We start from the raw sequence: 60,948 nt of genomic DNA on the forward strand, positions 1-60,948 counted from the left end.
CCCCCCCCCAGGGCTGCGGGTTGCAGACACACCCCCCAGGGCTGCGGTTGCAGACACCCCCCCCCAGGGCTGCGGTTGCAGACACCCCCCCCCAGGGCTGCGGTTTGCAGACACCCCCCCCCAGGGCTGCGGTTGCAGACACCCCCCCCCCCAGGGCTGCGGTTGCAGACAGCCCCCCCCAGGGCTGCGGTTGCAGACACCCCCCCCCCAGGGCTGCGGTTGCAGACACCCCCCCCCCAGGGCTGCGGTTGCAGACACCCCCCCCCCAGGGCTGCGGTTGCAGACACCCCCCCCCAGGGCTGCGGTTGCAGACACCCCCCCCCAGGCTGCGGTTGCAGACACCCCCCCCCAGGGCTGCGGTTGCAGACACCCCCCCCAGGGCTGCGGTTGCAGACACCCCCCCCCAGGGCTGCGGTTGCAGACACCCCCCCCCAGGGCTGCGGTTGCAGACACCCCCCCCCCCCAGGGCTGGCGGTTGCAGACACCCCCCCCCCAGGGCTGCGGTTGCAGACACCCCCCCCCCAGGGGCTGCGGTTGCAGACACCCCCCCCCAGGGCTGCGGTTGCAGACACCCCCCCCCAGGGCTGCGGTTGCAGACACCCCCCCCCAGGGCTGCGGTTGCAGACAGACCCCCCCCCAGGGCTGCGGTTGCAGACACCCCCCCCCAGGGCTGCGGTTGCAGACACCCCCCCCCCCAGGGCTGCGGGTTGCAGACACCCCCCCCCAGGGCTGCGGTTGCAGACACCCCCCCCCAGGGCTGCGGTTGCAGACACCCCCCCCCCAGGGCTGCGGTTGCAGACACCCCCCCCCAGGGCTGCGGTTGCAGACACCCCCCCCCAGGGCTGCGGTTGCAGACACCCCCCCCCCAGGGCTGCTGGTTGCAGACACCCCCCCCAGGGCTGCGGGTTGCAGACACCCCCCCCCAGGGCTGCGGTTGCAGACACCCCCCCCCCAGGGCTGCGGTTGCAGACACCCCCCCCCAGGGCTGCGGTTGCAGACACCCCCCCCCAGGGCTGCGGTTGCAGACACCCCCCCCCAGGCTGCGGTTGCAGACACCCCCCCCCCAGGGCTGCGGGTTGCTAGACACCCCCCCCCCAGGGCTGCGGTTGCAGACAACCCCCCCCCAGGGCTGCGGTTGCAGACACCCCCCCCCAGGGCTGCGGTTGCAGACACCCCCCCCCAGGGCTGCGGTTGCAGACAACCCCCCCCCCAGGGCTGCGGTTGCAGACACCCCCCCCCAGGGCTGCGGTTGCAGACACCCCCCCCCCCAGGGCTGCGGTTGCAGACACCCCCCCCCAGGGCTGCGGTTGCAGACACCCCCCCCCAGGGCTGCGGTTGCAGACACCCCCCCCCCAGGGCTGCGGTTGCAGACACCCCCCCCCAGGGCTGCGGTTGCAGACACCCCCCCCCCAGGGCTGCGGTTTTGCAGACACCCCCCCCCAGGGCTGCGGTTGCAGACACCCCCCCCAGGGCTGCGGTTGCAGACACCCCCCCCCAGGGCTTGCGGTTGCAGACACCCCCCCCCAGGGCTGCGGTTGCAGACACCCCCCCCCAGGGCTGCGGTTGCAGACACCCCCCCCAGGGCTGCGGTTGCAGACACCCCCCCCCCCAGGGCTGCGGTTGCAGACACCCCCCCCCAGGGCTGCGGTTGCAGACACCCCCCCCAGGGCTGCGGTTGCAGACACCCCCCCCCAGGGCTGCGGTTGCAGACACCCCCCCCCCCAGGGCTGCGGTTGCAGACACCCCCCCCCCAGGGCTGCGGTTGCAGACACCCCCCCCCAGGGCTGCGGTTGCAGACACCCCCCCCCAGGCTGCGGTTGCAGACACCCCCCCCCAGGGCTGCGGTTGCAGACACCCCCCCCCAGGGCTGCGGTTGCAGACACCCCCCCCCAGGGCTGCGGTTGCAGACACCCCCCCCCAGGGCTGCGGTTGCAGACACCCCCCCCAGGGCTGCGGTTGCAGACACCCCCCCCAGGGCTGCGGTTGCAGACACCCCCCCCCCCCGGTCTGCGGTTGCAGACACCCCCCCCCCCGGTCCTGCGGTTGCAGACAACCCCCCCCCCGGTCTGCGGGTTGCAGACACCCCCCCCCCCCCGGTCTGCGGTTGCAGACACCCCCCCCCCCGGTCTGCGGTTGCAGACACCCCCCCCCCCGGTCTGCGGTTGCAGACACCCCCCCCCCCGGTCTGCGGTTGCAGACACCCCCCCCCCCGGTCTGCGGTTGCAGACACCCCCCCCCCCGGTCTGCGGTTGCAGACACCCCCCCCCGGGCTGCAGTTGCAGGCAGCGACTGCAGACTCCCCCCCCAGGGCTGCAGTTGCAGGCAGCGACTGCAGACTCCCCCCCCCCCCCCCAGGGCTGCAGTTGCAGGCAGCGACTGCAGACCTCCCCCCCCCCAGGGCCGCAGTTGCAGGCAGCGACTGCAGACTTCCCCCCCCCAGGGCCGCAGTTGCAGGCAGCGACTGCAGACTCCCCCCCCCCCCCCCCAGGGCCGCAGTTGCAGGCAGCGACTGCAGACTCCCCCCCCAGGGCCGCAGTTGCAGCAGCGACTGCAGACTCCCCCCCCCAGGGCCGCAGTTGCAGGCAGCGACTGCAGACTCCCCCCCCCCCAGGGCCGCAGTTGCAGGCAGCGACTGCAGACCCCCCCCAAGGGCCGCAGGTGCATGTAGCGACTGCAGACTCCCCGGCTGCACAGAATTTCCCAATGTTACAATAGGACATATCGATTATATCACATTATATCTTTTTTGATTGTTATATGCTTTACATTCTAGTCTGATAAACATGTTACTGTACATATATAACAATTTTCTAGCGAAATGTTGCTAATCCTAAACGTTGTACCATCCTTAGTTCATGCAGCCAACTGGGGAGCTACCTATTCCTGAGCCTACCTGTTGTCACATCAGTTTCATTATGCAGAGTAGTGCTGGATGTGATTTATTTAGTAATAGTTACTACTTGATGAAGTATCATTCAGCCCATCTAGTCTCCTCATTTTTATTTGATCGTTCGGGCATCTTCTGTATTGGATATATAAAGCATACAGCACCTGTATTTTAGTGTTCATTGCATGTTACATTGCAATTTCTGACACTTACTGCCACTCACTAAGTGTTAAAATGCCTGTCATGCGTTGTGTGTGTGTATATGTGTATATATGTATATATACATCTGACAACACAAGAGTTATTTTTTTACAAGGCAAAGCTTCAATTAGCTTTAATTTTATACCTTCCTCAGTGCAACAATTTCTACTTCCTTGTATAACTAAGAGTATCTTAGCTGCTATCATGAGGATACATGTGGATTTTTAAATATTTGTCATTGTTTTTGAGAAATCTGAAAGCACTAGACATTTTTCTTTTTAAATTGTTATGGTTGACTTACCATGTATACATCGCCTACTTTGTTCACAGACCAAGCTGAAACAATGATCGTTTTCATTTTAACCCCTACCCAAAAAGTTTGTGTTATGCAGACATAATCGGTATAATTAACCATGTACACTGCAGGTGATCTGTAGTTGAAGCAGATGTCCAGAGTTTGTTTACACTTGGTCACCAGGTCCTTTTGACCTTGCTAATTGACCTTGGCTGTCTGAGTTGTCTATGCAAATGTATAGGTTACAGCCACAGGGCAAATGCAGCCACTCATGACTGATGTAGACTAATGAGTTGTGTGTATCCAGTTTGAATGTCTGGGTTTACCAGATGGTGGGTAAATAGCTGCCCAATGCAGATTGGTAAAATTTAAACACATTCTGCTGTTTTGAATGCATGCTTGCCCTATTTGGTGCTGCATTTGCTAACTTATAAATTGTTTAGCTGTAATTGCATTTTTTTTTAGCTTAAGTTAGCAAGGTTAAATTAAAATCAGATTTAACCCAAGAAGAGGGAAAAAAAATAAATACATGCCATACAGTAAATGATATGGTTTAACTAAGAAACCAAAATGACAGTAACTAATTTTTAAAACATATGTGACTAATATTGGAATCCATACCCCTACCAACCTTAGTGATATAGTATTTTCCAAATTACAAACGCAATATACAGAACAGACAAAAGTTACTGAGGTTATTCAAGAGTCTAGAATGCATCTACCTTTCTCTTAGTGTAAACTGCCTGGGTGATCTTGTATATTATACGCTTACACTTTGCTGGTGGGTGCATATTACTTTGTGTACAAAATAATGTCAAGCACTTTTAGTCCTAAATTTAGCAATTGTATCACCCACAGGTGCTTATTGTTCCAGAGATATTATGGAAAATCAGTATATATTCATGTTTGTTTTGCTTTCTTTAAGCTTTGCGTTATCTGTGAAGCTATATTTTACTTCTTGTGAGAACATTTTTATTCACTAAACGTTGTCTGTAACACGAGTGTTCCTTGTTTGTCAAGACTGTTACACAAGGGAAGAAAAGCAAAATAGTGTATGGATGCATGCTGTTAAGTGGATATGTGTGTGTGTATATATATGTGTGAATTTTTTTTTTTCTAACTTAAGTAGCAGAGCAGGCATCGGCAGTACATACCTGTACATCTACCAGTTGTGCCCGAGTTCGCTAGGTTTTGTAGTGTGCAGGAAATGACACATCTAATTGAAATAAGTAGCTGTAAATAATCAGCATCAGACATAAACCATATTGTTTTCAGAAGCATCTCCTAATTACAATAGTACTCCACATATACAAGGTTTTTATGTTTGAGGGACACTTTGCTCCCTTACACAGAACCCTATTCTTGTAATACTTAAGGGTTTTTTGGGGGGTGGGGTGGGGGTAGTGACTTTTTAATTCCTTTTTTTTTTATATACCGTATTTGCTCGATTATAAGACGACCCTGATTATAAGACGACCCCCCAAAATCTGAATATTAACTTAGGAAAAAAGAAAAAGCCTGAATATAAGACGACCCTAAAGGAAAAAAGTTTTACCAGTAAATGTTAATTCATGTAAACTATTTTTTTTAATAAAAGCTATGATTGAGAAAAATATTTTTTTTGTTTTTATTTCTTGTATTTTCCAGCCTGTCCCCCAGTTACGCACATCTGCCCCCAGGCTTGCCACACCAATATGGCACTGTGGCCCATGATATGCCTTTTAACCCTCTATATGCCACTGTGCCCCATGGTATGCCTTTTGACCCCCTATATGCCACTCTGCCTCCAGAAATGCCTTATACCCCTATATCCCATTCTGGCATTTAGGGGGTTAAAATGCATATTATGGGGCAGAGTGGCATATAGGGAGGTATAAGGCATTTCAGGAGGCAGAGTGGCATTAAGGGAGTTAAAAGGCATTGTATAGAGCACTCTGCCTCCAGAAATGCCTTATACCCCTATATGCCACTCTGGCATTTAGGGGGTTAAAAGGCATATTATGGGGCAGAGTGGCATATAGGGAGGTATAAGGCATTTCAGGAGGCAGAGTGCTCTATTAAATGCCCCCTTAACGCCACTCCAGAAATGCCCTATGCCCCCATTTAACTAACACACACACACACACCTCTCTCCCCCCCCTCCCCTCTCCTCTCTCCTCCCCCTCCCCTCCCCTCTCCTCTCCTCTCTCCTCTCTCCCCTCTCCCCTCTCTCCCCTCTCAGCCCTCTCTTACCGGTGCTTCCAGCCGGGGCAGCGGGTTGACGTCGCCTTCTGCTGCAGCCCGAAGGAGGTGGAGTTGGCAGCGGGGGTTTGTATGCGTCCGTCGCGTATACTTTCCCCGGCTGTCAGAGATCAGAGATCTCTGACAGTCGGGGAAGGTCTACGCGACGGACGCAGACAACCCCCGCTGCTAGCCACACCTCCTTCCGGCTGCAGCGGACGTTGTCTACGCGGATCGCGTAGACGTCAACCCGCTGCCCCGGCAATACAGCAGGAAGCACCGGGTAAGTGTGTATGATGGGGGGGGGGGGGTGAGACAGGAGGATCCAGGTCCCCTGCAGCGGTGCGGGGGATCTGGATCTTAGTCTCCTAATCAGACTCTATTTGAGGTCTGATTAGAAGACGACCCCGATTAGAAGACGAGGGGTATTTTTCAGAGCATTTGCTCTGAAAAAAACCTCGTCTTATAATCGAGCAAATACGGTACATTTTTTTGCACTGCTTGCAAGACAACAGAGATCCATGTTGTAATCTTGTAGCTCTCAGATATCATGCTGATCTCACTAGGGTGCCTTTATTTTATTGTTTTTACTAGTTTTTAATAGATTTTATTTTTCCAAATTTTTTAAAAGAGGGAGAAACTCTCTATACTGATCAGACCGTGGTCATGAAGTATGGGTCTGTGGCGATGCATTGCTGATTGCAGTACTTGTGATCAGAGATCCCAGCTGGGTCTGGATAGTCCTCTACTCCTCTCTTTTTGATATTTGCCTGAATGCACAATAAGGCATTTATTGCTGGTAGATTTTACTGCTGTGTAGGTGAACCAGATCTTGCCCTAAGCTCCATTGCAGTGCAACAACAGACGAGAGCCCATGCTGTAATAATAAATCATTGGATGTTAAGGGGTTAAGACAGGGGTATAAACAGTCAATCAAAACAGACATTGGCAAACACAAAAGTGCTCACACTACTGTCTGCCACAGCTGTAGCTCATTACAACCAATGTAGTACAAAGACCACCCTAATATCAGATTTCCTTTGATCTTATTTGTTGTGCAGTGGTTTAGACTTGAAACTGATGCACATTGTATTGTGATTGAGATACTCTTGTTTAAATATGTGTATGCATTTCAGCAATTAGTGATTAATTTTTTCAATCTATTTGGACCTTGAAGCTGAATTTCTTACCTGTGCTGAAAATGAAGATTGAGCTCTGAAATTATATATACAAGTCTCAATTATTTTCAAGTCATTGAATTTGCACCCCTCATATCTATTTTTGGAATGATTGATATTTTTTATATCCATAATTGGTAATAAGGAAGGAGAAGACATCCTCCCAGTTCCCCTTGCTTTTTGGGTTGGGTTGGAGACTTTTATGGAATTTGTAAACTTTTTAAATTACATAATTACTCGCGTAGCGGCTTCTGTGTGTTGTTACTGATATGGCTACCAAGATTTAATTTTGAGTTACTAAATATCTTGTAGGACTAATTAGGCTAGCTTTAAATCCAAGTAAATGGCCACATTCAATAAATTAATTTAGGCTGAGCTTTCTATGACATGGTCATAATTTCCTTTTGCAATTATAGAGATAAAATTCAACATTAAACATTCCTGAAGCCTGTTAGATGAAAAGCTCATACTTTTTGTGTGGCCTATTCCAAAGAATACTTTTTTTTTTTTTTTTTTTTTTAAATCCATCATGCTCTGTTACTGCATACTGAGACCTTTGTATTGATTCATTCCCTACCATTAAATATTTCGGTCATAACAAGTACAAGCGAAAATCTAATTTTAGGTCAGCTTATGCTGTGCTTTTGTGGACCCCTTTCACAGCACAAGGGTTAAATGATCTAGCGAACTAACAGCTGGCTGTATTTACTGGAGAGGATAGACATCTGGTCCTTATTAATTCCGGGATTTTTTTTTCTTACATTTTCCTTGACATACAATTTTCTGCATCAGCCAGTCTGTCATTGAAAATGCTAATTTTTTCCCCTTGGCATTTGCAAGGCACTTTCCTATATTCAAAGGCAGTATGTTTTGTAATAATCATCCTGCCAAAGATGTAGGTGTTATGTAATTTTGAAATGTTAATGACATACATAGTTCTAATCGGAATTAGATGCCACTGGAAATGGAATTTCGTGGTGCATAAAGCAAATATCTGGGTCCAGTACTATAGTTGATGTTATCAAAGTTACGTGGGCTTCTACCACCTCAAGGGATCCCTTAACATCAAAGCCAAATATCAGATGTACGGGGCTTCTGACCCAGGAAGTCTTCCCTCTTCTCTGCATGCAATGGGGATTGCCAATTACAAAAGTTATGGTGGGGTAAAGGTGATGGAAAACCTGTCTACTTAAAATTAAGGGGATGGCAGAAGCATTATTTTCCCCTTAGAAATCTCATGGTGCTGCCACAACCACAAGAGATAGGTGGATAGGTGCATGCAAATAAGGCAACAATGATCACCTTTGGCCTCTGTATCCACTTTATGCATGGATTTCTTGAGGGTAAATGTCCACTGTACCACAGCCTTAAGGCAAAACTCAGGAACGAGGCGCAGTACCCAGATCAACACTCATGGACAGCTGTTTTGTCCTTAATGGGACTTGTCAGCATGAGGTTGTGATACTTGCTTAAAATGTATAAAGTGTATATAGAGGCGAAAGGTGATCATTGTTGACCTTTTTTGCATGCACCTACTCAGACTCCCTTTGTGGTTGTGTACAGTAGCAAAATTATAAACACAATTAATCAAACCCCAGTGATCTCGCGTCACAATCTGGGATACTTTCTGATAATTAGAAGACCTTTGGTGTCTGTAGAGATCCTAAAGGTATTTCTTGTCGTGTTGCAGTGCTCACTGATGAGTAGATTGCTGTTATATATAATTAGACACACAGACAAACACACGGACTGTAGTGCAGCAGGCAATACAAAAGGACACTTTTTGTAGCAAGATAAAACAAATCATCCAGCGAGCAACTTTGAAGTTCTATTGAGCGCTATAATTAGTTTCTCAAGATATAACATTCAGCCCTTTAAGTTTCCCACATGATCAACTGTGAAATCTCAAGAGTTTTTGAGATTGGCTGAGGTCTTCACATGCTAGAAGAACACTCCTACGGCAAAGGCTGCATTGCTAGCTTATACTGTATAGTTAATATAGCAAAGTTACATTTTTAATTTGACCACAAATGACCCACAATGTATTAATCCCCAGGAAATCAGATTTTCTTCTGGCACACTACACAAGCCCTTCATATTTTCTCTTAAAACATAGGAATTTAAATCTTTCAGGAAAGGTTCCCTCTCAACTCATCTCTCTTGGGTTTCTAGAAGGAATGTAATATCAACTCCAGTTAGATACTGGAAACTGCTGAAAAATAGATTTTTGATATCCTGCAAAGTGAAGTCTGTGACACACCACCCTTTATTTTCTGTAACACTGGAGGTTTCACATTCGTATTATTTAATAAAGCATTGTAAATTGTGTCCCCCCCCCCTCTTTCTGGCTGATGTTAAACATTCCCTGCCTGTATTGTTTGTGGAGGAGATTTCATTCACACGGGCATGGCTACAAATGCTTAGTTTCTTTGTCTCCAGGGGCAGATCCAGGAATTCAGCATGAGTAGATGCGACCTGCAAACTGCAGTATAGCTTCTATGAGGTGTTGTGGGGGTTTCAACTGCAGGTTAGTTGTATAGAAGTCCCACTCACCAACTTCTTGCAATCTACTTAGCATAGAAATAATAACGTCAATATTTTAAGTGTAATTGTTGCTTGTTAACTCTCTTCTGTCTCCCTGACAGTGATCTTGTGTTGTGCCACCATATTTCCAAGATAGAAAGTGAGATTTTATTATATCAGGTACAGGAAGACCTTCTCAAACATTGAAGCCGCAATAAAGAACAGTGTGGATATGCTCCAGAAATAATTTTATTCACATATTTTGCTCAAGCATGTAACAAAAGCAATACACATTGTGGTTACATATTGAGTATTTCTGAAAAGTGAATATATTATATACCAATGGAATTGTGCGTTAGCAAAAGAAACTTGGAGCCAGAATTGTATGTTTTTTGTTTTCCCCACACTGGGATTGCCTCTTAGGACAAGCCACCTCTGGACATGAATGAAGGCAAAACCCAAGCATGTTTACAATCTGTCATCAGTGGATTTATGGAAACCACGGTTGAAATGACCTAGCTGAATTTTCTTTTCTTGGTATATGTAAATAATTTTTCTTTTACCTTGTCATTTATTAATTATTCTAAGAAATTTGGACAAGAGCTAATCTTTGGTTTGTGCATTTTACCGTAAAACAAATGTTATGTGTTTATCCAATCTATTTCATAATTTTTTTGCCTGTTTACCTAAAAAAAAAAAATGATGTTAGGTCTGTATAATTGAGTCGTAAATTACTTAATTTGTCACGGTTTGAGTTATCAAAACATGTATTTTTACGCTAAAATGGATCTTTCTAAGGATTTTTAGTCTAGTAGAGTTTAAGTTGCATATAGATAAAGGCCAGTTAAAGTGCTGGCAATAATTAAGTAATCGACTGATCTGGTATGGTTTAACTCTAAGCATAGTAACTACCACCAGTCTTGTTCATTTTATTTTTGATCTTACAGTATCTCTCTTCGTTTCAGACAGTCCAGCGATATCCAGAGCACTGAACCAGGAATTACCATTTATTGTACAGGAAGCCCTCTCACAGCTTCACCACTTGATCTTCTCCTTTTTGCCGCATGATCCCTATAAAGTCCTGGATTATGTTTGTCTCACTTTTCCTGTGTTCCATAATTTGGCTGAACCGTGGATTTAAACTCAGAATAAGAGGCACTTAGAGCCAACGTTTCCATGTTTTCACCCTGCTTTCTTAATGTATAAGACATAAGTACTTTAGAGGTTACACAAAACAACACTTTGGGAGGAAAATGTTAATGACCATTGGCAAGCATTTTTTTTTCTATTTTATTGCTACAATGAGTCAAAAACTGTAACCTTCTTCCTCTCCTATTTGTTCCAATGCACTAAGGCCATTCTTGAGCAGCCAAGACTTCTTGACCCCGTGGAAGTCACTGTGTATAATAAACTGCACCAATGTCTGCTGAAGGATTTCAATACCGGGCACTGTACCCATATGACAAGGAACGAGAGGAAGATATTGATCTTTCGCCAGGTGATATTTTGACAGTAAGCAGAGCAGCATTACTTTCTCTTGGCTACAAAGATATAGATGAAAAAGACCCCAACCGCATTGGGTGGATTTTTGGTGTCAATGAAAGAACCAAACAGAAAGGTGACTTTCCAGGAACGTATGTTGAGTTTGTTGGACCTGTCCGAATGTCACTGCCAGCCCATCGCCCACGAGGGCAACGACCATTGCCAGCCACACCTATAACCTCGAGGACTGAACAATCTAATTCAGCAGGTTAGTGATTGCTGTGATTTGCTGTGTGTAAAAAGTAACAATAAAAAATTATATATGAGAGATTGGCATCCACAGTCCTAGTAAAGTATGTTTTCCGAAAGGCATCTGATATTGTATGCAGTAGCTGATTTTTCTACTACGTAATAATGTGTGTGTATATGTATAGAATATAGCAGAGGGATTATTAAACACTTGTCTACATCCACCAGACAAGCCAGAAGAATTGCTTTCCTACAGACATCTTGTACTGCTACCACCACTGTAAGGGATTTTGGGTAGGCATATGCAAACAAGCACAAGCTACCAATGATCACATTTTTTGTCTCTATATACATTTTATACACGAATCCCTTTAGGGCAAATATATGTACTGGAGTGTGTGCATGTAAATATGAGGTTAGCACAGCATGTCCTAGCCATGGGACTAAGCTCCATTCTGACTCTGCTCCACAAGATGCAGACTTCAAAGAAGGGGCAGTGAGATCCAGCCGTGCAAATAATTCCCCTTTTGTTCCTCTCCCGTCTCCAAGCAGCTCTGATATAGTCCCTTGTCACGGACAGGCTCCAAAAGAAATGACACCATGCCTGCCAAATCCCCCTTTAACCCTACTGCAGCCATGCGCTTTATTTTTTTCCCCCATGGAAAAAAATGTTTTTGCTCTATATCACTGCTGCTGAGGAACAGATACCCAGAAGTGAATTGATGACTGTGAACATGCATTTCACCATACAATTTTACTTCTTCCATGTATATAGAGCCAAAAAATGTACGCAGCACTTATTACAATATATATTCAAATGATGTGACAAAACTTGAATTGACAGACTAGGATGAATGCATTAGGCAAAGTGGAGCCTAAGGGCCCAAGCCTATCCTGCCCCTGAACCACTGTTTTAATTGTATGATGTAAATTACGTAACAAAAAATCCTGGACTATTAGTGACAGGCAAGGTCCTGGCTTGCCATGGTACATGCTCCACTTGATCTTCGTTGCATGTCGGTTGCTGGTTCAGGCATTCTCTCAGGAGCTCCTCTTTGGATTTCATCTTACCCATGTACTAACAGATGCTCTTGGTTTCATTCAGGACAGTGGCTTTGACACTTACCAGACTCCATCTTTCCAGCTGGTGTACAGTCTCTGGGTGTTGGACTTTCTTGTACTCAATCCAGGTTGTGCTCAGGTTGGTCTGTCTAGACTTTAAGTCTTGGACGACTGCTCCGTCTATGAGCACCTGGTACTTGGAGCCTCTGGTGGTGTTCCAAATGCCCTTCCGGGCTGTGCTCATGTATTGGTCCATATTGTAGGGAGGTTATTGGCTGGTGGTTGAAGGATGTTGTGCCAGGGTGTTCCATGATCAGCACTGTTCTTCCTTGTGTTAGCCAGTATAGGTGGGAACCTGTTGCCAGCAGGTCATCCATTTGACACACAAGCTCACACACTATTGGGATACCTGACTGTTACACCAACAGGGACCTTTAGTTGGTCCCCACCTTTGCTTTCCACAAGATTTTGTAGTTTCTGTGAGAGTTTTGGCCTGTTCATTAAGCAGAGCATTTGTGAGGTCAGGCACTGATGTTGGATAAAAAGGCCTGGCTAGCAATCTCCATTCCAGTTCATCCCAAAGGTGTTTGATGGGGTTGTGGTCAGGGCCCTGTGCGGGCCAGTCAAGTTCTTACACACCAAACTCATCCAACCATGTATTTATCTACCTTGCTTTGTGCACTTTTACAGTTTGCACAATGCAGTTTGGCAGGTAATGTCCTTTTGGCATCTGCCTAACCCAGCAGAGTGTAGGCTGCTATAGCTGCAAAAGTGGTGGTGGTCGGGGGGGGGGGGCAACTCCATATCAATGAGCATGGTTTTGAAATGAGATGTTCAACAAGCTTATATAGGTGTGATTGCTAGTTGTCCACATACTTTTGGCAATATGGATATGGTGAAGCATGCATGTGACTAGATGTTTCTGCTTCTCCCATTGGTATGTTACTGAACATGTGAAAGGTTACAGCGTTGTGCTCCCTGCAGGAAACTGATGGGGGGGTTAAATGCAACAGTATTCGCATTTTCCAAATGCAATAGGTAATGCATGCACTGCATTATGCATGTGTCTCTAGCCTTTTTACTATGTGTCTTTTATTGTGGACTGTTGTCTCCCTTTCTAAACTCCATAGCCTGTCATGAAAAATGGTCTTCTGTAACATACCTTATAGTTTAAGGTGTTGGAGGTAGGCCAAACTGGCTCTATGTAGCCTTTAACTCGTGATGCATATAAGAATATTGTAACATTTTAGGTTACAAAAGCCCAAGCATACTGTCTACTTTAGTTTTAGTTAACATTTCATTTTAGAGGTACTGTTTTCAGTGGTAAAGCTTGTTCCTGAGCCTAGCAGTACAACTGTTCCTGAGCCTAGATGTTCATTTTTAGATGTTAATTTCGTCTGGTCCCAAGCATAGTGTATAAAGGCAAGTTAAGGTTATTTTGGAATTAGAACTTTAAAATTGCTCCCTTTTTGAATTTTTCTTAGGCGTTAAAACTTTGACATTAATTGTAATATAGGAGACAGGATAGAATGATAGCTTGGATGCCAGTCTACCTTTGGATCTTATTGGGATTTGGACTTGTGGGAAATCCGTGTGGCATAGTTAACAAAGAAATTTACTACAAACGACTCAGTAAGGAGCTATCTTAGTTGATGGTGCTAGATAACCATAATAACTAACAAAATGTCAGTGTAAAGTTGGTTGTGAATAGAGTTTTTGAAGCTTTGAAGGACAGAGATTGTTTCTCAAAAATGCACGCAGAAAACAAATCTGCTTTGAATTGCTGAAAAAGTCTCAGGCAGTGTGTGCTATTTTTTTCTTCTTCCATGTACTGAACACAGCAGACTGATCTTGCTAGAACCAGTTTAAATCTTTTTTTTTTTTTTTTTCTTCCACAAAAGACACATGGCAGAAACTCAGTTCAACAGACAGTTTTAGAGAATGGGGGGTTGGAGCCTTTCTGAATGTTTAGGGAGGTAGATGGACAGTGTTCTACTATCTACTATGCACAACTGTTCAAAAATTTGGGGTCACTTAGCTGTTTTCATGGAAAACAAGGATGTTTAGAAACATCCTAGATAGTTGTAAAAGGGTTTACTATTGATCAATTAGCCTGTAATCTTAAACTCAGATTAGCTAACACAACATGCCATTGGAACACAGGAGGATGGTTGCTGATAGAGGGCCTCTGTAGCCCAGGAAAATATTCCATTAACCCCTTTTGTGACCAGACTGTTTTTTTTTTTGTTTTAAATGTTCTACCCTTCGTGAAAATGTAATTTTCTTCCTTCTCGTTTGCTATACCCACATAAATTATTTTTTTGGGGGGTGGGGGATAAGAAGAACTTTCTTTAAATACTGTTATTTTGATCTTGTCATATAATGTGTGTGTGTGTGTATATGTATGTATGTATATATATATATATATATATATATATATATATATGTGTGTGTATATATATATATATTATACTTTTATTTGAAACATATTTTACTCATCTAAAAAATAATTTAGAAATACCCAAGTTATACAGCAATAAGTAAAAGTAGAGTATTGCTATCACAATTTTCTTTTCAAAATTAATGATAGTGACATTGTAAAGCTGCCATGAATCCCCACCCACATTTTTTCAAAAGTAGATAACCCACATATGTGTGTGTGTATATATAATAGAAATATTTAAAATCATTAAATATAATCTTTTATATGAATATATACATTTTTTAATTTCAAATGTGATTTAATTAGTAAAAAAAATAACTGTCTATGCAGTGATCTTGCCACTAAATATCATTGAATGTTGCTGACATCCAGCAACACCCCCTGAAGGACAGAAGCCTCTTCCTAAGCTCTGTTCTGCAGCAGGGCCATATTTGAAATGCATGCTACTTTTCAAAACACTGAGCGAAGAAAAGCAAATTTTGAATCAGATATAGAGTGTAGATGTTAATGTTGTAGCTGGAAATGGCTGATTTAACACCTTTACGACCATTGACGTGCCAGGCACGTCGATTGTCACGATAGGTATGTTTTTCCATGATGCTCCTGGCAAGTCATTTAAAACCTTACCAATGTCATGACTGTATGTATGATCCACTTGATATTTTAATGGAAAAAATGACACGGACATTTCTAATTGACCTCAAACTATTAAATGGGCATATGTATGTTTGTGTGTATGTATGTTCTGTACAATACAGAAATGTAAAGGGACTGCACAGCTATCATATGGGTTAAAGTGCATATGATGACTGAAATGCCCCTTTTAAGTTAAACACCTCTTCTGCAAATTCTCTTGATAACTGAATAAGCTGCATGTGGAGTTTGATTTTGGTACTGTTGCTGCTGAAGAGCACAGTTAGCGGGCTATATATAACAAAATGGGCTACTGGGATTAATATTGATGCAGGTATTGTGTATATCTATTCGATTGACCCTGGCTTGCCACACTTGTAGCCACCTGCAGCAGAAGTGAGTATGGAAGAATTTCACTTGTGAAAACAAAAGGGAAAGGTTCTTTTCCAAAACTGACAGCTCAGCATTCATGTAAGAGTGACTGGAAAGATCAGTTGTTACTCCCACCTAATGTAATGCTGTGGAACCAGCTCTGTATAATTAAGGAACATTCTAAATCAGCTATAAGAAAATATTCTGTAGCTTCTTTGTTTCTCAATCTGTCATAGAGGTTATATTTCCTCTAGCTAGTTATTAAAGAATATTGTTCTGGGATTTTAACAGAACGTATTTGTGCAGTAGCGTTTATGATGGTTTGAGTGAATTGTGGAAATATCATGGGATTTACTCGCTAAACAATGCATTGCCATAGGATGAAGCATGCCTTCAGCTCACAGTAACCATATGTTATGAGGGGCCAAGGACACGAACCACCCTAAAGCTGTCTCCTCATAATGTATAGTTTGGTTATCATCCAACTTCCAAAATAAATAACCAAAGATTACATAATTTGAAGTGTGCTTGATCTTTAAAGGGACACTCCAGCCATCCTATGCACTTTAATGCATATAACTGCCTGGCCCCAATTTTTGTGGTGCGCCTTTTTATGCAGAATTCCGCCATATGCGCCACCCTCCCAGCTAGTTGCTGTGCAGGCGATGTCTCTGCAGAGCCTCCATAGTAAAAACTGGCCGGTTGAGAAGATCAAAGATCTCCCTTGTTATTGTTTAGCAGGACATCTGCACTCCAATTTTTGTGGTTGGAGGACTGTAGCCCCCCCCCCCCCGACCTTACCACCCTCCTGGCCCAGACCCTAGTTGGCCTTGGTCCGGATACTTACGCCAGCATGTTCTTATGTCTTGGAGCAGAGTGTATGTATGAAGAAGATGCATCATAAGCACTGGTCTTTTTTTCCTCAGTGCCTTCATTGTTATGAAGTCATAATAAATGTCAATAAATGTGGAACAGGACATGGTAGATGGATTATTGTGCAGTAAGCGTGTAAATATTGGTTTACTAGGACATGGTTCTTTATGTGGGCAAACTCTTTTGATGCCTTAGTGTTGAAAACACCAGGAAAATTGCTTTAGTTCTTACTGAAATTCTGCGTCAATCCAATAACAACCTTACCCACGCCCATAATAAATTGTAGGTTAATCAGAAAGTTCTGTTTTTATCATACTAAACAGTGCTTTTCATTCATAAGAAATTGCACTGTATCTCTTAGTGTATTCTACAATGTGTACTTAGTACAAAGTTCTGTGTGCATTATATGCCATCTGAATGTCAAAGGTCAGAAATTTAGCATCAAAATTGTATGAGATTGTTCGGCTACTCCTTTGCTTTGTGAAACAAAATTTGAAAGAAAAAATTGTTGATGCCACACTAAGAGTTAACTAGCCTGTAGAGCTTGGAATCTGCTGATGAGGCAGATAAATCTGGCTAAGGATTAAGCACTGAGCTATGTGCCAAAATGTAAAAGGTGGGGGTAGTGAAAAAATAGAAGATGGGGGGGTGGGGTGGATTTGAACACGGCCTGGCTCTGCATCACTTTTATTTATCTCAACTTTTGGCACATAACTTATATAGTAGCACATAACAATTGAAACATATAATATTCTGCCAGTTGTGCGCTCTTAAGAAACAGAGTGCCGATATGAAGTCACAGCCTCCATAGTGTAAATTGGTCTAGGCCAAAATATGTCACTGGATGTTAGGCTAATCTATGCAGGAGTGTTGACTTTTTACCAACTGGAAGTATGTTTGGTGTAGCCACATAACAATGAAATGAAGCCCGTTTATGGCATTACAGCATTTTACAACAAGAATCTTACAGTTCGCAGAAACTTTTCCTATTAGTTCCTAGATGAAACTCTGAAGCTGCTGCTGTTTGATACTTTCTATTCAGTTACAATGTATTCAATATACCTACACTGAAATACTTTTTTTTTTCTTGTAGCACAATCTCTTCCAGAGCTTGTTGACCACTTTTCCCCTCCAGATATTGCACCCCCCATCCTTGCCAGGTTGCTTGATGCTATTGAAAAGAGAGGTGAGATTTTTTTTTTTTTTAATTTGTATATGGGTGTCTTCTAATTTAAAGGTTGGGCTTTAGTAATAAATATGTATGTAATAATAGGATGTATGCAACGCTACCAAGCAATTCATTTTAGCCTTTTGCCTGTAAGGCGTAAACTAACTATTCTTTTATCTGTTAACGTCTAGCTGCCAAAAGAGCCATTACAAACGTAGTATGAATGGTCGCATCTGGAAATTGGCTGGAAATGTTGTAGAATTCTAAAGCCAGGAAGGAAGGCTTATATACAGAGATTGTGGCATAAATTTTTGGGCATCGCCAGCAAAATATGAGCCATAGCTACTTGATTCCTGAGCTTTGCACTGAGTCTTGTCCATAGTAGTTCCTTTGCCGCTCCACATGTTCGAGTTATTAATAGAAAAAAAAAGTCTTTGTATGGTGTCAATTGAACATGACAGATTTTTTTGTGTGCACACTGCTGTACATCTTAATCTTTTTTTTTTTTTTTAGTAATCTGCAAAAATATTCTAACACTTACGCAACCAGTACATTTTTGAAAGCCATAATCCTTTTGTTCACCTGTTTATTTCTGAACTAGTTTTCTCAACATATGTACACTTTTATGTATGCCTCTCGTGTGTTTATGCTGTGCTTTTTCTCGGTATGCTTTTTATAGTGTCTATAATACACCTTATATAATAGCAATATTAATATATACTTTATTATGGTGTATAATGTCCAATGCAGTGCATAGTCCTGTAGGTTGTTCAGTGTTTGTTTTGATGTTTGAGATGCATTTATTAGATGCTGTGCATATGAGAGCTGTTCTTTTCTTTCACCTCCAGCACTGGACAGTGAAACGCTGTACAGGACCTCTAGTTTCGAGTTCAGAAACGCATTAAAAACCGGTAAGAACCAGTCTTCGCAAGGGGAGAACAACCCCTGGGTCTTTATTCAGTTGAGAGCAGAAACGTGTTCCATTATTTTCCTATTAAATCAGCTGTCATAACAGGGGGAGTGCAAGTAATATATGAAATATGTTTAATAAACAATTTTAATTACTGCAGAAGGGAATCTGATGACAATACAAGATGGTGGTAAATGATATAGCAAAAATATAACCCTCCTTTTCAAATCTTAGTTCCTCTGACTTTTGAAATATAATTTAAATATAAAAATATTTAAATATATATGTAAATATCTACACATAAAAGCTTCTGTGAGGCTCAGGGCTCTTCTTACCCGTAAAAAGGCCCATACATTCTTACCATTAAATAGCAGATTGGCTGTCAGTGCCCCGGCTGTGAGAGGAAAGCACAACAATATATATGACGTGTCAGTGGTCCCCTTACTCTTTGGAAGAAGGGGGTGGTAGAGAAAGTGAAGTATTAAGCCTGGCGATTTTCTCCTGTAAGAGATGGTAAGCTGGCCCAGCCTTTTGGCTGTTCCGTGCAGCTAGATTTCTTGCACAAATCTAATCGGAGTAGCTGTGTGTTATGAAGTGTTCTCTGGCTTTAAAAGTGACTTGCAAACTAGTTTAGTCAATACGCCCTGTGGATTGACCAACCCATACTAGAGGACTGCATCAGGAAGGGAGTCCCGTTGTTTTTTTTCGGGTGTTGCGGGCGGTAAGACAATGTACGTGCGGGTCCCAGTAATCCCGTGCACTCCTGTAAGGCTGCCTTCGGTTGCTCCCACACAGCGTCTCTTCTCTTGTTCTGCCCAGGAACCCATCGGAGTCACGTGAATTTACGGCACGTCACATGACTCTGCTTCGTTCCTGCTTTCCCTGGGCAGGACAAGAGAAGACTGGCCACATATGTTGCGGGAGCGGAACACACACGTTGCATGAGTGGGCGGTAAAGGTCAGAAATTCTGCCATACCCTGACTGGATACACCCTCCAGATGCTGCTTCCTTCTGCCCATAGCCATCAGGAATACAAAGACAGCAGGAAACACAGATCCTTAGTGGCACTGTAGCGTAGCAATATAGTGCATTACTGTCCAGACAAGGGCAGCACCGAGACTTACCTCAATACAAGTTCTGTCTTGTTATTGGAGTACAACAGGAACTGACATTATTGGGAACAGCACAGATATTCATACACACAACATAATCGGATCAAGAGTATAATGCCATCAACTACCAGACTGACCAGACTGCCTCAATATAGTGGCCAGCAATGCCCACCCGACAAAAAGTCACTATTTTAGGCTGATCCTAAGGGAACGGCATCAATCCCAGTACCAATGGAGAGTTTAGGGCCCGAGGATGTTATGTTCCAAAAAGCAACTTGATCCGATTTTGGGACCCTGAGCGACAGGTGGCCAGAGTACCATAGCTGCGGCTGGGTAAACCTCGGTCCTAAAGATGGGTAATAAAAACCAGGATTCCAAATGAGCTCCGTAACCACTTCCAAGTGTTGCCCACCACAAGTATAGCGTAATAACAAAAGAGTGTTCCAATTGTCGGCAGTCATTGCCGCGGTTCCTAGCCGCAAATTCATGGAACTGCACGGTGGCTAGGAACCGCGGAGATGGCCAATGACAATTGGTCTCAGTCAGGAGCATGGAGTATTTTTGGCCATATAGAGTCGCCATAGCCGTGGAAGTCTGGTTAGGGCAGACCACATGGGTTTTCCTGTCACCCTGTGCCCCCCCAATGAGCACAGGGTGGCTTTGACATAAGGGGGGACTTGGCAGGCAGGCAAGGAGTCTCCCTAGGAATCAATCCGTGCCCCCTCCCAAACTCAAATCTACCCCATGTGTCCTCAGCCTCAGGGAGCTACCTTGCTACACCTAAACACACAAGTTGAAATAGCTGACAAGAACACACCAAACATAAGTCACCCACAAATGCAAAACCTTTTTTGTAACTTTCCCTTTTAAGCAATTGTTTCCTTGTTATTGAAGACCTTGCAGGAATTGACGTGGAGACATTAGATATACATTCCATCGCAGATGCAGTGAAGATATTTCTACAAGATCTTCCAAATCCTGTAATTCCATATCATGTCCACCAAGAGATCATCTGGGCACTACTCGGTGAGTAAGATTATATCTTCATATGGTTTCTACAACTCATAGCTACATTCACTGTGAATATTTATCTTGTCTTATGTGAAAATGTCCACCTAATGTGATACATCGTTGGCAAGTTGGATCAAAAGTATCTTTTATATAAGTTATATATATCCTATACTGACATTCTGGAGAGAGTTTAGAGGAGGGGTTAATGGTTTGATGGATAGGAATTATGAGGGAAAATATAGGATCTCTATATGTAGAAGCGTAGAAGAAAGAAGATAGCAAGAACATGTGATAGAAATATATTTAAATACATAAAAGGGAGTTAACAAAAAGCAGAAGGGAATTTTATTTCAAAGAAAAACAAAGGTTAAAACAAGAGGTCATTATCTAAAACTAAAGAGTCAGAGGCTTAGCTGTAATGTAAGGAAGTTTTAGTTTACTAAGAGGGCGATGGATAAATGGAACAGCCACCCATGAGAAGTGACAGAGGCTAATACCATAATGGAATTTAAACATGTATGGGAAAAGCATATGGTTCTCTTGAATCTAATACAAGATCTGGTTTAAGTCTTTACTTAAGGAAAAATGGGCCGACTAGATGGGCTGAATAGCTCTTATCATCAAATTCTGTGTTTTACGACATTGTTGGGTCCCCTCTCCTTGATTGCTTGTAGTATATTGGAGGCTCCTAAGCCAAACCAGCAGCATCCTGCCTGTTCCCAGTGGCAATCTTGCACATTTAACAGTACGCGCAAAACTTTCATTAAATAAGGACAGCTGTGTGTTTGAGGGAGAAGAGAATGCTATCATAGACTGGCATTTTATCCAAGTATGTAACAAAGTTAAATATTTAAAGCCTAATATTTATGTTTGGAATTATCACATATTGGCTAAATTCACTAAGAGTATTTTACTCGTGTCCGTTTTTGTTCAAAAAGGGCCCTTCCGACCTGGATCGGAATAATCCGATCAACCACAGGGGGCTCATGACTTTCTATCATCCAACTGGTATCTTATGTTCTTTTTGATCTGTTTAAATGCGTGCGTGTGCTTAATATACCTTAGACTAACGTTTTTTTATATTTATGAAGATAATTTTACTTTTCGTAGCAGTTTGGCAAACTGTGGTTAACTATTTGCTCATCTGTCTTCCTGTTTTAGAGTCAAAAGAGGAGAGTAAAAAGATAGAACAAGTTTCTATGATCATCCAGCCACCTGCTGTACCCTTGCAGCATTTACTTACTTTCCAGCACCTTCTCCGACACATTTGGAAAGTGTGTGATAAAAGTAACAGCAATGGATTGACTTTGAAGATGGCTGCTGAAATCTTTGGACCACTACTGCTTAGACCAGTGATCACTGGGTGAGGATTTTTAGTAGCATGGTTTTCTAAATTGATTTGTGGTAAATTCCATATAAAGTTCCAAAGTTGGTTTAATGTGATGCCATTGGAATCCAAACCAATAAGGGACCTTAAGAAACTTGAAAGAATGTGACCTGTGGTGCAGAAGTTTGACACCCCTTTAGTTTAAGAAACATTTCCACAATTTTCACACATGCAGGAGCCAAGGTATTTCGGCATATATATACAGGCATGCGTACATCACTTTTTTTTCTGTAAACCAACTGTATTCCTGTCTAATGTGCGAGTTGACGTCACCTATCACATTGTTCTTGTATCAGGGCGGAGGCCGTCCCGGATTATCCCATCCTCTTTTTGGAGCTTCTGCTGCAAAATAGAGAGCTGCCATCTGAACAGCACCCTCCAGGTACATATTAATTGTATATTTGAGTTGAGGCTGCTGATTGACGATAAAGGGACTTAAGAGGGCAGTCATGTCTTGGTTTTTACAGGATGTCTAAATCGGAAGGCTACATCAAACAATGAGGATCTTTGAAATCTGAGACTTTTATAACCAAGTTCAGTACTAGAAACAAAATATCTTTCATTGTTGAATGTCCAAACCTTTTCAAGAAATTACTCCTTAGTTATGGGAATATTTTTTCCCCCCTACTGTGACTCAAACAATATGCACTGGTTGGTTATTGCCTTAAAAGCTAAAATGATTCTTAAAAGTTTTGTGATTAAATCTGTAAATCATATAGTCCTGTATTTAAATGTATGAACAATAACAATGACTGTGCTAAGATAATTTTTTCTTAGCATGCCTGATAATGCAGTTCATGTTTTGTCTTAATTGCAGTAGCACCTTTAGCAGGTACAACATTGTCACTTTTTCCTTTTCCTCCATAGCTCTTCCTCCCAAGCCAGCAAAACCCAAACCACCAACATGCAAGGCTAATGGAGGTGGAGGAACACTTCAGGAGGCAGAGTGGTACTGGGGTGACATTTCTAGGTGAGGCACTTTTTTTTTTTTTTTTTTTTTTTTTTTTTTTTTTTTAATCTTTGTTGGTATTTTTTGTCCTAACATGTATGTATGCTTTCATAATGCATCATGGCCTTTATTTTTAACCCAACAAAACATTGTCACATTTTCCGCTGGGTCTTTCTTTTGTATACTTCTGTGCTCTATTGGAGCTCTGAATAGAATAGAATATAGTCATGCTAAGCAGCAATCTTAAAGACAAATTGATCCAAGAACAAGGTTGTTGTCGTTATGAGATACTGTGTTTTTAAATGTTGTGCATTATTTCAGGGAGGAGGTTAATGAGAAACTTCGGGATACTCCAGATGGGACATTCTTGGTGCGCGATGCCTCCAGCAAAATCCAAGGGGAATACACACTCACTCTCAGGTATGTTGATTTGTGACACAAACATATCTTGCACCAGAGTGCTTAAGGTCTAAAAAAAAATAAAAAATAAAAATAAAAAAAATTAAAGGCTTTATTAAGGTAACTAGTAGCAGCTAAAACATGAATAAATCTTAAAATAAGCAAACGTGCTATGCATTGAAATACTGAACACACCCAGCAAAATAAATACAAACCTAAAGGATATTGATATGATTCTGAAAATTTAGCTTGTGCTGCTGTGTTGGGAGCCACCTGGGGTCATAGGAACACTTGGTTTGTGCAAGCTTGCAATGAGCGGCACGCAAAACTGAGGCAGGTGAGTAGGTGCTTTTGAAATTAATGGCAGTCCATCAATGCGTTCATTATATCTAACACTTGTATAACATACACTGCCCACCTGTGTAAGCAAGCAGTGGCTTTGTGGTCATACAAAGGTTAAAAGAACATATTCATAAATCTTTTTAATATGCAAAATAATTTGTGTGGTAAGGATTCCTGGAGAAATTTGATCCAGGTAAAGGGGTTACATCTGAGTAGTTTTGATATGATAGTATTGGTAGTTCATTTCATCAAAAGCTAAAGAGTAGGTGTGGATAGCTTATTTGGGGCACAGAACATATTTTATGGCAAATTATTTAAAGGGGGACTTTCTCATGAAATTTACACAGCAGTTTATTCAGAGCATTTTAGCTCACCCAAATCTCGGTCCCAATGATTTTTTCTCCTGGGAAACAGTTGGTCCTGCAGAATGTATAATTAACTCAGTCATTTACATCTTAGTTGCGTGTCGCTTTTTGAATTTCAGAATGACACAAGGACATTGTGACTGAATGCAGTGTTAACTGAGCAAGCACTGGAGAATTATTACATAGCTGAACGCATTTAATAACTGAATGAGTTTGGAATCCAATAGCATATAAAATTGATGTTTCTGTTCTCTACATCTCGCTATTGTCAGAATTTAGCCACCTTGGAAATACTATTAAAAATACCAATATAGTGCATCTTAATTGCTGTGCCAAATACATTTTTGTAATTGATGTACAATTCTGTGTAAGGGTAAAGAATTTATCCTGTCAGTTAACTCTCCCACACTGGTTACTGTGTTTATGAATAAACATAACCTATTGAAACTGTCATTGATCTAAAGGTCATTTCCTGTTAATTAATGGCTTTGGGTTTTTATGGAAGCCTAGTCTCTGCCAACCGTTCACACAAGGGAAAGAATAAAACAAAGCCAGACGGAAAAAAAAACAACGGCCACTTCCTTTATTCCCTGCTCTGACCAAGCTCTCATTTTAGTTTTAGTAAACAAACAGATAAAAGATAGAGGGTGTTGTCTGAGTGATAGATTCAAGGTCATTTTGGAAGCTATATGTTTGTATAACTCTGCTGGCATTGACTTGTGAACTACCACAGGAAGCAGCATTTTTCTTAATTTATATAGAGAGCAGGAATACTTACAGCAATGCTTATTCAAGAGATATTTGTATATTCTAGATCTTTGGAACTTTCCTTCCCTCAGTTACACTTTAGTTTAGTTTTCTATGGATACTGCTTATAATTTCCATATTTAGAGGAGATGAGCATCCTGTTATGCCTGCTGGTACTATGAGGGAGTGTTTACCACTGAGGTAGGGCAGGACCTAATCAATAAGACATCTGTCCCCTCCCCCCATTGAGTTAGTGTTTTCCTGACTGAGTTACATTAGTCATCTACCATTTTGTTTCTAGGGGATTTTCGGGTTGTGGGTCTTCTTTTCCTCACTAGACCCTTGTACTTTAGGGTGTAGGCATTAGATGTTCTTGTTTTCAAACCAGTAACAGTCTATGTAGAGCTGGCCCTTTTATTAGGCAGTCTTTCTTCTTATCTCCACCCATGTGGGTGTCGAGCAACTTGGAGTTTATTTGCTTGTGCACATATGTTAAGTTTATGTGAAGCTCCAGTCTGAGTAGGGCCTTCATCTCCACCTGTTACTGTAAGTTTTTATGTGACACATCACTTGCACAACACTCAGAATATTATTACAATTTATATACCGCCACCATACTCCAGTTTGGCAATGGTAAGCCAAGCTGCTTCCTTTGGGACCCATAAGAGATATTTAGCATTGTATGGATCTTTCTGGAGTTTCGTATGACTAAGAGGCCTGGCCATTTAATTTTAATGTGTTTGTAATCCAGAATGTGCACTGAGCAGTCTGTGGGGGATAAACCTCATGAAGAGGAAAGGTCTAAAACAGGCTAGCACCTCCTGAGTTCTTTAAAAGTCTGCTTTTCCAGACTTCAGCCCAACCTTAAAGTAACTCCCGTGGTACAACCATCTTATGTGCAAGTCTGGTAGTTGGGAGTTTGAACTGGAGGACCTGAACTATGAAGAAGTATCTTCGTATGAATAACAGGTAGATAATACTTCCTTAATTTATGCAGGAGAGAGAGAGAGAGACACACCTGTGTCAGAATTTACAGAATGTCGATCAACTCAGACAAGGTTCTGTATGTATGCATTGGAGACCATAGACCCAAAGGTCCCTGTTACGATTATTATTACTGCTACAATCTCTACACAAATAAAAGGTTTATTATTGCCATTTAAAGGGGGTAATGAGCGTGCAGGATAGTGTTGTGTGTTGGTAGTATAGCTACCTACCTACTACTATAGGTCATAAATGTTGTCTGCTGGGGTTTGGGGGCTGCTGGATTTTCCATCAGAGAAGCGGAACAGGTGATAAGATAGAAGAGAGATGGAAAAACTGATTCTGGCGCATAAACTAGTTATTATTGATTTTATATAACATCATATTCCACAGCACAGTGACCGTATCCACATACACTTGTCTGAAGTTTCTTCCTATTGCTCTTCCATTGGTACAGAATATTGCCCATTTCCAATTTGAAGCCTTTGTTTTGGTCTTGCCTTAGTCCCACGGACCTTTACATAGGTGCTCACCACAGTTACCCTTTTGCCCAACATAAGCAGTATGGTGGTTATTCGTATCTGGGCAGATGTTTTTTTGAAGGCTTGTTTGTGGGCTTTGCTCCTAAGACAACTGTAGTTTACACTCTGACTCGTGCAGAGCCAGGGGTAGGTTTTCAACTGGAAAAAGTTTGAGTAACCCTTCTGAACAAAGCTGTTCCAGGGCCAATTATAGATTTGTAGATTTGTGGTTCATTGGCTAAGTCCACCATTACATTACATTTTAGAGCTATCAGACTAAAGTGGTGTTGACTCCTTCAGTCCAAATATGTCCAACTGTGCCCAATCCAAATCCTCGTCTGAGTGGTGGGCTGTATTTGACAAACTGCAGGTGGAGAGAAACTTGGTTAAATCCACAGCGGTTAGCTTTTGCATGTACCAGTAGTAATAGTTAAGGTGCACATTTCAAAGATTCCAGTATTCAAGGTATGTGAGCACCATACCAAGGTTCAGATTGATTGGGTCTACCTGGTAAAAGAACACTTTAAACAGGATATAGCCCTAAGAATTAATTTAAGAACTTAACAAATTTTAGCTTCTCTTCTGTCTTTACGCATTTGGGGTGTTAAGAGTGTTATGGCAGATCTCCTGCAGAATGGCTGTTCATCATGGAGAATGGCACCCTTTAGCCAGAGGATAAGTGATGTTCACCAAATCTGGAAGTAATAACCATAACCCAGCTGTAAGCACTTACCTCAGTGCTTAGGGGGATGCAGACCTGCTCCTGGTCCTCTCTGCCTTCCTTGCCACCCTCTGGATCTTCGGAGGTAACAGGGAGTACCAAAGCTCACCCGCTACCTCCTCTGCTATGCCGTGCTTGCAGCAGACTACTACTAGGCATAACAAGCTATGTGTGATCACATGCACCAGCTCGCGAGTCACATCAGACAACCCTGCATGACCTCAATGCATTCTGATTTTGCCTTCTCTATTTCGTGCTACGTAGACTATTTAAGGACCAGAACTTCACTTTAGGACTGCACTTTGTTGCTGTAGCATCGTTGCATTCCTGAGAGTATTGTTTACAATCTTCTCACCCGGCTTGTTACTTGGACCCTGATTTTGTATCCTGATTTGGTGTGACGTCTTCTGTATTGGTTTTTGGCCTGGCTTGCCGTTTGACTACTCTTGCAGCTCTGAGTTTTGGATTTTATGACTATTGAACGCCCTGTCTATCAGTTCTGGCACCTACCTACCTGTATCAAGGGGCTTTACCTATTCTTTTTCCTGCAGCCAAGATACCAGCATCTGGAAGTGGATGCCCTCACACAAAAATGTATTTTCTTCTGTGTATACACTCACTGGCTACTTTATTAGGTACAACTGTTCAATTGCTTGTTAACACAAATAGCCAATCAGCCAATCACATGGCAGCAACCAAATGCATGTAGACGTGGTCAAGACAACTTGCTGAAGTTCAAACCGAGCATCAGAATGGGGAAGAAAGGGGAATTAAGTGACTTTGAACGTGGCATGGTTGCTCAAATTGTAGCTAATCGAACCATACAAGGGCTACCTTGGGCAAAGCGTTCACAGTGCAACGACTTTCTTGGACTCTGGAAAGGTGTTTTGATGACAAGTCCGTTAACTGGGTAAAGCGGTTCAGACTAATCTGTTGACAAATGGAGTGTATCAAATTGTACAATTGTTAGAATGGAGTGAGATTATGGAATGATTTTATTTTAGTTCTGAAATGTAGTACTTCTGTAGTCTTCCTATAACAATACATCATAGTTACACCAAAATAGTGTCTGGGTGATGATGTACACTGTATATTGGTAGAGGCAGATCTTTTAGAAAAAGTTCACTATGGCTTGATTCACAATTATTTGTGCAAGAACCTGTTGAAAATTACCATGTTAGTGAACAGTGTGGGTTTTCATTACCTGTATTTGACCAGAGTAATCTACAGATATGTTATGTCTCTTCTCAACCCTTAGGAAAGGTGGAAACAACAAGCTGATCAAGATATTCCATCGTGATGGCATGTATGGTTTCTCTGACCCTCTCACCTTTACATCAGTGGTGGCACTAATTGCTCACTACCGGCATGAGTCTCTAGCCCAGTACAATGCCAAATTGGACACCAAGCTACTTTATCCAATGTCTAAATACCAGCAAGTAATTGGTTTTTTTTTTCTTGCTGAAGGATATTGCTCAGAATGCTGTAATTCAACAACCTCTCACAAATATAAAATGTACCATTTTAGGACCAGATTGTGAAGGAGGACAGCGTTGAGGCAGTTGGTGAGCAGTTGAAGCTTTATAACCAGCAGTACAGAGATAAGAGTCGGGAGTTTGATACATTGTATGAGGAATACACCAGGACAACTCAGGTAGTAATATGAGCCTTTCTCCCCAGCTAGATATGATGCTTTCCAGGTCTAACTTTTTGCCCTTTCTACGCATCAGGAGCTACAGATGAAGCGAACAGCCATAGAGGCCTTCAAAGAAACAATAAAAATCTTTGAAGAACAGTGTCAGACACAGGAGAGATGTAGCAAAGAATACATTGAGAAGTGCCGAAGAGAGGGTAACAATAAGGAGATTGAAAGGTGAGAGTGTGGCGGATTGTTCATTTGTTCAATGTTACGTTGATGGAGGCTGGTGATGTGTGTGATTTTAACCAGGTGCTTGGTTTTACATTTTTGTAGAAGAATGTGTGACACATACTGGAATTAAATCAGTCACATGCTTCAGCACAAAGCACATTGACATAACTGGAATTATAATCTAACCATATTGACAATATTTTACAGTAAGACCCTTTATGAGCCTTATGGAAATCTTTTTAACAAGGGTCCAAGTTCCACCTTTATCTTAGATTTGCTTTAGCTCATTTTTATTAATGTTGTTTTTTTACAGTGTGAATTTGTTGGTTTCACTTGCATCATGTGATGCCTGTCAGACATCATATGTATGTCAATACAATCTACTTTCTGATTATCTTTTTAACCCAAAAACAATGCCAAGCATCTTATGATACAAATGGAAATATCCCTCTGTCATTAGGGTAGGCCCAAACATTACTTGATTCTGTTCCACCTTAGCTTTCCCCTGCATCTGTATTCTTGTCCTCTTGTCACTTGTTCAGTTGACCATTCATGGAATATTTCCATCTAATCCAGGGGTCTACAAACTGCGGCCCTCCAGCTGTTGCAGGACTACATCTGCCATACTTCTCTGCCACCCACTTAGCTGAAAGAGCATTATGGGAGAGGTAGACATTCAACACATGGTGGGCTACAGTTTGGAGACCCCTGACTAAGATGTTTAAAGTGGGTTTATCTGGCGCTCGTTTATATATGATTGTAAATGGTATGTTGATATCTACTTTTATTGCACAGTGGTTTTGAACTCGTATCTATGGTTTTCAGTAAACAAGGTAAGGAACTGAAGTAAGGCTGCAACTTACAATTATTTTCATTATCGATTAGTTGGCTGATTATTTGTTCGATTAATCAGATAAAAAACAATATGCACATGTTTATTTAAAATCATTTAATGAACAAACTGGGTGTTAAAAACAAATATCAGAATAAAAAACTTAAAATTAACGTACTCTGTACACACAACACTTTTTTTATCTCTTTATCACAATGGCATTTCTCTAATCACCTTCTTATTTTACTGATAATAATAAAAGCTATATCTTAACCCCTTGATGACAATTGACGTCACGTGAAAACAAAAGGTTAATGACAATTGACGCGTCAGGACATTCAAGACTTAAAATGGGTTCATAAAGCACAATCTATGTTCGCTTTCTGCACCCAACCGGTGTTGCTGTAATGCCTCGATGTTGAAGAATTCAGCAACACTGAGATCAGCAACAGGGGTCATGTCTGGCCCCTCCCTCGGCGGACACCCATTTTAAGAGTTTAGGAGGCGATAAATGATCGCCTCCTAAACTTCAGTGGTGTCCCTGAAATGCCTTGATAGCGAGGCATTCAGCGACATCGAACACCCACCCCAGGACACACTGTGACCGCTCCGGAGAAAGGTCACAACTGCCACTGCAAGTGATTTTGCCACTCGCAAGATTGCAGCGCGTCCTGCAAACTAAATTAATTCGTTGAAAAGAGTTCCTAGGAGGGTCTTTCCAGACCCTGAATGGGGTAAATTGAATTGGCCGGGATTCAACAATGTCCCAATTAACACATGGAGAAGGATGACCACGTGTCTGATTTCCAATTTGAAAAATGCACGCGTCCCAAATGTGGCATTTTAGCCCCCAAACAACCCGACAAACCCATACTTGTAGAGTATCACTGTACTCACAAGATGTTGCTGAACATATATTGGAGTGTTGTGTGACAGTGGCATATACTAGGACCTGTAAATTCATACCTAAAGTACAATGTGTGTGGGAAAAAATACACACAAAAACACTACTGCAAACTTTGACAAAGGCTGGTGGTAGAATTAGTGCATGGAGAGTTAAAATACCCTGTGGTTTCTAGTTCTCAAAAATATATGGTTTTATAGGGTGCACTGAATTGGCCAGGCTCAAAGATGTACCAAATAGGGCATGGGCGGTGGATCACCAAATAAAGTTCAACATTGAAAAATGTGCATGCCTCAAATGTGGCCTTTTTGCCCCAAAACAGCCAGGCAAACACATGCATGGATGGTATCACTGTACTCAGGAGATGTTGCTGAACATATATAGGGGTGTGACAGTGACATATACCAGGACCTGGTAATTCATATATGAAGTAAAATGTGTGTGGGGAAAAAAAAAAACGCAAAAAAAATTACTACCACAAAGTTTGATAAAGACTGGTGGTAGAATTATTGCAGTTAAAATAGTTAAAATACTAGCATTTGAAATACCCTTGGATGTCTAGTCTTCATAAATATATGGTTTGATGGGGTAAATTGCATTGACTAGCTTCAAAGATACCCGAAATAGCACATGGGGGAAGAATTACCAGAAAATTTTTTTTTTTAGTAAATGATATGATACAATCAAAATAATGTCATCTAAATAAGCCTGTCTTGTCCTGAAAAAAAAATAGAACTTGTGTGGGTTCAGTAAACGGGAAAGAAGAAAATTACAGCTAAACATGAGCACTGCAGAAATGGTAGAACAGCCATTGTCATGAAGGGTACAAAAAATAAAATCAGCCATTGTCACAGGGGGTTAAAAGAACCCAAACACTATTTCTCAAACTAGATTTTAATACCAAAAAAAAATATTAATTCACATGTAAACGTTTTCATATTTTTTATAAAAACTATAATTGAGAAAAATGCATTTCTTGTTTTTATTTTCCTTTATTTGCCAACCTGCCCCTCAGTTATCCACATCTGACCCCAGGCTTGCCCCCCTGACATGTCTTATACCCCCATATGCCACTTTGCCCTCCTGATGTCTTATACCCCTATATGCCACTCTGCCCTCCAGATATGCCTTATACCCCCAGATATGCCACTGTGCCCCTGAAATGCCTTATACCCCCAGATTTGCAACTCTGCTTCCCCTTTACCGACTTGTCCCCCGTGCTCCAGACTCCCTGGTGTCTAGTGGGGGCAGCCGGTGAACGTCTGTGCAACGTGCGTAGACAAACCTCTGCTGCTGGCTGGCACTTTCGCTGGAGCTGCTATGACTGAGCACCAGAACTTCGTCACGCCAGTGCTGCATCATACAATCCCCAGCGGAAGTGGCGATCAGTAGCAGAGGTTGTCTGCGCAGATGCCCACCGGCTGCTAGAGAGCAAGATCCAGGTCCCCTGCTGCGCTGTGGAGGATACGCCTCTCTGGCAGCCAGACAACCAGTGCTACTACCCTCCACTTCCATTTGGGGCTTCTATGATGGAACACCGGAAGGTCATGTCACACTGGCACTCCATCATGGAAGCCCCGGCAGAAGTGGAGGGTAGTAGCGGAGGTTGTCTGCACGAATCGCACAGACACCCAACTGGCTGCCAAAGAGGAGGAACCAGGTCTCCTGCAGGGCTGCGGGGGATCTGGAACTTAGTGCTATAGTCCAACATCTATTTGAGGTCGGATTATGAAATGAGGGGTATTTTTCAGAGCATTTGCTCTGAAAAAATCCTCATCTTATATTTGATAAAATGAGTTCAACTAATCGATTAATGGAAATCGTTGACAATGATTTTCATTAGCGATTAAAGACTCTATCGATTTAGTTGTTGCAGGTTGTAGCCACCGTATGTTTTACCAGTGTATGGAAGAGTTGACGTAAGATTCAAAGAATTAGACATTTTTAGTGCTGCAACTAAATTATTTTCATAATCTATTAGTTAGCCGATTAGTTTTTCTATTAAATCAGATTTTAAAAAATGCAGTCTTTCGATTATTTGAAATAATTTTAAGAGGGGAGTGGTAAAGTTAAGATGGCAACTGGGGATCGGATCAGACAGAGGGGTGGGAGGGAGTTAGTGATGAGTTGAGAGAGAGAGAGAGAGAGAGAGAGAGAGAGAGTGGCGACCGGATGAGGTAGGAGAGAGGTAGTTTTATTTTTTTTGACCGGAGGGCAGGAGGGGGTTAATGAGGGGCCCAGGGGAGTTAATAATGGGATAAGAGGGAGCAACTGGGGACCAGATTAGACCGAAGGGTGGGAGGGAGTTAATACATACTTCACAGCAGCCTGGCACGTCTTCTCCACTCAGCTCAAAAGTAGCATCAGTCTGATATAAGTTTAACTTTAAAACGATAGTGCGGGCTACACCCAGACCAACTAATGAAGAAAGGTTAGTTAATTTAAATCTGTTTAGTTTAGAAAAGCGGCGCCTCAGAGGGTATATGATAGCATTATATAAATATATTCGGGGCCAATACAAACCATTGTGTGGAAATCTATTCGTAAACAGGACTATGCATAGGACACGTGGTCACGCATTTAGACTGGAAGAAAGGATGTTTAATTTAAGGCGAAGGAAAGGGTTTTTTTTACAGTTAGGACAATAAGGATGTGGAATTCTCTGCCTGCAGGGGTAGTTTGATCAGAGTCTATACAGACATTTAAAACAACAATTGGATGTATACTTGCAAAAATATAATATTCAGGGATATACATTTTTAATTATAGGGAAACAGCTTTTTGATCCAAGGAGAGATCTGGCTGCCATTCTGGAGTCGAGAAGGAATTTTTTTCCTAGTTTGTGCAAAAGAGCCACAACTGGGTTTTTTTTGCCTTCCTTTGGATCAACAGCAAGGAAAAAACAGATATGGGAAAATCTGGACTTGATGGACGCATGTCTTTTTCCAGCCTAACTATGTAATCGAACAACCAACTAATACATAACGAAAATCGTTGACAACTATTTTCATTATCGATTTAGACAATTAGTCATTTCAGCCCTAAAGTTATGACTAGGGAAGTGGTGTCAAGAACAAGCGTTTAGCTTTATTTAACACACTAGTCTTATTTGGAGTAAAATGAACTGTGTGTGTGTGTGTGTGTGTGTGTATATATATATATATATATACCGTATTGGCTCAAATATAGGCCGCACTTTTTCCCCCCACTTTAAGTCTTTAAAGTGGGGGTGCGGCCTATATTCGGGGTCTAGCGCCCGACGGCCGGGACATGCAGTCCCGGGCGCCGGGCAGGCAGCCGGGTTAGGATACAGATCACCCGCAGCGGTGCAGGGGACCTGCATCCTACTCCCCCGATACTCTGCTCCTGTAAGTCGGGGGGGCAGAGGAGGACAGTGGCAGCATATCTCGGGGGGGGGGGGGCAGTGATAGCATTTCTCGGGGAGGGAGGAGGACAGTGGCAGCATATCTCGGGGGGGGGGACAGTGATAGCATTTCTTGGGGAGGGAGGAGGACAGTGGCAGCATTTCTCGGGGAGGGGGGGACAGTGATAGCATTTCTCAGGGAGGGAGGAGGACAGTGGCAGCATATCTCGGGGGGGGGGAGGACAGTGATAGCATTTCTCAGGGAGGGAGGAGGACAGTGGCAGCATATCTCGGGGGGTGGACAGTGATAGCATTTCTCGGGGAGGGAGGAGGACAGTGGCAGCATATCTTGGGGGGAGGAGGACAGTGGTAGCATATCTCTGGGGGAGGAGGACAGTGGCAGCATATCTCGGGGGGGGGGGGGAAGACAGAGTGGCAGCATGTTTTTTTGGTGCTTTTTTAAAGAAAAAAACTTTCTTTAAAAAAGCACCAAACTTTTAGGGTGCGGCCTATATCCGAGCCAATACGGTGTGTATATATATGTATATATATATGTATATGTATATATATATATATATATATATATATATATATATATATATATATATATATATATTGTGAGACTGTGAACCCCAGGGAGATGATTAGCATGGCATCTGAGTACAGCTGCTATGCAGATTACACATATGGGTCCCTGGGGTGGAGCAATTGGAGAGCAGGGTGGGCCAGTGCTCCGTTTCCCTATTTTGTGGAAATTCCATGCCGGGTTTTCCAGGAGGCAAGAAGTCTGCAGGATCCGGTCCAGGATTCCTATGGGGCTGGCGTCAGGCACAGGTGCTGGGCATTAAAAACCCCTGGAGCCTGAGACTCAGAGAGACTGTTGGGGGAAGAGGAAGTTCCCTGCACTCCCAGGGCAAGGAGAGGCCCTGAACAAGACAATCCCTGAGCCAAGTGAGGCAATACCTGCCTGGACATTTTGTGTGCTGTCTGGGGGAGGTTTTCCAGAGCCTGGCGTAGCTGGGTCTGGCTGGGAGGTTGAGGTAGTGGGTGATTAGGCCGGTCAGTTTAGACCAGCATAGTTAAGTTAGAGAGGGCTCCAATTGGGAGCTAGGTTTTCTTTTTATGATTTGGTTTTTGGGGTTTAAGTGGTTAAAATAAAGCGCTGTTTTGTTTAAAGCTGCTGTTCCTGACTCTGATTGCCCTAGAGGACTGTGCTTAGGACCCCTAAAAGTGACATGTATGGCCCTCATGCTATAGGGTTTGTCACAATATATATATATATATATATATAATTAAAAAAAAAATATATGTATATTATTATATATTAAGTGGTTCAGTGGTTTTAGAACAGGTATTTAAACTAGCTGAACCAATGGGGCCCTACAGCACGTATAAATTAAGTCAATATAAATCTGTGACACATAGGTTGAAAAACAGTAGACTTAGAGCAGTTTAGGATATACAGCATTGGTAACTAGTGAGAATGTGGATTTGGTGGTGGTTACTGAGACCTGATACAATGAGCAAAACGATTGGGATGTTGTCACACCAAGATATTAAGTTACATTACATTTATTTATAAAGCGCCGGCAGATTTTGCGGCGCTGTTAGTGAGAACTATTTCACATACGAAAACACATACAATAACAAACTGGTGCAAAGGAGAGGAGGGCCCTGCTCTTGCAAGCTTACAATCTAGTCGGTGGTTGAGGGGGAAGTGAGACAATAGGAAAGGACTGCTTGGATGGGGATGAGTTGATCTGGTTCCAATGATGTGTTGAAGCTGTTGATTGTTCAGATGGCTTGATTTATGATGGTTAGGAGTACTGGGAAGGAGTGTTGTACGCTTTCCTGAACAGGTGGGTTTTCAGAGAGGATTTGAAAGTTGCGTATGAGGCAGAAAGATGCTGATGTGATTTCGAATGTCACTGTAGGATAGCTTTTGGGCTCCAGTGATCATCAATCAGTATAGTTTAATACAGTATAATGACAACATTTTGGAGGGATGCAATGCAACCTAAGGTATTTAAATATTTTAGAAACGCTATTTTTTCTAAAATGGAAAGATATGTAGATGAATCTTGTAGGCCTGGACATTTTAAATGGAGTCCAGGAAAAACTGAAATATTTTAGGAGATACTGAAAGCAGCAGGATTTAGATTAAGGACAACTGAAGCAAGTCACATAAATAAGGATAAAGATCTAGCTGACTACCTAAAATACTACTGCTCCAATTTTATAGAGGAAGATGAAGGGAAGGGACCTCAATTAGAAAGTAGGACCAGGCAAACATGTAAAGCATGAAGTTCAACTTGAACTCATCAAAGTGAAAATGGACAAGTCCATAGGGATATATCCAAAGCTATTGAAAGTCATTGCCAGACTTATTTAGCTAGTCCCTATTGACAAGTTGCTGGTTATGGCACTATTTGGCAAAAAATGTTGCAGGGAAGACTCTTACAGACCAGTAGGGCTGCAACAACTTATCGATAAAATCGATGATAATCGATAATGAAAATCGTTGCCAACGAATTTCATTATCGATTAGTTGAATCGATTTTTATCGATTAGAAAATGAGGGTTTTTTCAGAGCAAACACTCATTATATAATCGGTTTAAGTGACTCACGGCAGCAGCTCCTACTTACCAGTCCCTCCCTGTAATCACTGTGACAACTGGCCCCGCCCCTTCCTTCTCCAGAACCACATGGCTGTGACACTAATCTAACTAAGTATAAAATTAATATTTGGGCTGCTGAAAGTTAGGGGAGGTGGGGGTTAATTTAGGGGCAGTTATGGTTATTGGGGTGTTTAGGGTTAATTTAGGGGCAGCTATGGTTAATGGGGTGTTTAGGGTTAATTTAGGAGCAGCTGTGGTTAATGGGGTGTTTTTGGTTAATTTGAGGCAGTTGTGGTTAATGGGGTGTTTAGGGTTAATTTAGGGGATGCTGTGGTTGATGGGGTCTTTAGGGTTAATTTAGGGGATGCTGTGGTTAATGGGGTGTTTAGGGTTAATTTAGGGGTAGTTATGGTTAATGGGGTGTTTAGGGTTAATTTAATGCTGAGAAATGAGGGTTAATTTAATAAAGTTAACTTAAGGTGCAGTTAGAGATAAAGGGGCGCAAACTAAGGGGAATCTAAACCCTGGGGGCAGTGAAGATTAACCCACTATTTATTTATGAAAGTATGGTGTCAGTGTGATGCGAATGGAGTGGAGTGGCACATGTGGGGAGGGCAGCGTGGCATGTCTGGGGAGGATGGAGTGGTGTATAAGGCGTATCAGGCACAGTGGCATGTCTGGGAGGCAGCGTGGCAATCCTGGGCTCAAATGTGCATAAATTGGGGGGGGCTGGTTGGGAAATAAAGACAAGAAATGCATTTTATCAAAGTTTTTTTTTTATTCTGCTGTTTGTATTTAACATTTGTTTATGAAATTATTTTAATTATTATTTACATTTATTTTTTTTATCCGATTAATTAATCGAAAAAATAATCGGCCAACTAATCGATTATGAAAATAATCGTTAGTTGCAGCCCTACAGACCAGTACATGTTACATCAGTAGTTGGGATATTAATGGAAAGTATGCTAAAGGAAAAGATTGTCTGGATGTGAATGGAGCAGTAAGTATAGCCTATCTCAGGGGTGTCCACGTTTTTTTCTGCAGTGGGCCGTATGTATGTGTGCGTGGGCCGCACTCGTTTTTCAATTAGAGAAAATATGGCCTTTTAGCTTTATAATGCATATTAATTTGTGTCCCAAGGGAATCCCCCCCCCCTTTTCCTATAACCCCTATTTTTTTGGTAATACATTTTTTTCCCTGCTGTTCTCAGATGTGACTATCCTCTCCCTGTCAGGAGGAACTCTTCTGTGAGCACGCCCCCTTGAACGTCACATCTTAAAAGGGGCGGGATGAAAAGCTGAGGCACTGCTGCCACTGGGCGGCATGGTGTGTGCACGCCGGCCGCTTTAACTTAGTTTGGCGGCCGGCCATACAGCCGCATGACAGCTGCTTTGAAAGCGCCCTCTGGAGGCGAAGTTCAAAGCAGCCATTGTGCGGCTGCTTTGAATGATGGTCTGCCAGCCTACGGACTGGCTGGTCTCCCGGGAAATCCCGGGGCCAGTCTGGCCCTGCTCACATGGGCCGCACCTTGAAGTCTGACGGGCTGCATTTGGCCCGCGGGGCCGCACGTTGGACGCCCCTGGTCTATCTGGATTATTGGTGTCCGTTATAGAAGTATAAATAAATTTGGTTTGGATGTTAATTGAATGGAAGTTGTAGTTAATGGTGTATATTCAGAGGTAAGTTACTAGTGAGGTACCTTAAGGTTCTGTATTGAGACCCATACCTTTTGCATATGATACAAAGGCCTGCAATAGTGTAGACACCCCTGGTGGAACAAGCCAAATGGTTAGTGATTTGTAAATAAGTGATAAGTAAACTGGAAGAATGGCCGAGAGTGTCAGCTTCAGTTTAATATTGATAAATGTATAATAATGCACTTGTATGTAAAAATGTCATAGCATTGGTCATACTGTTCTGTCAGTTATAATAGAAGAGAGGGAATTATTTAAGCAGGCAATGCAGTATCAGAAAAAGCAAGCAGTGTGATGAGTTGTATAGCTAGGCATCAGTAGCAAAAAGAGGGTGGTGGTTCAGCCACTTTATAGACCTCTGGCCAGACCTCACCTAGAGTTATTGTGTACAGTTCTGGAGTCCCCTTATCCAGAAGGATATTGACATTTTGGAGAGAGTTCTACTTACCTACTGAAATGGTGAATGGTTTGCCGGAACAAAATATCATGAAAGACTAAGAGAGCTCCATATTAAAGGCCTGCAGGAAAGATGAGGTGTGATGGAAACATAAAGGGATTTAACAAAGTACAGGAGGAGAAATATTAGAGACCCTAATCTAAAACTACTACTACTATGTAATGTAAATAGATTTAACTTTACTGAGAGGGTGGTAGATTAATAGAAAAGCCTCCCATCAGTTGTAGAGGCTAATACAGTAAGATAATTTAAACATGCATGGGAATGGCATAACGCTTTCGTGAATCAGACACGATCAAGGACTGAATAAGAGTCTTACTCAGGAAAAATGGGCAGAATAGATGGGTTGAATGGTTCTTACTCGCCATCAAATTCTGTGGTTAACACTCGCTTTTAATCTGATACACACAGGATGTTAATGAACTCTGAGAAGCTCAAGTCTCGGGTAATAGAGATTCACGACAGCAAGATGAAACTGGAGCAAGACCTGAAGAAACAGGCTACAGAGAACAGAGAGATTGACAAGAAAATGAACAGCCTGAAACCTGACCTTATGCAGCTGCGCAAACTGCGTGATCAGTATCTAGTGTATGTACCACAGGAGTCTGAGCTGGCAGTGCCTGTTTTCTTTCTCTAGGAGCATAATTCTGTAATTATCCTACCTTTGCCAAGTCTCATTACTTGTATGCATTTTTTTTTTAAAGTTTCGCTGTTTTACAAGCTTTCAGTGTTGCTCCAAATCCATACTCCCACATCCATGTTCAGTGTGGGTTCTCTTTTCTTTCTCTATTTAAATATAATTTTTGCACTGACCATTGGTGGGATTTTATGTAAAAACATGCTGTATTTACATACTCTCAGTAATCTTGAATGCACACAGTTCCTGTTTCACTGTGTAGCAGCTTGTTACATTATCAATAACACATGCACATACTGCGACCTAATGTACATTGCTTGTAATGACATTGATCTTTTATTCCTCATAATTTAGCTGGCTGCTTGGGAAAGGTGCTCGTCAGAAGGACATTAATGAGTGGCTGGACATGAAGAATGAGCCAGAAGAGTAAGTGTATTAAATGCCACAAATCACAGTACAATCTAGTCATAACCTCTTACCGTCTATCCTCAGATCATGTGTATTAATGCAACGAGCAGATGAGGTAATATGTGTTGAAAGTGTTTGTTTCCCCAGTTTTACATATGGGCTTGACTTAATATTAGTTGTATAAGACACTTATTGTTACATGTGAACAGCACGGTAAGCCATGCTGTCACAACACCCAATGAATGAATACATTCAGTAAAACATTTATTTAAAAAGCTAGTAAATGAAATAGCATTGCATGTTTTTGTACTTAAACAGTATGATCTAATGTATAAGAATACTACACAGGAAATTATACCATTCCTTATATTCTATACCATTTTTTGCATATGAATCACTAAACAGAAACCCAGGTGGCTTCTACGTTTTCTGCCTGTGTTTCTCTAGCAGGAGAGAAGTTGTATGCCGAGTGCATCTGATCTTGTCTTTGAAATAGGAGTAATCGGGGGGGGGGGGCTATTTTTAAACAAAACTGTGTCTGAAGGGCTCATTCCTCCTTTCTGTAAGGCAAAAGCAACTATTTCTGTCTCTTGTAGCCCTTATTCTATTATGGATGATGGGGAGGACCTTCCACACCATGAGGAGCGCACCTGGTACATGGGCAAAATGAAACGCGAGCAGGCAGAGGAAATGTTGGCTGGAAAGGTGGATGGCACGTTCTTGATACGGGAGAGCAGACAAAAAGGCTGTTATGCTTGTTCAGTGGTGTAAGTATAATTACATACTAAGCTGTGATTTCTGTTCTTTCATGATAGATACTTCCACCTGTATCCAGGGCCGTAGGAAGGGTGAGGCGAGAGAGACACTCACCTCTGGCACAGCTGCGAGGGGGCACATAGTCACCCGATCAGCAGCTGCAGGACTAGTTGGGGAGATCACGAATCTTACTGCTTACTTACAGCTTACTGCTGTGGCGCCCACGCATGTATGAGGAAACTCTTTTCCCGTGCAGGGGGGAGCAGGAACGTGGGCGGAGAAAGTTTCCTCATACAGTCGCCACAGCAGTAAGCTGCATAGAGGTCTGCACGGCCGGCCCCTGGACCAGGGAAATCAGCAAGGGGGGTGAGTGAGTGAATGTTAGTGGGTGATTGAATGAATGAAGTACCGTATTTGCTCGATTATAAGACGAGGTTTTTTCCAGAGCAAATGCTCGTCTTATAATCGAGGTCGTCTTCTAATAAGACCTCATTCTGCTGGGGCCGTGCTGCTTACCGGGCTTTGTTCGCGAGCAGCGTCTATGCTACTAGCAGCAGGAGAACAGGAAGCTAGCACAGTCCTCACATAACTCTACCTCCCCCTCCTTGCTCTGGGGGCGGGGCCAGGGAAGTTGCGCGCACAGCTGGGCCCCTGCAGAAGTCTGCGAGTGGGAGATCTGCAGTTCAGGTAAGGGGGTCTGGGAGGGTTTTTGAGTATGTGTGATTAATGGAATGAATGAGTATTTAAATGTTTGTGAATGTGTGTGTATGATAGCATGGATGTGTAAGGGGGTGGTGGTGGTAGCATGGCATAGGGAGGCTGTAATCACACTACTATCATCCCCAGGTTCCAGCATGTACTGGCTGCCTTGGCTTGATAGGAGTGTGATTGCTGTTAGCATATATATATATACCTCCAGAAATGCATTTTAACCCCCTATATGCCACTCAGCCCCATGATATGCCTTTTAACCCCCTATATGCCAGAATGGTATATAGGGGTATAAGGCGTATCATAGGGCAGAGGGGCATATAGGGGGTTAAAAGGCATATCATGGGGCACAGTGGCATATAGGAGGGTAAAAGACATTTCTGGAGGCAGAGTGGCATATAGAGGGTTAAAAGGCACATCATGGGGCAGACTGGCAAATAGGGGGGTATAAGGCATTTCTGGGGGCAGAGTGGCAAGCCTGGGGGCAGATGTGCATAACTGGGGGGCAGGTTGGCAAATAAAAGGAAATAAAATATATTTTTCTCAATCATAGCTTTTATTAAATAAGAAAAAATAGTTTACATGAATTAATATTTACTAGTAAAACTTTTTTCCTATAGGGTAGTCTTATATTCAGGCTTTTTGTTTTTTCCTAAATTAATATTTTGATTTTGGGGGGTCGTCTTATAATCGAGCAAATACAGTAAGTAGTAAGTTAGTGTTTAGGGGCAGACGTGGCACGGGCAGGCTGATTGGGGGTGGCAGAGGTGGCACAGGCAGGCTGATTAGGATGGTAGAAGTGGCACATGCAGGCTGCTAAAAGGGCAGAGTTGGCATATACAGGCTGTTTCAGGAGCAGACTTGGCACAAACATGCTTTTTCCAGGGACAGGCTGCTTCAGGGGCAGCGTTGGCGCAGGCAGGCTGCTTTAGGGGCGTGTGTGGGGGTGCCACACACAGGATCCGCCCCAGCTGCCAAATACTCTAGGTATGCCCCTGGATCTCCCTAATCAGCCCAACATTACAGTAGCCATCTAAACGCATGGGCACACTTGGCAGTTGCCCACGTTCTCAGGGCCCCCTGGTGAATCACATTAGCAATTCTATAGGGGAAGGGGCAAGCGGGTCGGTCTTCAGGGGAGTGCCGAAGCAGCTGCAAGATCGTGATCTCCGCAACCAGCCCAGCGCATCAGGCGTCCCTGTGGGCAGTGCACACCCAGTCACCATGAGCGCTGGTCTGAGTAGGAGGTTTCCAAATAGCAGGGCTGGTGGAGGAGATCGCAATCCCCCTCTAACCGGACCAACGTTAGGGAGCACGAGGTCTGGCACTTCAGACCTCGGCATCCATGCTCCCTAATCACTATGCGCCGGCAAATGATGCCAGGCTGTCAGTGCCCCCCTTTCCTGACGATCGGATGTGTGTAATGCCGCTCACCATTATATAAGAAATTCATGGTTGGGCATTCCTTTCTGTTGACACCCACCAGAAGGTCAATGGAGGACAGGGAAGACTTGGCAGGGTCTGTCTTGATCGTGCTGGGATCTGATTGCTCCCCCTGCTGGCTGATCGCGCATATTGCAAGTCAATGAAACAGCTTGCTGAACACATTTCTCCCTCTTTCCACAAAGAGAAAAGTAAAAAAAAATATATAGTGAGCTCAGTGATGTCAGTGTGATGTTACTAAGATGTATAAGTGTTCTCTAAAGGATCTCTATCCATATTGCACAGAGTGCAAAATAATACAAAAAATTAAAAAGCTCTGAGATCCCATTGCCCTAGCACTACATGTAGTAAGCAAAAAAACCAAAACATCCCATCCGTTCACTCCGATCGCTTAAGCCAGAAGTATTAAAAATACTACTATATAGGGTACAATGTAAGGGATGGATCCGCCCCTCTAGAACACTACAAAATATGTATGTGGGTATATCTGTATTCAGGGAATATTGCCAAACATAAATTGGGTCATTGTTAATCATTAGCAACTACACTATTCTTTACTCTAATTTATTTTAGTATAGGTTTTATGTATTTCTAAACAAAAAACACTATGTCTGAAAATAGAGGATATATCAAACATGGAAAAGGGAAATCTTGTTTACACCAACATATGGAAGAAAATTGCATATTTCAAATGCTAATATTTAAACTTTTTCCTTGTCTGTGTTTTTGGGACGATACAGCACTAATTTTAGCACTTGCTCATAAAAATAAACCTCTCATATTTTACTTATCACATTGTGAGAAAAAAAAAAAACAGCTGGGCTTCATTGACTTGCGTGGTTGAATGCGTACTGCAGTACCTAGAAAGGCCATCCTGGAAACTGTTTTTTTTGCCTTTTTGAGGCAAAATCTCTCCGCCCTAGGAAGGGTTTTCGGTGTCACCGAGTGCCTTTGCTGCAGATTTCGGTGTTGCTAAATCCCTCGACGTCAGTTTAAATAAGAAAGTAAACTGATTTTTTGCATGATGTGGTCATTGGTCATTAAAAAAAACAAAAGGGGGGCGTGTCTGGCCACCGAGGAAGATGGCCGCATGAGCTAGTTGCTCCGCCGCTGCTCGCTCGTTCTCCTAAACTCCCTGACCGCTACACTAGCATGGGACGCAATAAGAAGATGGTCTCTGACCCCTCTCCTGCCGTGGATCGTCACCGGTCCTCCTCGGCTTCTCTCCGCGAATATACTCCGGCTGACTTGGCCTCGCAGGCCTCAGGGGACCACGAGGCTGCATCTCCAGCCAGCTCTTCCTCCGCGGAGGAATCGGCTTCCATCTCGCATCCACCTCCATCATCTCACCCTCCGGAGGTTGTGCAGCTATTCTCCTCGGCACCATGGAAGGCTGACTTCTCTCTTCTCATCGCCGAGCTCAAGCAGGTGGTCCGCGACGAAGTCTCGGCCTTGCGCACGGATCTCTCCGCTTTGGAACAGAGGGTCCTGACCTTGGAGGACTCGGCGACTCAGCAGAAACTTGCCGTCGCGTCCACTCAACGACTTGATGACTGCCACGCGACTTACCTCAGAGAGCTGCATCGGCGGGTCGAGGACATCGATAATCGTAGCCGGAGGCAGAACGTTCGGGTCCGGGGGGTCCCAGAATCGGATGCGCCGGAGGACGTCATCGGCCTGCTCAGAAAGATCTTCAACGGCCTCCTGGACCGCCCGTTGGAAACCCACGTGCCTGCAGATAGGGCTCATCGCGCTCGTCGCCCCCGTGGAGAGCCGGGGTCCCCTCCTAGGGACATAATTTGCCATCTGACTGACTTCCGCCTCAAGGAATCCATCATGGCCCGCGCCAGGGAGGTTGGTGAGTGGTCCTTTCATGGACACCCGGTTTCCTTTTACCAGGACCTCTCTGACCTGACGCTCCGGGCGAGGCGGGCTCTTCGTCCCCTACTATCGGAGTTACGGCGGCTCCGCATACCATACCGCTGGGGTTACCCATTCGCCTTGGTCGTCAGACATGCCAACCGGTCCCTGACTATCCGTTACCACCACGATATCCCGGAGGTGCTGCGGTTCTTGGCCTTGCCGGACCTCCAGATCCCTGACTGGGTGGATTTATCTGCGGCTCCTGGCCGTCCCACTGGTCCTCCACCCAGGCCTCGTAGACTTCGGCGCCCTGACACGCGACGGAGCTCTCCGCTTGATCCTCCTGCCTTATTGGCCTCTCGACGTATAGGCCCGATAGAGGAGTAGAAGACTTTGCACCGCACTCACTACCTGCCTGTCGTGGCAATTTATTTTTGTTTATTTACTTAGACTAGACTGTCCTGTTTACCCCTTTTATTTATTTATTTATCCTTTTTTTTTTTTTTTCTTTCTTTCCCCTCTCCCCTTTGTTTTTATTTGTTTATGGGAGGTTTCGGGCCTCTGCATTACTTGGTCCCCGTGGCCCTTCTGCCGCCCCCACCCTCCGCGTGGGTTTGGGGGACAGGGGTGACGTGTCCGCATTGTACCTTCTGTTGCTCGTGTCTGCCGGACCCCCCCCCTGCTTCTCCGTGTGTATAGTGGCATGATTTTCTGTTTATTTTTTAGTTATGTAAACGCACACCCACACACGACACTGCGGCTATGGGCGCCTGAGCTCTCACACACACCCCCCCTCTATATAGGCAGAGCCTCTGTCCTGGGCCTATACCTGCGGGCATCGCTCATACCACATCACACTTATATGCCTGCTTATGCCTATATGTGTGGGGTGATGTGGTTCGCACTGCCTGCGCAGCTGCGTCACCCTCTTTCGCTGGTTATATGCATGCACAGTGGCACAGTGGTTTCCCCCCCCTTTTTTTTTTTTTTTGTGGAACACATATACATTTACATATGCTTCCACCTATACAGCCCAGACAGCGCTCACGCTTCACCACGTATGGACTGTTATCTCACGGAGCCCTCTCCTGCGGGTTTGTTGCCTTCGGGCCCCCACATGGGCAGAGTCTGTACCCTGTCCCTGCGGGCGTTGCGCATGCTGCGCCGCGCTGGTACGCCTGTCCATGCATTTCTAGGCTGGCTGGCGTGGTCCGCCCTGCCTGCGCAGATGCGCTGCCTCCTTTCGCTGTTTTTCGATGCTGTGTCTTACGCCTGTGCCTGCGGGCGATTCACACACCACATCACACTAGCTTACCTCCATACGTTTTGATGTATTGTTATGTATATGCATGTACGTTAATATATCTATATATATTTATGTTTACTTACTTTTATTTTCTTATTATTTTTCTGGCCACGACACTTGGCCTTTCCTCTCCTCGGTGACGACTCCTGAGATCTTTATGATGTCCCTTTTCATTTGTTATGTTTTAGTTTGCATAGCGGTCTTTTTGTTATCGCTTTTGTTGCTCTTTCTAGTAAAAGGTAGCGGGCGGCGGCCTGCACATGGTTCACTCATTTTTGTGTTTATTTTCTGTTCTGTAGTTTCACCTTTCCTTCCGGATTTGACATCTCCCCTGCACAGGGGCGCCCTGTTGCTGTCGGGGGTATACTACCCGTCGGGCGTCTGTGTTTTTCTTGTCCTTACCCTTGCCCTCCGCGGTTCCCCTTCCCTCCTTCCTCCTCCTGCTTCCTTTTCTCTCTTCTCCCCCCCTTTCTTCTCTCTACCCCCCCCTTTTTATTTTATTTTATTATTTTTTTTTTCTCCTTCTTTTTGTTGTTGTTGGGTCTTTTATTTTTGTGTGTGTTTTGTTGTTTGTTCAATGTCGACTCTACCTACCCACGGGCTTAATCTGCTCTCACTTAATGCCAAGGGCCTCAACACCCCTGAGAAACGCTCCTCCCTTTTCCGTGATCTTCGCAGAGGTCGGGTAGACATCGCTTTTATCCAGGAGACTCACTTCCTGGGGTCTCGGGCTCCTAGGCTCTCCTGCCGCTCTTACCCCACCGTTTTTTTCAGTAATAACCCATTGGCAAAATCTAAGGGAGTGGCCATTCTTTTTTCTGCCCAGTTACCCTTCCGCGCCTCAGGCGTCGTAATTATATTATTTATTGGTTAAGGGCACGATCGCGGACCAAATGTACACGCTGGTGAACGTCTACCTCCCTAACCGAGGCCAACACCTTGCCCTTCGTTCTGTACTGCAGCAGCTTAATGGCTTTCAAGAGGGGATTCTAGTCCTAGGGGGTGACTTTAATGTAGCACTGTATCCGGCTTTAGACCCTTCCTCTGGGACTACGCGGACCCCCCGCCACGTCCTCCGCAGGATCCATTCACTCCTTACGACCCACAGGCTGGTTGATTGTTGGAGGGCTCTCCATCCTGATACAAGGGACTACACTTTCTTTTCCATGCCGCACAACTCGTATTCCCGTATCGATTTTTTTCTTTCTTCCTTGCCACTTCGCCAACCTCCTCCGCCGCTCTTCCATTGGGGCGACGACCTGGTCGGACCATGCCCCTCTGTCCCTTTCCCTGACCTCCCCTCTCCCCCGCCCTACTGGGGGCTCCTGGCGTCTTAATGAATCTATTTTATCGGATGTGCTGGTCCGCTCTGAGTCACTTGAGGTTCTCCGCCATTATTTTCAGGATAACCTCCTCCAGGGTACCCCTGAGTTGACGGTCTGGGAGGCGCATAAATGCGTCATTAGGGGGCATTTTATCAAGGAGTGCTCTAAGCATAAACGCGAAGGGCAGGAGCGGATAGACAGTCTCTACGCCCAGATAGCCTTGGCAGAACAGGCGCACAAAACCTCGGTGTCTGGAAGCGACCTGCAGCTCCTCTTGTCTCTCCGGGGCGAGTTGGCCTCGATCCTCAATCGCCGACTGCACACTTCTTTTCTGAAAACTAAGGCAATTTATTACGAGCATGGCAATAACCCGGGTAAATATCTAGCTCGGGCTTTGCGGGCCACGCGGAAACCGACCTATGTGCCCAAGATACGCTCCTCGAGCGGTCTCCTTCGCTCGCACCCCTCTGATATCTCTCACTGTTTCCAGAGTTATTATGAGGGACTCTACAACCTTCGCGGGGTCCCCTCCGGCCCCGCACTTCCTAGTCAGTCCCTGGAAATTAGGTCATATCTCGATAGGACCGTTAAACGGAAGATCACGCCGGAGGAGGCGGCCACTCTAGACTCCCCAATCACACTGCCAGAGTTTCTCCTTGCCCTCAAGTCCTCCCCGGCGGGGAAGTGCCCGGGCCCTGATGGGCTTCCTTTACGCTACTACTCGGAATTTAAAGATCTTTTGGGCCCTCACTTTGTGAGTGCCTTCAACTCTATTCTGTCGGGCGGTCGTATTCCGGATCATACTTTGTCTGCCGCGATTACTCTCATTCCGAAGGAGGGCAAGGACCCGGAGCAATGCAGCAGCTACCGCCCAATTTCATTGCTGAACGCGGATTTGAAACTGCTGGCCAAGATCCTTGCCAACCGGATCAAGCCTTTCATGCGCTCGCTGGTTCATCCGGATCAGACGGGCTTCATCCCTGGGCGTGAAGCCAGGGACAGCACTATCAGAGCCCTTTCACTTATGCACTACGCCAAGCACACCTCCACCCTGACCATGCTGCTCTCCACGGACGCTGAGAAGGCCTTTGACAGGGTGGACTGGCCTTTCATGCTGTCCACCCTGTCGCATATGGGCTTCGGTCCCGGTCTACTGACCTGGATTCGGTCCTTGTATTCCTCTCCCTCAGCTCGCGTCTGGGTTAATGGCTCCCTCTCGGATTCTTTTGCTATCCGTAATGGGACGAGGCAGGGCTGCCCACTTTCCCCCCTGCTGTTTGTGCTTTCTGTTGAGCCCTTGCTCCAAGCCGTGCGGATGAACCCTGATATATGTGGGTTGCAAGCTGGGGGTACCCATCATAAAATTTTAGGTTACGCGGATGACCTGCTGTTCGTGGTGTCGCGCCCCCAGATCTCTCTCCCCAATATCCTTCGTGAGTTCTCTCTATATGGTGCCCTTACGAACTTCAAAATTAATGCCTCCAAGTCCGAAATATTGAACATAAACCTTCCTCGTGAGGTGGTCGGTCCCCTGAGGACCTCGTTCCCTTTTGCCTGGTGTAACTCTAAGCTCAAATATCTCGGGACCTGGTTATCGCCTGATTTCTCTCAACTATTCCAATATAACTTCTCACCCTTACTGACTACTCTCCGGTCTGATCTGAGGTCCTGGAAGTCATTGACGATCTCTTGGTTGGGTCGTATCAATGTGCTCAAAATGAACGTCATGCCTCGTTTTCTGTATCTGTTTCAGACCCTCCCTATCGCTGTCCCCCCCTCTTTCTTCGCTTCTCTGCGTACGGCATTTGTTCGCTTTGTCTGGGGTTCTCGGGCCCCTAGGGTACGCCTTGCCACGCTAATTCTCCCCAAATCTAAGGGCGGTCTGGCCCTGCCTTGCCCTCACACTTATTACAGGGCGTGCCATCTGCTCCGTGTGCTGGAATGGTCCCACAGCCCGGCACACAAACAATGGGTGGCTGTTGAAACCGCCTTACTGGGCCTTCCTATGCGCTCTTTGCCATGGCTTCTACCCCCTACTGCCCGGGGAGCGGCTTTACCTCACCCCTTCATACGGGCCACTCTTGATGTCTGGTTTCAGGTTCTTAAGAAGACGCGCCTATCCTCGGTGCCATCGCCGCTGACCCCTGTTCGAAATAACCCTGATTTCCCCCCTGGGATGGGTGGGGCCCTCTTCTCGGCCTCGTCTGGGGGCGGGAGGTCGGAGATCCGCGCTTTTCTCTCCAGTGAGGGTCTTAAGCCTCTGGATCAGCTTTCCCCCCGCACACCCCCCTCTTTTCTAGACGCATTCCACTATGCTCAACTACGTAACTTTGTGCGGTCACTCCCCCGGAGACATGACATGTCGCGAGCACTCACAGTGTTTGAAGACCTGTGTGTTGCTGCTGAGCTCCCGCCGCATGGCGTCTCACGGCTTTATGGTTTGCTCCTTGGGGCACTTAACCCAGTGCCCCCTGTGTATATGGGACCGTGGGAATCTGAGCTGCAGGTCGTTTTTACGGCGGAACAATGGGAGAAGATATGTGTCTTCACTCATTGCTGCTCCAGGAGTGCTGGTGACCAGGAAATGTCATATAAGCTATTGGCCCTTTGGTACCGACCCCCTGCCTTGACTTCTGTATACCGCCCCGACGTGCCGAACAGGTGCTGGAGATGTGACGCCTCTCCAGGCTCTCTCCTGCATTTGTGGTGGCAGTGTCCTCATATAGTTCCTTTCTGGAGAGCTGTTCATACCCAGTTGCAACGCCTCACAGACCGCGTGGTTCCGTTCACGCCGGAATTTTGCCTTCTCCTACATACCCCCCTCTCGGAACGTTGGTTCCGCAGGTCTATTACGCGCCATCTGCTCACAGCAGCTAAGGCGCTCATCCCGCTGCACTGGGGTGATCCTGCCCCGCCTACCTTTAAGGAGTGGGTCCTCCGAGTTGAGCAAATAAGGGTCCTGGAGGAATTGCACCTGCTTGCCACGGGTGCGGAGGTGAGATACCAGAAGACTTGGTTTCACTGGCTGGAGTTTATCGCAGGCCCCCTTATTCGCCCTCTATTGGATTAGTTCCGCAGAGATGTGTTCCCTTGGCGTTTGGTTGTGGTGGCCCGGTGGGGTAGTAGTTTCTGTTGTGGTGTTTGTGTGTGTATTTTTTTTTTTTTTCTCTTCTTCTCTCTTCTTCACTCTCACTCTCCTTCCCCTCCCCTCCCCTCTGTGTTTCCCCCTCCCTTTCCCGCCTTAGTGATGCCCCTTCAGCTTTGGGGCTGCTGGAACGAGAGCTTCTCTAGCTACCACGTATGCAACAACACAGTACCCTTTGTACTACCTTGCAAACCCTTATAGTAGGGGTTATGTGTGCCACTTTGCCTCTTGTGGTATGGTTCTTTCGTGCACGAGTGCGCTGTTATGTGATCTGCCCGTTTTACAATGTACTGTTACATACGTCTCTTGATGTGTGGCTCTCTCTATGCGCAATGTGAGCTACCCTAATGCACTCTGCCTCTTGTATTGAGCTATGTTACTGTGGGTCTCTTGTTGCGACCGTTGTTTTTCTGTTTTACCCCACATTTCCCCCTTTTTTTCCTTCTGTATCCCTTTTTCCTGTAAAGATTACAAATAAAGAAATCTTGATTTACCCTAAAAAAAAACAAAAACACAGATACAATAAATAAGAAAACATCACTGGCATTAATAACATGTTTAAGAGGTCCCTAAGAGGACCTCTAACCATACTGCACTGATAATCTGTCACGGTCTGCCCAGGCTGCGGAGCTGCATATCTGTCCTGCTTTAGTTTCTCAGCTTTGCTTTGATCCATTCCTGGATTTCCTTTTGCTTTGTTCTATTTTCCATTCCTTGCTTCTGCTCCGACTCTTTGCTTCAGCTCTGCTTCCTTTATTAGGTTTGCCCCACCTGTGTTCTGTTTGTCTCAGTCTGCAGTCTGCAGTCTAAGGTATGTCTCTGTGCTGTGTTTGGTTTACATGTGTGGTTTGTTTTGTATCTTGTCAGCAGGGATTAGCGTTAGGACCCACCGTCATTGGAGTACTTTGGCGTAGTGGTGGGCTAAGCATACTATGGCCATATCATGTGACGAAATCTCCAATAGTTATCTTGTAGTCCTAGGCTAGTTTCTGTAGTCATGTTTGTGTGTCTTTATGTACCTTTGCCCTTCTTCCTTGAATCATCTGAGGATTCCGGTTCCTCTCTCCTCTCCCCATGTCCCTGTTAATATGTCCTATCCTTGCTTATAGGAGAAGCGTCCGAGGGTTCCGGCTCCTCACTCCTTCCCCTGTGTTCCTTGCCTTCTTCCCTGTCCTTTGTTGTGCCCTGTACTATGTATGTCTTGTCTAGTTATGTTTATTCCTCATCTAGTGCCTGTTTATATTTTGCTCTATTCATATCTTGTTTCTAGCCACTTCTCATGTATATTCTATATCATGTTTCTTGCCTGGTCTCCCTTTCCTTTGCTGTGTTATGTGTCTGCTACATTAACCCTTTGCTTAGCCTTCATTCTCCCAGCCTGCAGCATCCTGCTCGTGATCAGTGTGATATGCTTCATGCCTGCTCCTGGGTGCCTGCAGGATTCGTTTTATTCTGGACTACATCTGCTGCCATATCAGGGCGCTGGTGTTTGGCTGCACTTCCTAGGTGCTCAACGCCTGGGTGAGTGTGGTCACCCTGCACCAGGCCCTGCCCCAGACTCCACTGCTGCATCGAGACTCTTGCAAACAACCATCGGGCGCGCTGGGTCCTTCTGCCATCAGCTTGGACCCAGTCCGTGACATAATCGTGCAATTTTAAAAAAAAATATACATAAAATAAAACAAAATTATAAAAAAGATTATAAAAAAAAAAAGAAAAAACCTTACATCCTATTGCCCTAACACAACATCTAAAAGGTATAGCCCTCCTGCTCCCGTTCAGAACCCCCCAAACCCGTTTATATATAGCCATAAGTATAAAAAGAAATCTACCCTATAGGGTACTATATGTAAGGAGCCAATATGGCCCTCTAGAAAGAAAAAAAAAAAAAAAAAACAAGGATGTGAAGTATTTCCATAATCAGGAGATGCAGCTAAACCATTTTGGTTGGGTTTCTCTGCCGTAACACATACCACGTGCAAAAAAAATTTGGTTGGTGGGGAAAAAAAGCACAGGAAATAATTTTGGCCGCCACTTTTGACAGTGATTGGTGGCGAAATAGCTGCATTAAGGGTGCCCAAAAAATACGATAGTCTGTGTTGTCTGCTTTACAGAAATATATAATTTGGTGGGTATTGGTTTATTTTTCTTTCAAATTAGAGTTGCAATCCCATCATACCTAATGTAAAAATTATACGGCTTTGTAAAGAATAATGTACGCCTTATAGTATGTTCCCTATAAGTGCTGGGAAAGTATGGAAATTCTATATAAATTATAAATTATTTCTGAAATTAGGACACTAATTGATAAACTTGGAGGGGATTTTCCATCACTTTACATAATTTTGTGAGGATTCAGAGGGGAAAATATATGTTTAGTAAAAGCTAACGAAAATTAGAAACCCCCCCCCCTTTTTTTTTTAAGTTTTCCAAATTAAACCTAAAAGGACAACAGCATCATCAGTTTGGATTAATTTTATTTGTTACTGCTTGTATGATAAACTGGATTGGATGTCAAGTGAATCCCAAGTGTAAGATAATTTAAATTGGCTTCAGACATTTCAATAGGTCTTTGGTCCCATGGTTATAACTTTGCTGTACACAAACATATAAAATTCACTCATACTTGATCTGTATCTCTACCTGTTACTATGTTTTTCTTTTCTTTTAAAAACACACACTGTTGTAATTGTTTACTGACGTTGTCTAGCTGTATCATGTGACCTGACAGTTTTTCTAGAATAGGTAAATGTGCAGCGATCAGTTGGATTATCTATTGTTATGACAACGGAAAATGTTTTTGCTCTTTCTTTTTTTAATGATTAAATGTAATACTTAAAAAAATGTAGTTAACAAAAAGTAGAAGACTTTGACAAAAAGGGCTTCCTAGATCAACAACATCATGTCTGCCGAATTCTTTTTATGTATCCCATACAACTGTCTCCAGTAACTTCCATTACTTTCATACTAACTCCCTGTTTTCTTACTTCTGCAGGGTGGATGGTGACACTAAGCACTGTGTAATCTACAAGACTGCCACAGGCTATGGCTTTGCTGAACCTTACTATCTATACGCCTCTCTGAAAGAGCTGGTCCTACATTACCAACACACTTCCCTGGTCCAACACAATGATGCGCTCAACGTCACCCTGTCGTTCCCTGTGCTTTCACTACCACCTCGGTGATTTTTCTCTGCATTGCTGGCATCAAGTGTTGCCCTTGGGGCATATTAGCCTCAAGGCACTGTGGAGATGGGTTCCTCTCAGGGGTATCAGTTTATGTTGATAGTTATAAGAGAGAATGTGCATCAAGCATCACAGTAGATAAATACACTTTTTCTTTATCCCAGCATAGTTAAGAACATTGCTGGGTAATGACGAGGCAGGAATCACCAACTGTCATTCTGATGATGGCTTTTTGTCAGCATCTGATAGAGAACAGCTACGAACTGCCATAAACAATGACTGCATCATTAAACATGTCAGATGTGTCAATGTATGCAGTTCCCCCAACTGGTTTTAGGGTAATGTTACTTTTTGAAAATATGTTTTCCAGGTCTACATTTCTCCCTTGACCACTAGTACAGGCTTGTCGGTAAACAATAATTTGCTAGAGGGAAAAGTATCCCCGAATGAAGGTTTTACTTAATTGTTGAGACAACAATCATTAGTATATGGTCCATGAAATAAAGCAATGTTTACATGAAAACAGAAATTGCTATTTTGGTCACAGAAAAGCTATTATGTTTAATACTTTGATGCATTCTGGTTGACAAACATTAACAGAAAACGTTCTAGAAAAATCAAGTAGACTACTTGAAAATTATCGTAGAGTCTGATACTATTGTCTTCTGTCTCTTTAAACAACTGCTCCCTGGTGACAGCAGTCTAGATTATTGTTGTCGCAGGAAATCCATCTTTTTTTGAATCTGTGCCCTCTATACCTTATCAAGACTGTCTCAAGACGATTTAGATTAGTGTGTGCCTTTCTTGTCATTGTAATCAAATACCCAGGGACAACCCCCAGCATAGTGACATGGCTCATTTTCTAAAAGGAAATGTACCTTATCAATTGATTTGAAGTAATCATTCACCGCTGTCTGGGTTTCCTTCTTGCTCAATAAGGCTGATGCAGAAATAATGTCCTTAAAATGTTTTCCCTAAAGGAAATTCTACAATTCTTCAACATTCGGCTTAAAATAAGTACTGCTTCCTTGATCTATTTAAAACACTAAACTAACTTTTCACTCTTCTTCAATATTTCATTCTACCAACACAGTGGCATCCCTCTTCGGTGTTGGTGCTGCTTGAATTGTTTAGAAGCTGGAATAAAATGCTTTCTGTTGATTCTAACTTACCACAAAAAAACCAAAAGCTTTAAAAGAATAATTCCATAGAGAATTTCATTTTGTTTGGCCTTGTGATGGAGGTCAAAAGGTGGCAAAAACCTCTTATGAATGAAAAGCAACAGAAGTACAGATCACTACACACAACATGCTGCCATTCACTACAGTGTCTTCAAGGCAGTATTGTTACTGCTAATTCTGGCTCTTTAATAATAAATTGCTAATCCTAGGGCATGAAAAGAAGCCAGATACTGCCATGCAACCCCTTTATGTTGAGGTGCTGTCAGTTCAATTTGCAGACTCAAACTAAGAACATATTTTTTTCCCTTGTCTTGTTTATACTTGGAATGTGTAGTTTGTAATTAAAAATGAATGGGAATAGATGTAATTTGTAGTTGTAGTTTGCATAACTAGATTGCATCCTCTACTTTGCACATTTTTGTATCCAGTCTGTAAACCTATATGCTAATTTAATTTCTAACCATCTGGATTTTGTGTAGATATTAAGTCGAATCCTAAATATTTTATAGAATTATCTGTCAGGGTCTGATTGTGTGGTCAAAATCATGTAAAAAAAATGTCACGTCATGGGAAGAACAACATTTTAATAATCAGCTATTCAGCTGCATATCAAACTCACACATGTACAGTATGCATATATATATATATATATCGTATTTGCTCGATTATAAGACGAGGTTTTTTTCAGAGCAAATGCTCTGAAAAATACCCCTCGTCTTATAATCGGGGTCGTCTTATAATCAGACCTCAAATAGGTCTGACTATGAGACGACTAAGATCCAGATCCCCCGCAGCTGCAGGGGACCTGGATCCTCCTGTCCCCCCCCCCCCCCCGCCCCACTTACCGGTACGAGTCCCTGGTGTGTAGCTGGGGCAGCGTGTAGATGTCTATGCGATTCTCGTAGACAACTTCCCCTGCAGCAGGAAGGAGGTGTGGCTAGCAGCGGGGGTTGTCTGCGTCCATCGCGCAGACCTTCCCTGGCTGTCAGAGTTCCCCGCGCCGGTGGACTCTGATCTCTGACAGTCGGGGAAGGTCTGCGCGATGGACGCAGACAACCCCCCGCTGCTAGCCACGCCTCCTTCCGGCTGCAGCGTAAGTGCGTGGGATCTACACGCTGCCCCGGCTACATGACAGGGAAGTCAGAAGCACCAGTAAGTTTGGGCCGGGGGGAGTGTTAAATGGGGGGCATAAGGCATTTCTGGAGGCAGAGTGCTCTGTGAAATGCCTTTCAACCCCATTAATGCCACTCTGCCTCCAGAAATGCCTTTTTAACCCTCTATAGGCCACTCTGCCTCCTGAATGCCTTAAACCTCCCTATATGCCACTCTTCCCCATAATATGCCTTTTAACCCTCTAAATGCCAGAGTGGCATATAGGGGTATAAGGCATTTCTGGAGGCAGAGTGGCACATAGGGGGTCAAAAGGCATATCATGGGGAACAGTGGCATATAGGGTTAAAAGGCATATCATGGGGCACAGTGGCATTTAGAGGGTTAAAAGGCATATCATGGGGCACAGTGGCATATAGGGGGTATAAGGCATTTCTGGGGCAGATGTGCAAAACTGGGGGGGCAGGTTGGAAAATAGAAGGAAATAAAACCAAAATATTTTTCTCAATCATAGCTTTTATTAAAAAAAAATAGTTTACATGAATTAACATTTACTGGTAAAACTTTTTTCATATAGGGTCGTCTTATATTCAGGCTTTTTCTTTTTTTCCTAAATTAATGTTCAGATTTGGGGAATCGTCTTATAATCAGGGTCGTCTTATAATCGAGCAAATACGGTGTGTGTGTGTGTATATATATATATATATATATCTCATTCCACATTGTGTGTGCTCTGTAGTGAGTATTGACATTTAGTATATCTACGAAACTGCTTTTCTTATGAGACTTTCTTGCTTCTGAATTTAAATATTGGCTGTTATAAAATGCCATGTCTAGGTCTATGGTGGTCCAGTATCTGGATTAAAGGTATCATACTTAAACGTCAGGGTCCTGAAAACTGGATATCTTGCATTAGAATATGGGTGTATCCTCAACCAGAGTTATTAAAAATAATGTATACCATGGCATCCTTTGCCTCTATTTCGGTTTACACACCCCTAAATCCAAAGTCCAAACTATTCACTAGCAGGCACCTGTATATTAGTCCCACCTGTATTACTAATTACATCAACTGAAAATCTGTCTGAAGTACTAAGTTTTAATTTGTAGCTTGCATCTATCTGCAAAACTTGCCAGCTCATTAATTTTTAACACGTGCCTTGGTCAAAAAGGGGTAGGTATGTGGTCAGTACACTACAGTCAGCCTAACAAGTGTTCACTCCTTAAACCAGGGGATTGAAAAAATGTCTGTGAGCAACACTGGCCATGGCAATGGTGGAACTCATTGTTGCTTTTAGGGCACCTAAATAAATATCTGCCACCGCTTTGCAATATCACAAATGTACACCTTTTTTCACTATGCCCTAATACCCTTTCTTCTCTTAGTATGTGATACAGCTTCAAAAAAGCTACTCTAGCACAAAAATAATTAACGTACCAGCAAGGAATTCTGGGTCTCAACAGGCTCACAAGAGATATTTGCACTAAGTGGAACAATATTTTCTGATGCTATTAAGTTCTACTGGATAATTTTTTCTTTTGGAGGAAAACCATTAATGTCTTGAAACTTCTTCTCATTCCCCCTATGATTTGTCCTTACAATTTCCCTTCCAATTAATGTATGGTTTAAAACATGGATAAATGATATCAAGTTAAGTAAATTAGTTCACTGTAAATTTTCAGTCTCTGCCCTTCTGTCTTCTTATGAAATTAAGTGCCCTTATAGTGCAAAATGAGTTGTTGGTCTTTGATTTAATAATTGTTAAATAGAATATATGCACAGTATAGTTTTTTGGTCCTTCATAACTCAACAGAGGATTCTGTTTGAATGAAGAATTTTAGACTGGCATAATATAAGCTAGTAAAGCCTTTAGGGGTCCAGATAATAGTGTAATTATTAATCCATTTTAGCAAACTTTTTTATATGCTATGATCTTTATATTCTCCAACAAATAAGCTCTTCTTGCTCTAGAATGGGCTAAGAAAAAGAAATGCTGTGAAAAATGTGTTTTATCTTTTGACTACCACAGGCATTGAACACAACTTTTGACAGCCTGGAGACTACTGTAAGTCTATTACAGTGGATGTTGAGAAAAAATGTTCTGTCTTTGAGATTTTTTTTTCAAACACATATGAAATAAGATGGTTTTATCTTGTTATGTATTGTATTCCATTATGCTAGCACTAAATGCTTTTTAATCTAGATAAGATTGTTTTAGTGTCATAATATTTTTTTCTTTTATATGCAATTCACTGCTTATTCTAGATTTTTCAGCTTCTTACTTTATGATGTTTCTGTTTAAAAGCTAAAATGTTTACTAATGCAAACCCAGTATATGTTTCCTAAACTGGTACTCTAAAAATTACATTTTGTATGGTACTTAATGAAATGTTTTAAAAATAAAATATTTTGTAACCAATTTTAACAGTGCAGTTATCTATATATTGACTGTATAATGTAGAGAGGGCGCGTGTTCCGACGTGACGATCCTTTCTCTGTCAGGAGGAACTCTGTGAGCCCGCCCCCTTGAATGTCACATCCTAAAAGGTGCGGGACGAATGATGGTATGCTGGCCCACAGACCGGCCGGCCCACAGGGAAATCTCACGCAGGCCGCACCTCAAAGTCCATCGGGCCGCATTTGGCCGCCCCTGTCTTACATGTATATTTAAGCATGCAAGACTTTGTGATAGAGTGAAGTCCACAGCCCGACACACAGAAAAGCTGTTGGGTGCAGAGTGTCCTCACGTAAGACCCTCCTGGGTCCACTTGGCCAACCATGTATTTCATACATAGTTGGCACTCAGGTTAAAATGTGCATTTTTACCTACTATTCCTTATGTAAACATTTTTACAAATAAGTACAGCAGAATAAAGATTCATAGTACTGTTTCCCATGCCCTTCCCAGAAACAAACAAATAGTGTTTACGGAAAACATTTATTGAAAAGGTGTCCTGTCTATATGGGCTGGTTCACAAATCAACCAGAAAGTCTTGACATGTAAGTCAATATGCAATTTGGTAAAGTTTATGAAGGCAAGAGGATCACATGTCCCATAATCCAAAAGGTAACTTTAGCCACAAAAATCAGAATGAAAAAAAGGATCATATTGGTCCTCCTTGGGTCATATACTGCCCTGCAGGAGATATGGCGCACCAGCATGCATGTCACCTTCCAAGTTGTATCCCGGTACGCAGGCCTGGTAGTTATGTAAAGAACAGAGCCTGGGTTTGTAATTCCAGTACAGAGTGAATTATATCACTAGTGAAGCGCCTCATTTGGAAGCTGCACAGACATAGCATGAACATTAGGAGTGACCAAATTAACATTCGGAGAAAAAAAACGCGCTGGTGAGCTCTGCAACCAAAAAGGTGTGGATGTCCATGAAAGACAACAGTGGTGGATGATCGTAGGATCCTTTGCATGGTAAAGAAAAACCCTTTCACAAAATCCGCCCAAGTAAAGAACACTCTCCAGGAGGTAGGCATATCATTATTAAAATTCTACCATAAAGAGAAGACTCCACAAGAGCAAATACATAGAGTTTACCGCAAGATGCAAACCATTCATGTGCCTAAATAATAGAAAGGCCAGATTAGACTTTGCCAAAAAAAAAAACTTATAAAAAAAGAAAGCCCAGCATTCTTTGAACAGATGAAACTAAGATCAACTTGTTACAGAATGATGAGGAAAAAGTATGGAGGAGGCTTGAAACAGCTCTTGATACAAAGCATACCACATCATCTGTAAAACATGGTGTAGGCAGTGTGATGACCTGGGCATGGATGTCTTTTAATGGCACTGGGTCACTAGTGTTTATTGATGATGTGATAGAAGACAGATGCATTCTGAAGTGTATAGGGATATATTGTCTGCTCAGATTCAGCCTAATTGAGCGATGTCGATTGGACAGAGCGTCACAGATGGAAAATGGCCCAAAACATCCTGCGAAAGCAACTCAGGAGTTTTTTTAAGGCAAAGAAGTACAATATTCTGCAATGGTTGAGTCACTCACCTGATCTTAACCCGATCGAGTATGCATTTCACTTGCTGAAGACAAAATTTAAGGCAGAAACAGGACAAGGTGCTGCAGTAACTAAAGAAAATTAATGTTAACAAAGCACCGGGGCCTGATGGTATTCACCCACGAGTACTTAAGGAGCTGAGTCAGGAAATAAGTGAACCTCTGTTTCTAATCTTTAGGGATTCTTTTTCTTTCAGGAATTGTACAGAGGATTGGAGGAAGGCAGATGTGGTCCCTATTTTCAAAAAGGGTTCAAACTCTGAAATACTCCGGAAATTATAGACCTGTGAGCTTAACTTCTGTGGTTGGGAAAGTATTTGAAGGGCTGTTTAGGGATAATATTCAAGAATTCATTGGGAAGAACAGTATTTATTATTAGCAAACATCAGCATGGTTTTATGAAACATAGGTCCTGTCAAACTCATTTAATTGCATTCTATGAAGAAGTAAGTAGAAGTGTAGATCAGGGTGTTGCAGTGGATGTAATTTACTTGGATTTTGCCAAGGCGTTTGACACGGTTCCACACAATAGGTTAGTATTCAAACTGAAGGAAATTGGTCTAGATGTAAATTCTTGTTATTGGATAGAACATTGGCTTAGAGATAGAGAACAGAGAGTTGTTATAAATGGTAAATTTTCAAGCTGGTCAAAAGTGGTAAGTGGTGTCCCTCAGGGTTCTGTTCTGGCACCAATTTTATTCAACATATTTATAAATGACCTGGCAGTAGGCGTTGAAAGTCATGTTTCTGTGTTTGCAGATGACACTAAACTAGGTAAAGTAATACAGGGCGAGCGGGATATTACAGTGCTGCAGAGGGATCTAGATAGACTGGGGGACTGGGCACACAAATGGCAGATGAAATTCAATGAAGATAAATGTAAAGTTATGCACTTCGGGGTACGGAACGCACAAGCAACCTACACCCTAAACGGTGGTGAATTAGGGGTAACGACAAATGAGAAGGATTTGGGAATTGTTATAGACAACAAACTAGGCAACAATGTGCAATGTCAGTCAGCAGTTGCTAAGGCCAGTAAGGTATTGTGTATAAAGGGGCATCAAGTCGCGGGATA

At 43.5% G+C, this 60,948-nt stretch overlaps 2 protein-coding genes across 2 annotated transcripts; both read left to right on the top strand.

The window, feature by feature from the left end:
• Nucleotides 1-10,723: 10,723 nt before the first annotated feature.
• LOC149289517 (phosphatidylinositol 3-kinase regulatory subunit alpha-like) lies at nucleotides 10,724-25,014 on the top strand. Its single transcript, XM_089490560.1, has 8 exons — nucleotides 10,724-11,054; nucleotides 17,512-17,604; nucleotides 18,435-18,497; nucleotides 20,504-20,635; nucleotides 21,782-21,983; nucleotides 22,825-22,977; nucleotides 23,278-23,376; nucleotides 24,954-25,014. The coding sequence occupies exons 1-8, from the start codon at nucleotides 10,724-10,726 to the stop codon at nucleotides 25,012-25,014; spliced, it is 1,134 nt and encodes a 377-aa protein (XP_089346686.1).
• Nucleotides 10,739-53,557, top strand: LOC149289518 (phosphatidylinositol 3-kinase regulatory subunit beta-like). Its single transcript, XM_089490490.1, has 15 exons — nucleotides 10,739-11,054; nucleotides 17,512-17,604; nucleotides 18,435-18,497; nucleotides 20,504-20,635; nucleotides 21,782-22,004; nucleotides 22,304-22,389; nucleotides 22,875-22,977; nucleotides 23,278-23,376; nucleotides 28,294-28,474; nucleotides 28,564-28,689; nucleotides 28,766-28,908; nucleotides 39,190-39,366; nucleotides 39,770-39,841; nucleotides 40,420-40,590; nucleotides 53,368-53,557. Exons 9-15 carry the CDS (start codon nucleotides 28,340-28,342, stop codon nucleotides 53,555-53,557), a joined length of 1,014 nt encoding a protein of 337 aa, XP_089346616.1. The 5' UTR covers nucleotides 10,739-11,054; nucleotides 17,512-17,604; nucleotides 18,435-18,497; nucleotides 20,504-20,635; nucleotides 21,782-22,004; nucleotides 22,304-22,389; nucleotides 22,875-22,977; nucleotides 23,278-23,376; nucleotides 28,294-28,339.
• The last annotated feature ends 7,391 nt before the right edge of the window (nucleotides 53,558-60,948 follow it).

Source organism: Sceloporus occidentalis, unplaced genomic scaffold, assembly GCF_023333645.1.
Source record: "Sceloporus occidentalis isolate IW3139 unplaced genomic scaffold, rSceOcc1.0.p SCAF_45, whole genome shotgun sequence".
NCBI lineage: Eukaryota > Metazoa > Chordata > Lepidosauria > Squamata > Phrynosomatidae > Sceloporus > Sceloporus occidentalis.

Bases quoted from the DNA above. Each gene is read 5' to 3' on its own strand.
- LOC149289517 (XM_089490560.1), top strand. From the start codon at position 10,724: ATGTCTGCTGAAGGATTTCAATACCGGGCACTGTACCCATATGACAAG. The intron at 22,978-23,277 runs GTGAGGCACTTT...GCATTATTTCAG, and splicing joins TACTGGGGTGACATTTCTAG to GGAGGAGGTTAATGAGAAAC. The intron at 23,377-24,953 runs GTATGTTGATTT...TTCCATATTTAG, and splicing joins GAATACACACTCACTCTCAG to AGGAGATGAGCATCCTGTTA.
- LOC149289518 (XM_089490490.1), top strand. From the start codon at position 28,340: ATGTATGGTTTCTCTGACCCTCTCACCTTTACATCAGTGGTGGCACTA. The intron at 28,690-28,765 runs GTAGTAATATGA...TCTACGCATCAG, and splicing joins AATACACCAGGACAACTCAG to GAGCTACAGATGAAGCGAAC. The intron at 40,591-53,367 runs GTAAGTATAATT...TTACTTCTGCAG, and splicing joins TGTTATGCTTGTTCAGTGGT to GGTGGATGGTGACACTAAGC.